This window comes from Pezoporus wallicus, unplaced genomic scaffold (assembly GCF_028554395.1).
Source record: "Pezoporus wallicus isolate ANWC-B61680 ecotype Strahan unplaced genomic scaffold, APGP_CSIRO_Pwel_v1 contig_10389, whole genome shotgun sequence".
Lineage (NCBI taxonomy): Eukaryota > Metazoa > Chordata > Aves > Psittaciformes > Psittacidae > Pezoporus > Pezoporus wallicus.
The window spans coordinates 1-57848 of record NW_026637666.1 but is presented as its reverse complement, the minus strand read 5'-3'; the positions used below and the strand labels follow the sequence as shown (position 1 = coordinate 57848).

At 47.0% G+C, this 57848-nt stretch overlaps 4 protein-coding genes across 6 annotated transcripts; 3 read left to right on the top strand and 1 right to left on the bottom strand.

Annotated features, from left to right (window-relative positions):
- The first annotated feature begins 2520 nt into the window (after window positions 1–2520).
- On the top strand, window positions 2521–10652 carry LOC130598044 (argininosuccinate lyase). The gene is made up of 17 exons (XM_057407092.1): window positions 2521–2593; window positions 2703–2764; window positions 4044–4238; window positions 5132–5215; window positions 5531–5587; window positions 5840–5937; window positions 6538–6615; window positions 6900–6977; window positions 7087–7139; window positions 7502–7564; window positions 7782–7896; window positions 8529–8613; window positions 8786–8845; window positions 9107–9190; window positions 9393–9473; window positions 9846–9952; window positions 10412–10652. The coding sequence occupies exons 2-17, from the start codon at window positions 2753–2755 to the stop codon at window positions 10560–10562; spliced, it is 1401 nt and encodes a 466-aa protein (XP_057263075.1). The 5' UTR covers window positions 2521–2593; window positions 2703–2752; the 3' UTR covers window positions 10563–10652.
- Window positions 2665–25486, top strand: LOC130598043 (argininosuccinate lyase). 3 transcript variants are annotated; one of them, XM_057407088.1, is made up of 17 exons: window positions 16139–16187; window positions 16339–16400; window positions 18392–18586; window positions 19480–19563; window positions 19873–19929; window positions 20445–20542; window positions 21143–21220; window positions 21505–21582; window positions 21980–22032; window positions 22444–22506; window positions 22724–22838; window positions 23481–23565; window positions 23738–23797; window positions 24059–24142; window positions 24405–24485; window positions 24719–24825; window positions 25247–25486. In XM_057407088.1, exons 2-17 carry the CDS (start codon window positions 16389–16391, stop codon window positions 25395–25397), a joined length of 1401 nt encoding a protein of 466 aa, XP_057263071.1. In that variant the 5' UTR covers window positions 16139–16187; window positions 16339–16388; the 3' UTR covers window positions 25398–25486. The 3 variants fall into 3 exon arrangements, with proteins under 3 accessions (XP_057263073.1, XP_057263071.1, XP_057263072.1); XM_057407089.1 differs by having other exon boundaries at window positions 16178–16246; XM_057407090.1 differs by lacking the exons at window positions 16139–16187; window positions 16339–16400 and adding an exon at window positions 2665–2764.
- A 1639-nt stretch (window positions 25487–27125) lies between these two features.
- Window positions 27126–38444, top strand: GUSB (glucuronidase beta). Its single transcript, XM_057407087.1, has 12 exons — window positions 27126–27371; window positions 28983–29171; window positions 29614–29795; window positions 30313–30455; window positions 30961–31148; window positions 32023–32175; window positions 32686–32864; window positions 33255–33401; window positions 34495–34579; window positions 36086–36262; window positions 36865–37000; window positions 38222–38444. The coding sequence occupies exons 1-12, from the start codon at window positions 27126–27128 to the stop codon at window positions 38377–38379; spliced, it is 1983 nt and encodes a 660-aa protein (XP_057263070.1). The 3' UTR covers window positions 38380–38444.
- Window positions 38445–42591: 4147 nt separating this feature from the next.
- VKORC1L1 (vitamin K epoxide reductase complex subunit 1 like 1) lies at window positions 42592–57844 on the bottom strand (the record flags this gene model as incomplete). The annotated part of the gene is made up of 3 exons (XM_057407140.1): window positions 42592–44778; window positions 45448–45557; window positions 57663–57844. Coding segments are annotated over 3 exons (519 nt in total), but the record flags the coding sequence as incomplete, so codon positions are not given.
- Between the last annotated feature and the right edge of the window lie 4 nt (window positions 57845–57848).

The window sequence follows — 57848 nt, the reverse complement described above, 5'->3', positions numbered from 1 at the left end:
AATGCAGACATAGGTTTTACTAAATGTGCTTAGCATGTCAACATTTTAAGCATTGGCTTGTGATTGTTACCACTAAGGCTTGGTGAGAGAGGGGCCTCGGTATTAACTATTGAAAGCAGGGGGCCTAGTAATTGCTATTGAAAGCAGATCTGCGGGGTATTTGTGTTCTTTGTCATGAAAGATGTTTACTGGATTCAGCATTTCGCTGAGCACCATTTAGTGTCTTTTTTTTTTCTTTTACATTCAAAATTCATTAAAAAAAGTTGGGGTTTTTTTCCCAACAGAAAATGTCAGCACTGCTCCACACCAGTGCAGCTGACGGTGCGTTTGAGCAGCGCTTTCAGCCCACAGAGCTTTTATTCTTGTCCTAAACCAAAAAGACAATTAAAAAAAGGAAGGTTTTTAAAGCAGGTGCACTGCAGCAGGGTCTGCATCCTTTTTCTTCCCTGGACTCAGTTATGGAAATGAGTCCTAATATGAAAAATGCACTTCTAGAAACCACCAAAGCGCTCTTTGGAGCTGCACTCCCCAGGCATAGTGCTCTTCCAGCAACAAGTGCACTCGGAAAGGAATAGTAAGGCTGTGACTGATGATAAAAGCAGGCACAAATAAAGTTCAAAACTTTGAGGACACTCAAATACATTTAATTAAACTTCTTCATGCTGCAAAATGGGCATTTTACTCTCTAGTGCTACCTCATTGTATCTCAGATTAGAAAAGGAATATTGTAGCTGGGAATATTGATGTATGAATGATGCGCCACAAGGGAAAATAAGTGGAAAACCTTTCTCTCCGGCCTTCCTCGGTTTTGAACCATGGGGTGGAGATTTGGGGGTTAATCTTCCTATTTCACTAAATCAAATGTTGAAAGAAGATGATGGGAAGTGGAGAGCCATCCAAACCAAATCAAATTGAGAAGTCAGTAACGAGAGTCCATTCCAGTGTGCATTAGAAAACCTATTTTGCAATGCCATTTCACTGTCTGACCCGCAAAAAAGTCCAGCTCTCCAGTTCCAAGCATCTTTAAGAAGTGCTATTTCTTCAGTGTTCAATTTACATTAATGACTTCTGCTTGGAAGTTTCATTTCCATTCTTATTATAAAAATACATTCCTCTGTATTCTACATTGCTTATTTTACAGAAAGGATAGTTATTGCCTGTTTCATCTAAAAATGGGAAAAGGGAGACTGAATAATCTCCTAGCTACAAACTAGGACAGGAGTTAAGCAGCATACTATAAGCAAACTAATCCCTCTGAAGTTTGCTGAACACACTGGGATAGTGCTGACAGATCCCATGTGAAAGCACACGTCCTTGCCACATGTAATATCAGACACAGATTAATAAGATCTTACTGACATTGATGTGCTCTGGTTACAAATACAGTGTTACTATTCTCCCAACACATCAGCAATCTCTTGTCAATGCCCAGAGAAAGTACGAGGACACTCCTAAAGGGTGAATAAGGCAAGAAAAGTGGTAAAAATGGGGGGTTTCAAGGAACACAGTCACAAATGATCTTTCCTAATGATGAAGGATCCAAGTGTGAAAAAGGAAAAGCAGGTGAGTTGCAAAACTGAGAACAGCAGAAAAGGACAAGAGGGTGAGTTAAAGGAATGAAAAGAACCCAATAAAACGTGGATGAGAAAGCTGGAATATGTTTCCTGAGCTCTGTGAAAGGTTTGGAGCACGCAGATGAAAAAATACTATACCATATTAGTGTACTCAGTATGGCAAACCTGCAAGCAAAACAGTGCTCAGTGTGAGAGGTGCTCATGAGGAAATGGTGCTGAGCCGTAGCTTTGCAAGTTGCTGCTCCCAAAGCTCTGTTGTACTTTAAACTAGTTCTTTACTTCCATGATAGTTGAGGTTTGATGAGTTTAAGAGACAGGCTGCTTGCCAAGGCTTCAGAGCAGAACCTTACACCCCCACAGCTACAGCCTGAGGCTCACAGGAACCTCTTGGCAAGAGTGACCCCATGCAACTAGTGACAGCAAGGGGAGTCCCACAGCTGGAGCTGCAGCATCCTTGCAGGTGGGGTGAAAAGCCTCATCTGCATGAAAATGGGAAAGAGAAACTAGCTCCCAACTATTCTGTTCTTCTGTGTTTGCTGAGGTGGCAATGGGGATAGAGCAACAATGATCCACCATCATATCAATTCCTGTCAAAGGCTGCTCATGAGAGGGCTATGACAAGGAGTGATGTGATTCCTTCAGGTTAATGATATTCACAGAAAAGGAGCCGACCTATCCATGTACAAGACACTCTGGCACTGCCAGAGCACTGCCTCAAGATACACCAGTAACGTCAGTAACAAGCAATATGAAAGCATCTCTCCCAACCCTTCTCCTTGCGGCCACCCTGCCTCCAAAGACGCTTCTCTCCCTGACTCGCTCATCACCGAACAGGGGCCGGAGGCAACGAGGGGGTAGGAAGGGCGAAAGGGGCCTCGGGGGGGGACCAGAGTGGGGCCGGCCCGGGGGACACCCCGCCCCGCCGGGGCGGGACGAGCCGCCAGCCCCGCGCACAAGCGGGTAAAAGCGGGCGGCGGGGACAGGGAACAGCGAGCGACCGGGGCTGAGCTGCGGAGCAGGTGAGCGGGGTCAGCGTCGGGCACCGGGACCAGGACTGGCACCGGCACCGGCACGGAGACCGGGCACCGGGTCCCCCATCTCACCTCACCTCACCGCGCTGTCCCACAGGTCGCACCAGTTGCGGGATCGCTGCAGGAACAAGCAGAACATCGTCCGCAATGGCTGGCGAGGTAAGGGTGAACTTTGCTTCTCTGGCGGGGTGGTCTCGGGGTGCTCTGGCAAACAGGCTCAGCTGCATGATAACCCCAGCACTGCAACCTGCCCTGCTGACCTGGGTGATTCTCTTCTTGATTTGTTTTCCTGGGTTTTAAACGGAGAAGGGGACAGCAAACGTATTTGTTGCTATAGCTGCAATGATTCACCTCTGATTCCGGCGACAACCCACAGTAGTTGGGATATACTTGGGTACCTCTTCCCCATACAGCACTCAGCTCCCAGCACTCGTCTTTCACACCCCATCCCCTCTGCCATTCACCCCAGGGGCTGGTTTCTCAGCTAGGAACTGCAGAACTTTGCTTTTTCAATTCCAACCGAATTCCAGTTCCTCACAGCTCCTACTGACAAAGCCGCTTCAAAACCGGGATCATCAGCACCCTATGCCTGAGCCCTGACACCCACGGGCTCTCTCCTGCTCTCCTCTCGGGTTCTCCTCCCGTCCTTGGCTCAGTCCCTGGGGAAGGGGCTGCTCGGGGCTCCGGTCCCCGCCTCCGCCGCTGTCCATGGTAGCACAGCTCCGCCCTGCTCCACAGAGCTTATGCAGGGTATTGGGGCTGGAGGGTGGGCGGTTCTTTCCTCTTTCCTCGAACATTTCTAACACCAAAAGGGACCCAGACCTCCCTTTCTGCAGTCTGCACCTTAACCAGTCTGCTGTTAATTTTATGCCAAAGTTTGCAAGCACCTCATGGAGACTGGAGATGCTTCAGACGATAACTTCAAGCACCTCATAGATACAGGAGTGTTTTAGAGGATGTGGCTTGTGCTGGCCCACAGCTCTTTGTCAACTGTTTCGTTATAGTCTCTCTCAAAGAGTAGGGGTTTAAGAATTATTATTTCAAGTAACAGTAGGTTTCACTATACAGCTTTCACTATATCCCTGGATGCCATACTTTATTCTGTGTCAGGAGACTATCAAAGGGTCAGTGATCAGCAGCTGCCTTAAAAGAGATCCCTGCTGGTGCTGCAATATATGCCCTGATACTCTTCTTCATAGGATCATGGACAGGATACACTCTCTCCAGACTCCTACAGAAGTAAAGCAACTGGGAGGATTCCTGAGCCAGACCTGATAGGTCATAAAGTCTAGGACTTTTCTGGTTAATGGTACAAACTGAAAACATTCCTGAGTATGTCCTCAGTTATAGCTGGAAAAGGAGTAGCATGGACATTGACCAATTTATAGGGGATAGATCAGAAAGTATACTAAAAATCTCTCTGAACTATTACTTCTAGGGGGATAAAATGATGGCAGGAAGGTTTGTTGGAAGCAGAGATCCAGTCATGGAGATGCTCAGCGCTTCCATTACCTATGATCAGAGACTGGCTGAAGTTGATATCCAGGGGAGCATAGCTTATGCCAAAGCCTTGGAGAAGACTGGAATCCTACCTAAAAGTGAGATGGAGAAGATCCTGAGTGGCCTGGAAAAGGTATTTATTTCCCTCACTGTCCTGTGTGCTGGAATGAATGGCTCCTTCTCTGACAGCATCTCTAGTAGCATCCCTGAGCTGCTGTTCTAAAGAGAATCTTTGCATGTTCTCGTGTTCTATTTCTTGGGGCTAGGCGTGTGCTGAAATGCTTTCCTGAAAGGGAATGCTGCCCTAAATCACAGCCATGACGGGCCGATATGTACTGCACTCAGGTCTCTTGGACACATTCTGGGCAGGAGATGGATGCCCAAACTGCATCCCACTAAATGCACCAAAGCCCAACAGTGGGATGCGAACCAGCTGAGAAGCCCCCAGTGAGAGCCTGAAGCCCTGAGGAGCACATTGCCAATGCTCATCGTGACAGCCCCAGTGCCACAGTGAGGTGTGCTCAGTGTGACCTGCCCAGCCTCTTCACACTGCAGTCACCAGGAATTGTTCCCTATGAACTAGGAATATTATTTTGCTGCTGGCAGTTGGGATCCCACTGAGTCTGGCTGCCCGAGTCAGAAGCAGGCAATGCATAGCCTGCATAGAAAATATCCCATTGTTCTTGCTCACCCACCATGGACAATGGTGACTCTATACAATGTTTGTATAGGAAAATCCTGGTGGACAATGAGCTCCCTTTTTGCTGCAAAGCTTAAATCCTCCTATAGCCATAACACTGCAGAATCATCATGGGGAGGGAGAGGAATCCCACCAAGCGCAGTATAGAATAGTGGGAGAGAGCAAGCAGCCAGCCTTGGCCTAAAAGAACAGGAATGCAGAGCTCATGTGAGACTTAACACTTTGATATCCACTGGGATGGCAGAAATTGGTATTTCCTGAGGACACCCATGCACAGCATCAGGGTAACTGTAGAGGCTGACTGGTGTTTCTGCTGATGTTTGTAGATCTCTGAGGAATGGTCTAAAGGAGCCTTTGTGGTGAAACACACCGATGAGGATATCCACACTGCCAACGAACGCAGACTAAAGGTTTGGGTCCTCTCACCTCTTGCTCCTGCTCCTCTGGAGCTGGATCTGCCTGACCTGAAGTGCTTGTACCTCTGTTCCACTTCCACTGGGAAATTCCACTAGATCCCTGCTGCACAATCAAGTGGCTCCAAGAACCCTTTTGTGGAAGAGGCACTGTATAATTATAGAACCCAAACGTGCCCTTCCCCAGAAGGGATCCCATGGCTACTCACAGGATCCTCCAGAACCTCTTCCAGGCAGGGATGAGGTGTGCTCATGTGGAGTCTCCTGCTTAGAGTACAAAGATACTGATAGAAATCCTCTTCTTGTCTTCAGGAGCTGATTGGAGACATAGCTGGAAAGCTGCACACTGGAAGAAGCAGGAATGATCAGGTTTGTACAGAATCTATTTTGAATCCTTTCTTCTCCTTCCCAACATCACTTCAGGAGACCTGAGACCAGAACTGCTTTTGGTTCTTTTCCTGAGGAGCAAGGTATCCTGACATTACCACATCAAAATGATCAAATGATGACAGGAAGATGAACCTGCCCATCACACAGAACAAGGAGGGGATTGCTGTAAAAGTGGCTGGTCACTATATATGTCACATTCTGCTTTGTCTGACTGTGGCCAATCTCATACAGGTTGTGACTGACTTGAAGCTGTTCATGAGGAATTCCCTCTCTGTCATCTCCAGTCACCTCCTGCAGCTCATTAAGACCCTGGTGGAACGTGCTGCCATGTAAGTCCTTTCCAAACCCATGACGTTTGCCTTGCAGGATCAGGAGACTTCCAGGCTTGCTCTTTGGCTGGCCCCCATGAGGGCAGCAGGAGGGTCTCCTGCAGAGGAAGTTACAGACCGGCACTCTGTGGTAGCACAGGGAAAGGCAACGGGCACTCTTTCCCCACAGTTCATGTCACAAAGACTTTCCTCCTCCCCCACTGTATCCAGGCAAAGGAATTGAAGTGGGAAGTGTAGACAAGACTTTAGAAGGACCAAATCCATCTGAAGGAGTGGGGAACATGTTTCAGGTTGCTAAACAGGAGAAAAGCTCAGCTGTGTAAACTCCCTGTTTAACTCTGCTCCTTACACACCACGTTCCAAACTGGTGGTGGACTGGGGAATCTGTGTCTGTAGTTTTCCAGAGAGGTCTATGGCAGATTGACCATTCTGGAAGACTGGGAAATCTAAACCCCACGTGCTTAGGTAGCAGGTAACAGGGAGATAGACCAGCTTCAGCACAAGCTAAAGATTTTCTCTTGCCAGAAACCCTGGAGTGTACCTGCCACTGCTGGTATCCTCACAGCTGCTGCTCACCTCTTTCTCTCCTTTCACATGCAGAGAAATTGATGTTATCTTGCCTGGCTACACCCACCTGCAGAAAGCTCAGCCCATCAGATGGAGCCAGTTCTTGCTCAGGTAACCACCTTTACACTTGGCTGCAGGGACCCTTCTCCACCCTTGGGGGCATGCTCAGCTGGAGCCTAGAAGGGCATCATCCTCTGAGGGGGCAGACAGGGCTGGTGACAAACCACAGATAGCCTTGCAGACTGGAAGAGGAGCTCCCCATGTGGCTCTGATCCAAGCACTGAGGGGGCAGTGGAGGCTGGCTCCTGCATGCTCCATCCTTTGGCCACTCTCACCTCTTGGGTTGTGTGACACTTTCTGACATCAGGTGCTTCACCTCTCGTGTCCTTTCCCAGCCACGCTGTTGCTCTGACCCGTGACTCTGAGCGCCTGGGAGATGTGAAGAGGAGGATGAATGTCTTGCCTTTGGGAAGGTAAGTTTGTGTTCTCACTGCGCATTGCTTTGCTCTGCCTTCTCTGCTTCCTAGAGCTCAGTTTTGGTTGAATACCTTGCATGACTTCTGTTTCTTTCTTCCCTGGCAGCGGTGCTTTGGCTGGCAACCCACTGGAAATCGATAGAGAGCTACTGCGTAGTGGTAAATGTCTCCATATGGCTGAGTGACACTTGCCTACCTATAATGTCTAGAAGGGAGGGAAGCATTGATGTATGGCTTACAATGGGACCATAATACACTGTGTTGGAGCCAAAGCTTTTCTTTCATAAGGCTTTTTACTGCAAAGAGAGACAATGCCTGTTAGCTGAGAGCAGGAAGAGCTAACTCTGCTGCACACTGGCTGCCTGGGCTAATAACAAAGACCCCAGTCAGTGAAGAGTTTAAAATGTCTGTTTCTGGGACTTCTCAAGGGCTCACAGTTACCTGCATGCTGGGGCAAACTGCTATGTTCTAGCTCCATTCATATCAAAACTGACTTCCTTTGTCCATCACCTTCCTCACAGAGCTGGACTTTGCCTCCATCAGCCTGAACAGCATGGATGCTGTTAGTGAGAGAGACTTTGTGGGTAAGCACAACTCAATCACTTCTTCCCAACACCATTCTAGAAGTAGCCTCCTGAGACCTTTCCAGTCAACTTCCCTTCATAAAGGACTGAAATCCTCCACTAGGAAGTAATTATACAGAAGACGTGTTTGATAGTGTTTAAATTCCAGTAGGGGTTCCCTGGGTTATCAAGCAAACAAGCACCTTTTTCATGTCCTGATTTCCTGCCTTCTCTGCAGTGGAATTCCTCTCTTTTGCCACCCTGCTGATGATCCACCTGAGCAAGATGGCTGAAGATCTCATCATCTACAGCACCAGCGAGTTTGGCTTTGTGACCCTCTCTGATACCTACTGGTAAGTTTTTGGTCTCTGGAGAATAATTCTCTTCTTCTATCCTCACCTGAAAGAGTAAGACAGTGTTTGGGGTCTCCCTGCTGCCCCAGCATGAAAAGGCTGGCAGAAAGGCAGCCGTAGGGTGAATACCCCTCAGTACTGAACACTTCTTTCTGATTCTGGCAACTCCACTAAGTCTGCATGCAGCACTCGCTCCTCCCCAGCAACTGCTGGCACACACAACTTCCTCCTCTGCTGCCACTGCCTGCCAAAGCCTTCCCTGCCTGGCCGGCTTTGCAATCCTAACGGATTTCCTGCCTCTTGGGGCAGCACAACACAGCCCTCCCTCTCTGTTGTCACAGGAGAGCTGACCTGGTGATAGCAGCCATGGGGGGGCTTGTGGACAAATCTCCTCTTTGCTGCCTCTTTGAGAGGTGGAACTGCATGGTAGCTCCAGGCAGGACTGCAAAACCGAAGGCTTGGCTGTGGGAAACATGAGAAAGTTGGCACACTCAGTTCACTGCTTTCCTGAAGTCTAGAAAGAAAAAGGGACAGATGTGTTGCTTTTCGAGGGCTAACAGGTTGCTGCATGACCTGTGTCTGTATGGGCTGGGGTCCTGCTCACCATTACACTCCACACACCTTTGTTCCAGCACTGGCAGCAGCCTGATGCCTCAGAAGAAGAACCCTGATAGCCTGGAACTGATCCGCAGCAAAGCTGGACGAGTGTTCGGACGGGTGAGCGGGCTCCGGAGGGAAGGGGATGGGGAAACTGCTCATCCAGGGCTGAGGAATGTTCCTCCTTCTTATCTCTGCTTAAAGAGATGTGCCCAGTCTGGGCTCTTCACCTCTGCTGGGACAATGTGCTTCTCCTCTTGTACCTAACCACCTCGCCTGCTTCTCTCTGCAGCTGGCTGCCATTCTCATGGTTCTCAAAGGCCTTCCAAGCACCTACAACAAGGATCTGCAGGTAAAACACATGTTGGCTTTCACAGGGTCTCTCAAACACACAGATCTCTTCTATTCTGGAGTACTTTGCCAGTCCCTGTCCCTGCACAGGCCCTGCTTGTGTGTAGGGGGTGAGGAAGGGGCTGAGGCTCAGCACAATGCACTTGGCACCACGGCCATAGAGGAGCCCCTGCTCTGCTGGCCTGGCTGCTCAGGCTCTTGGTTGGGCTTTTGGGCCACACCGCGTTGACTCACAGCAGTTTTCATCCTTGTTCTAATGCAGGAGGACAAGGAGGCTGTCTTTGATGTTGTGGACACCCTGAACGCTGTGCTCCAGGTGGCCACTGGAGTGATTTCTACCCTCCAGGTAAGGCTTCAGGCTCTCACTACTGAACATGTTTGGGGTGAACATCACACAGATAACATGGGTAAATGAGCTCTATATGTGTCCTAAGATGAAGGCTCTTCAGTAACTCACCCATATGGCTCACTGTGGCCACCACTGTCAGCTAATTATGGCCCCAAGGAAGAGTTAATGGTAATGTCTCCTTCTGACCCTCCTTCTGCAGATCAACAAGGAGAACATGGAGAAGGCTCTGAGCCCCGAGATCCTGTCTTCTGACCTGGCCCTCTACTTGGTTCATAAAGGAGTAAGTGTCAGGGGGGACTGGAAGCTGTGATTTCTTGGGATGCAGAATACTGCTCAGCGAAGGCCTGAGATGAGGCCTTGTGTTCTGTTCCCAGGTGATGGTCAGTCTGGGTGAACAAAAACGAAAGCTGGAAACCTATTCTTTACATGTATCCCGAGTAGTGGAACTGCTGCCGGGTGGACTTGATAGTAATTTACAGGTGGAGTTTTACCTACTAACTCCTTCCCTCTTCACACCCCAGAAAACCCGGACTGAGATTGCATTGCCCTAGGTGAAAACAAGCCAACCAAAACAGAGCACATCCATTTTTTTTCCATTGGAAAACACCCCCATTGCCTGGTCACTGACTGTGGCCTCTGCTTCTCACTGCAGATGCCATTCAGACAAGCCCACATTGACACTGGAAAGGCCGTCCACCTTGCTGAGTCTAAAGGCATCCCTATCAATAATCTCAGCCTGGATGACCTGAAGAGTATCAGGTTTGTATCGCTTGACTTCCCTCAACAGGCAGGTATCAGCCTCTCGTCATATGGGCTTCCTTATGATGCCCTTTCCCAAATCACCTGTGCCAGACAATACCACAAAACCAATGCCCTCACAACACAGAATGGGGACAACATGACAACCACTCAGCTCCAGCAGGCCATGGGCAGCAGCTACTGAGAGGGACTGGATGAAACTCATGCCCTGACATGGAGGCACCAGCCCTCCAGAAGACTTTGGCTCCAGACTTCTGCCTGTGGAGCTGACTCTTGGGTCTCCCACAAGCAGCTACTGTCAGGCACCAGAAGTGCAGAAGTGCCTGGGCTGCAGGAAGCCTTTCCCCTGCCAAAAAGGCTCCATGTCCACTCCTTCACCATCTCCACAGGCACTGAGCACTTAAAGCAGGCACCAGCACCCAGTGCTCTCCATTGACACTCTTCTCTTTGCCTCCTCAGCCCCCTGTTTGGCAGCGATGTCTCCCAGGTCTTCAACTTCCTCAACAGTGTGGAGCAGTACACGGCCATGGGTGGCACTGCCAAGAGCAGCGTGAGTGCCCAGATCGATCACCTGAGGGAGCAGCTCAAGAGGCTGAAGGAACAGGCTTAGAGTGTGGGGAGAGATCCCATGGATGTAACGTTGTGCCTGTATCACTAACCTGGAGTTAATAAACACTGTGGTGTATGTAGCTCACTGAAACTCCTGTCTTGTGTCTTCCTTCTTAGAGGCATGACTGAGTTGGGCTTTCTTAGCTTGTGTGAGGCCTGGTGTGAAAGAACATGGGCTTGTGCCCTCCCCCCCCTGGCAGTGGAGCTGGGTATGGGGTGTTCAGTATGTCAGGGTCTGGTATGTTGGGAGCAGCAGGAGTGTCCCGAGACCTGAAGTCTCCTGGAATGGAGGGTGGTGAACTAGGGAATATGTTGTTCCTTTGCACCTGACATTGGTGATGCTGCACCTCGAATCCTGTGTTCAGTTCTGGGCTCCTTACTGCAAGAGAGACATTGAGGTGCTGGAGGGGGGCCAGAGAAAGGCAATGGAGCTGGTGCAAGCCCTGGAGCACAAGTGTGATGGGGAACGGCTGAGGGACCTGGGGGGGTTCAGTGTGGAGAAGAGGAGGCTCAGGGGGGACCTCACCGCTCCCTACAACTGCCTGACAGGAGGTTGTAGTGAGGTGGGGGTTGGACTCTTCTCGCAAGTAACAAGCGATAGAACAAAAGGAAATGGTCTCAAGCTGCACTAGGGGAGGGTACTGGGAAAAATCTCTTCACCAGAAGAGCTGTCAAGCAGGCCTGTCCTGGTTTCAGCTGGGATGGGGTTAATTTCCTTCCTAGTAGCTGGTAGAGAGCTGCGTTTCAGCTCTAGTCTGAGAACAATGCTGGTAACACACCGATGTTTTAGTTGTTGCTAAGTAATGCTTACCCCAATAAAGGACTTTTCAGTTTCTCCTGCTCTGCAAGTGAGGAGGGGCACAAGGAGCCGGGACGGAGCAGAGACGGCACCAGACCCAAACTACCCAAAGGGATATTCCATACCTCAGCATGTCATGCCCAGGATAGAAACTGGGGGGAGTCACCCAGAAGGCCCAGGTAGCTGCTTGGGTCGGGCTGGGTATGGGTCAGCAGGTGGTGAGCAATTGTATTGTGTATCACTTGTGTTTATTGTTGTTTTAACTTTTCCCTTTTAGTTTTATATCCTCTCCCCTTGTTATTTCCTTTATCATTATAACTATTAGTCGTAGTAGTATTAAACTGTACTTTAGTTATTAAATTGTTCTTATCTCAGCCCATGAGGTTTTCATTCTTTCCATTCTCTTCCCCATCCCACCCAGTGTGGGGATAAGGGGGGTGAGTGAGGGGCTGCTGGTATTTAGTTACTGGCTGTGTTTAAACCATGACAAGGCTGCTCAGGGAATCATAGGAACATAGATTCAGCTGGGCCGTAAAAGATCTTGAAGATCATCAAGTCCAACCATTGCCCCAGCACTGCCAAGGCCACCACTAACCCATGGCACTGAGGGCCCCATCTGCACGGTTTATGAACACTTCCAGGGATGGAGATTACACCCTGGGCAGCCTGTTCCAATGCCTGAGCACCCTCTCTGTGAATACATTGTTCCTAATATCCAGTTTAACCCCCCCCTTGTGCAGCTTGAGGCCATTTCCTCTTGTCCTATTGCTTGTTACTTGAGAGAAGAGACTGACCCCATCTCACTACAATCTCCTGTCAGGCAGTTGTAGGAAGTGATAAGGTTCCCCCTGACCCTTCTCTTCTCCAGACTAAACCCCCCAGGTCCCTCAGCCATTCCTCATAAGACTTGAAAAGTGGTGGAGCCCCTGGAGGTATCTGACAGACATATAGGTGTGATGCTTAGGGACATGGTTTACTGGCCAACTTGGCAGTGTTAGGCTCATGGTTAAGGCTCAATGATATTAAAGGTCATTTCCAACCTAAATGATTCCATGATTCTATGCAGCACAAGGCTGGACCCAGCAGTCCAGAGCAGGCCACATAATGTGCTGAGGGAGGTTTGTGGTGTGCACAACGTGCACCTGATACTGCATTTATAACACATGCCACAGCTCCAGCTGTCACTGCCCTCCTCACAGGACTATGCGTTCTGCCTGCCTGCCAACAGGGGAGATGAAGTGGCCAAAAGAAGTCTTCTCACCACCTGGGGCCAAACTTGCATAGTGTTAGGTAGGACGTGGCCAGCACATCAACACAGAGGTCATTCCAGCCCAACGCAAAGCCTCCTTTGGCCCCAGTTTCCTCTAAATCACGGGGGTTGCATGGGCCCAGGTCAAGCTTTTTTTCTGTGTGACTTGGCCAAGCTATCTGTGGCAGAGTGCTTGGAAAGACACTGGCATGGCTGGCTGCCTCTTAAGAATCTTAATGCTATTTTCCTTCTGTCCTTATAGAAACATGATCAGAATAAAGGCCAGGAAAAGCCTTACTTGGGGAATTAAATATTTGATTAAACACCTGAAACATCATTCCCCACTATTGTTCTGCAGTGATTTCTGGAAGAAATATGCCTGCAACTTGACTTGAAAGGCAGAGAAAGAACAGCTGTCTAGAGGGAAAGTGGTGCAGTTTTCTTTAAACACTAAACCAACCTGAACCTGGGACCCACAGCACAGTAGTATCAGTTTTGTCATGGACAATTTCTTTGCTGTCACAGCATTTTAAAGGTGTTTTGCTCAGCACCCTGCACTCTGCTGATGCAGCAATGCATTAGGACTGCAAGACTGTAGCACAAACAGGTAATGGCAGTAATGCAAGCATTGCCTCACCATATTTAGGTTAAGGGCTACAGCACAAACACTACAAACTGCCACGAGCTAAACCTCCTGCCATTAACGAAGTACCCCAGGACATTCTTCTCCCTTGTGCTTAAAGGGAAAAACCAGCACCTGAAAACTTCCCTTTCTTCAACACTTCACCCTCAGTGTCCCCTTATTCTGATCCTGAACCTGATCTGTTCTCCTGGCATTTAAAGAACAGCACATTTCAACCACCACTCCATAAAATTCCCTTGTGTTTGCTCTGTTACTTCCTGCTGTGTTTCTGTTTCTGCACTTGTGTTTCACTCCCCAGATAGGCTAGCTGTGGCCAGGAAATCACTTATGCCCTCTTAGCTGATAGAGGAAAGGAGCAACAAAGGGAGAGGTGACACCAACACGGGACACCGACAGAGGCAGAAGAAGGGGTATCTCCTCATTTCCACTTCATAGTTCTTTTCCCTCCCATAAGTTTTCTTGACCTGTGCCATCCCCCACTCTTTGTCCCTATTTGTACCTTCTACCTCTTTCTCAAAACCTTCAGAAGCCTCAGCTGAATAGATTTTCATTTGCTCACAGCAGCAAACGTCTGGCATTGCTCCTCAGGGCCAGTGCTGAGTGACGCAGAGTTCTGCCAAACTGAAAGAGAAAGGGAGGTATCAGCAGATTATCACATCTCGGTTTCCTACTTAAATGAGCAGCTCACAATCACTGGCACTTCCCACCCATCCACCTTTTCCTTAAGACTGTGAAATAATTTAGGTTGGAAGGGACCTGTGGAGGGCTCCGAAGCCCTTTTTACAAGGGCCTGTAGGGACAAGACAAGGGGGAATGGCTTTAAGTTAAAAGAGGGGAGACTGAAATGAGCTTTTAGGAGGAAATTCTTCCCTGTAAGGGTGCTGAGGCACTGGCACAGGGTGCCCAGAGAAGCTGTGGCTGCCCCATCCCTGGCAGTGTTCAAGGCCAGGTTGCACACAGGGGCTTGGAGCAAGCTGCTCCAGTGGAAGGTGTCCCTGCCCGTGGCAGGGGTTGGAACTGGATGAGCTTCAAGGTCCCTTCCAACCCAAAACAGTCTGGGATCCTATGATTACAGGAGTGTTTGGCCCACAATGTCTTCAGACTTTCACCGTCATCCTATTACAACCCATTGTGATTTGGGTTTTTAAAGCCCTGACCCTTACCACAGGAAGATCTGTATAGACAGAAGGCTCAGCAGCTTGGACACTACTTTGGACTTGCTCTGGTCTGCTCCATTACAGACCACAGGAAGGCACTTAAACCAAGAATTCACGTAGGCTGATCATGAAGTACTGAAACTCTCAGCAGATGGCTATGTAACTCTGATCTGACACCCAAGTAGATAACAAACCTACAGAAGGGCTCTTGAGACATTCCAAGAAGTAGTGAACTCTTCTCTGCCTCCTCCCGCCCCCCAAGGAAAAGAGCTCTAACCTGCTTTTACACTTGGGAAAAACCCTGCTGAATATTTTGTCTCCTAAACAAATTCCTATGCCTGGTCCTTTTGTCCCCTAGCTCTCTATGGAAGAAGCTGAGCTAGCCATATTTCCCTGCCACAACAAGAGAACTGTGAGAACAGACGCACTGCGTGACAGCAACGTCCCCTGCAGGCACCATGGGTGAATTTGAGACAGCAACATCCAAACGTGTCCATCTACACTGGACTCCTCTTTGCCAGGCAACACAAACTAGTTTCATTGGGATTCTTCAACCATTTCTATTCCTCGCATTACAGAGGGATCCACATACACATACGTGGAAGAAATGACACAGAGGCCTGGAACTAATAGAACCGAAAGTGGAGCTTTCACTGGTATATTTAACCATGGAACTGCTTAAATACAGGTAGCATTTAGAAATCAAAGCTATCATGTAGCAAACATACAAAGGGTTAATAATGTGAAAACACAACTCTCAGAATAGATACAGGGCAACTCTGAAAGTGCCACAGAGATTCCATCTTCCATTTCTTAGCTCTGGGGGTCACAACTGGTCTCTGGAGACCAGTCTTTGAACAGGTTGTACATGTTCCATATAGCCAGCCCTGAGCCCAGATCACAAACACCCCGAGGTAAAGCCTCTCCCTGTACATGCTTCATTCTAGATGTAACTCTAGTGCTTACTGGTTTTCCAAATCCTCAGCAACCTCTTGTCAAAGCTCAGAATAAGGACTCAGACATTCTTAATAGAGGAGCATTACAAGAGAAGCATTAAAAATGAGGGACCTCAGAAGAGGAAGGAACCTGACAACAAAATGGTCTAAAGAGGTTCCCTCCGTGTAGTCAGTGTGATGCTCTGTGCTGCCACAAGCCTGGAAGTCTGAAAGGGAACAGGGTCATCCCCCCCGTTCCCAAAAATATAAGTGGAAATGTTTGAGAAGCAGTGAATTAATACTTTGATCCAGATCCAGACTTCGAGCATGTTCTGGACTGATACTGAAGGTGGCACACTGGAAATCCAGCTGCAAAAGGTACTTGCTCATTCCGATCTGGTAGCCAGAGGCAGCCTGGTGGTAGCCATGTCACTCTGACCGTGCCCTCTCTGCTACAGAATGCAGCACCCCCCAGTCAAGCAATCCTACTGTGCCCTAGACTTCAGCTCAGAAAGGGGATGAACAGTAGGACAGAGAAGAACATAGGAAAGACAGCTGGACCGGTCCCTTCCTACCTGAATTATCCTACGGCCCTGTGCCAACAGGGCTGGATAAAGGGCAGGAAACCCAAAAGGGTACAAGAAAAGTGGGATGCACTTCCTGCAACCCTCCGAGGCCTCCGGCAGCGGACACAGGGGAGAAAATGCCATAGCAGCACAGACAAAGCCGAGCCCCCCGGTGCCGCGGGGTGGTACGAAGGGAGGGGGGACCGGAGCGAGGCCGGCCCCGGGGACACCCCGCCCCGCCGGGGCGGGACGAGCCGCCAGCCCCGCGCACAAGCGGGTAAAAGCGGGCGGCGGGGCCGGGGGACAGCGAGCGATCGGGGCTGAGCTGTGGAGCAGGTGAGCGGGGTCAGCGTCGGGACCGGCCACTGGGAGCAGTACCAGTACCAGTACCAGGACTGGGTCCCTCACCTCACCGCGCTGTCCCACAGGTCGCACCAGTTGCGGGATCGCTGCAGGAACAAGCAGAACATCGTCCGCAATGGCTGGCGAGGTGAGGGTGAACTTTGCTTCTCTGGCGGGGTGGTCTCGGGGTGCTCTGGCAAACACAAATTCAGCTGAGTTAAAGTGTAAGTCGCAGGCCGAGCAGCCTGCCATTGCCTGCAGGTTCTTCCTTCTCGCAGGGAAGGACTAATAACCCGTGCAGTTCATTCCTGATGACTTGTGTTGAGGCAGGAGGTACTGCACGGCAGGTCCTGCAAACGTTTCTCTGTACAATAGCTGCGTTTTCAGTTTCTGTGCTTGGTAGGTGAGACGGGAGCAGTCATCTCCGTGAGTCACACTCTACCTTCAAATGGCTACTACAGCCCTGGCCTCCTCTGCTCTGGGTTGCAGATGAGTGTCTGTCAATTCTTGGACTGTAATAGCCACCTCTCAAATCAGAGTCCTGCAGCCAGCTAAAGTTAATCTTTCAGTTTTAATTTCCTGATTGCAAATGTATGTGTTGCAATGCTTCTGCTGACCCACTTCTCACTTTGATGGAAACCCATAATACTGAAGTTATATCTGAGCAGTCCTGTTCCCTACTGAAGCACTCGGCCTCTGATACTGGCCTTTAATTCAGCACCCCCTGTGCCATGCTCCTGTGGGCACCAGATGCACACTGAGGTCTCTAACACTTTTCTTGCTTAATTCTGATTCCCCATCTGCCTTCCCTCAGCTTTCTGACAAACCTGCCTTCAAGATGCTTACACCCTTACCTGTGTAGGCTTTCTGCTGCTGCCCTCTCAGTCACGTTGTTTCAGCAGGAATCAGCAGAGACATGGAGACAATCACTAGGAATCAAGTTTCTGAGGTTACTCAACAGTGCTTTGACTGATAAAGCCCTGACACAGACTAGCTTGCAACTGTCCCACCAGCTTCTTGCTGTCCATGGTAGTTACAGTGTGAGAAGAGACTGGACAGGGGTGTCTGAAAGAAAATCAGATAGATCAGTAATTATTACCTGCTCTGTGGTGGTGACTGGATTTCAGCCCTTCCTTTAAATGACTCCAGTTTCTTTTTTGTGCCTGTTAGCAGTAGAGAGTTGCTTCTGAAATCTTGGATAATTTGTAAGGCCTCTGCACAAGTGAAATTCCATTTCAATGTAAGTTTGCTAGAGTTTTGGGGTGTCCTACCCAGGCAAGCAAAAAGTGACATATATGTCTCTTAGCTGGTGAATCCCTTCAGTTGCTGATTCACTGGTGAAAAAGCTTACACACAACCAGCTGTGCTGCATAGATAGAATTATGTACCTGTCTTTGGTCACCCAGTGCAGTAGTTAGGTAGATGACACATTCAAGTGTGTCAGGTTACTCTATGACTCTTGGTTATGGGTAGAAAACCAACTTTCATTTCTATGCATTTTAAAACCTTCTTCTTGATTGATTTTCCTGAACATCCCTGATGCTTGACTCCCTTTCTGGAGTCTGGACCTCAACCAGTTTTATGCTAATTCTAGGCCAAAGCTTGCAAGCACATCGTGGACTCTGGAGATGCCCCAAACATGTCATAATGTGGTTTGTGCTGGCCTCCAGCTCTTTGTCAATCAAAGAAACATATCTGTTAGCTCAACAGAACAAAAAGGCCTTTGATGACAGTGGCTTTCACTCTATTTGTTAGCCACTGCTTTCCTTTTTTCCCCCTTTAAAAGGCTGTAAGAGTGTTGTTGACCTGCAGCTGCCTTAAAAGAGAAATCCATGCTGATCTTGCACCATATGCCATGATAATAATTTCATGGACTCCCTGCAGAGACAAAATGTCCTAGAGGATTCCTGAGCCAGGCCTCACAGCCTGGGAGCTAAACACTAGTGACAATGACATGTTCTCCATTGCTTTGCCAAAGATCCTGAAGTCCAGGATGTTCCTGGTCAGGGCTGCCACCCTGCAAGAATATAGATGAGCATGGCCTCATACTGCATGAACAGATCACTGGATGTTACATGGTGCATAGGACCTTCACTGAAGTTATTTGGCCTCTTTAATATGCTGCTTCCTTTGTCTCAGGGAGATAAACTTTGGGGAGGAAGATTCAGTGGGAGCACAGATCCAGTCATGGAGATGCTCAATGCTTCCATCAGCTATGATCAGAGACTGGCTGAAGTTGATATCCAGGGAAGCATAGCTTATGCCAAAGCCTTGGAGAAGACTGGAATCCTACCTAAAAGTGAGATGGAGAAGATCCTGAGTGGCCTGGAAAAGGTATTTATTTCCCTCACTGTCCTGTGTGCTGGAATGAATGGCTCCTTCTCTGACAGCATCTCTAGTAGCATCCCTGAGCTGCTGTTCTAAAGAGAACCTTTGCATGTTCTCGTGTTCTATTCCTTGGAGCTAGGCATGTGCTGAAATGCTTTCCTGAAAGGGAATGCTGCCCTAAGTCACAGACATGACGGGCCCATGTGTACTGCACTCAGGTCTCTTGAACACATTCTGGGCAGGAGATGGATGCCCAAACTGCATCCCACTAAATGCACCAAAGCCCAACAGTGGGATGTGAACCAGCTGAGAAGCCCCCAGTGAGAGCCTGAAGCCCTGAGGAGCACATTGCCAATGCTCATCGTGACAGCCCCAGTGCCACAGTGAGGTGTGCTCAGTGTGACCTGCCCAGCCTCTTCACACTGCAGTCACCAGGAATTGTTCCCTATGAACTAGGAATATTATTTTGCTGCTGGCAGTTGGGATCCCACTGAGTCTGGCTGCCCGAGTCAGAAGCAGGCAATGCATAGCCTGCATAGAAAATATCCCATTGTTCTTGCTCACCCACCATGGACAATGGTGACTCTATACAATGTTTGTATAGGAAAATCCTGGTGGACAATGAGCTCCCTTTTTGCTGCAAAGCTTAAATCCTCCTATAGCCATAACACTGCAGAATCATCATGGGGAGGGAGAGGAATCCCACCAAGCGCAGTATAGAATAGTGGGAGAGAGCAAGCAGCCAGCCTTGGCCTGAAAGAACAGGAATGCAGAGCTCATGTGAGACTTAACACTTTGATATCCACTGGGATGGCAGAAATTGGTATTTCCTGAGGACACCCATGCACAGCATCAGGGTAACTGTAGAGGCTGACTGGTGTTTCTGCTGATGTTTATAGATCTCTGAGGAATGGTCTAAAGGAGCCTTTGTGGTGAAACACACCGATGAGGATATCCACACTGCCAACGAACGCAGACTAAAGGTTTGGGTCCTCTCACCTCTTGCTCCTGCTCCTCTGGAGCTGGATCTGCCTGACCTGAAGTGCTTGTACCTCTGTTCCACTGGGAAATTCCACTAGATCCCTGCTGCACAATCAAGTGGCTCCAAGAACCCTTTTGTGGAAGAGGCACTGTATAAGTATAGAACCCAAACGTGCCCTTCCCCAGAAGGGATCCCATGGCTACTCACAGGATCCTCCAGAACCCCTTCCAGGCAGGGATGAGGTGTGCTCATGTGGAGTCGCCTGCTTAGAGTACAAAGATACTGATAGAAATCCTCTTCTTGTCTTCAGGAGCTGATTGGAGACATAGCTGGAAAGCTGCACACTGGAAGAAGCAGGAATGATCAGGTTTGTACAGAGCTGGTTGTTTTTTCTCCTTCTGTATTCCTCCCCCACCTCAGTTCCTTAATCATATTTCTCTATGCTATCTTTTACATGACCTGACACTCTCCAGCATGTACTCCCTAAGGCTTTAAACTAGTGACTCATCTGCATAGGAGAATGGGCACTGCAGAGTTGCTTCCTGGTGGTAAAAGCCCACAGACTTCCACTGACATTGCTTTGAAAGCCTGCAGAAACCATGATGTTACTGGCTGGGTGCAACTTGCAGGATCAGTCCTTCTAATGAATACTGACTTGGTTTGGGATTTTCTTAGTCAAAGTTGACAATACCTGAGGAGCTACTGAAAAGAATGGGCTTTGGTTCTGTTTATGGAAAGCAAGATGCAGTGTTTTTCACAAATCAGTGATCCCTTCCCATCACACAGAACAAGGAGGGGATAACTCTGCCAGGGACTCCTGCTGAACAGTATTTCCTCTTATGTCACATTCTGCTTTGTCTGACTGTGGCCAATCTCATACAGGTTGTGACTGACTTGAAGCTGTTCATGAGGAATTCCCTCTCTGTCATTTCCAGTCACCTCCTGCAGCTCATTAAGACCCTGGTGGAACGTGCTGCCATGTAAGTCCTTTCCAAACCCATGACCTTTGCCTTGCAGGACCAGGAGACTTCCAGGCTTGCTCTTTGGCTGGCCCCCATGAGGGCAGCAGGAGGGTCTCCTGCAGAGGAAGTTACAGACAGACATGCACTGTGTGGTAGCACAGGGAAAGGTAATGGACCCTCTTTCCCCATAGTTCACAGTGTATCCAGGCAAAGGAATTGAGGTGGGAAGTGCAGACAAGACTTCAGAAGGACCAAATCCATCTGAAGGAGTGGGGAACTTGTTTCAGGTTGCTAAATATGAGAAAAGCTCAGCTGTATGTACTCCAAGTCTAACTCCTTCTTACACACCACACTGCAAGCCAGCGGTACAAGGGGGAACATTTGCCTGCCAGAGGGATTAGTGTACCAGGCAGTTTTAACAGAAAGGCCTATGGCAGATGCACCACTCTGGAAGACTGGGAAATCTAAACCCCACGTGCTTAGGTAGCAGGTAACAGGGAGATAGACCAGCTTCAGCACAAGCTAAAGATTTTCTCTTGCCAGAAACCCTGGAGTGTACCTGCCACTGCTGGTATCCTCACAGCTGCTGCTCACCTCTTTCTCTCCTTTCACATACAGAGAAATTGATGTTATCTTGCCTGGCTACACCCACCTGCAGAAAGCTCAGCCCATCAGATGGAGCCAGTTCTTGCTCAGGTAACCACCTTTACACTTGGCTGCAGGGACCCTTCTCCACCCTTGGGGCCATGCTCAGCTGGAGCCTAGAAGGGCATCATCCTCTGAGGGGGCAGACAGGGCTGGTGACAAACCACAGATAACCTTGCAGACTGGAAGAGGAGCTCCCCATGTGGCTCTGATCCAAGCACTGAGGGGGCAGTGGAGGCTGGCTCCTGCATGCTCCATCCTTTGGCCACTCTCACCTCTTGGGTTGTGTGACACTTTCTGACATCAGGTGCTTCACCTCTCGTGTCCTTTCCCAGCCACGCTGTTGCTCTGACCCGTGACTCTGAGCGCCTGGGAGATGTGAAGAGGAGGATGAATGTCTTGCCTTTGGGAAGGTATAAAGTTTACTTCGTGTGTAGTCCTTGGGTCTCACTTTGCTCTGTGAAATGGCTGAGGCAGATCTTTGCATCCCTGAACCACTGGGGTTTGTATAATCTATTCACTAAAGATCTGCAAGGCTGCAATCCTTGCTTCTCTTGCCAAATAGAAGATTGTCACCACAGACTGTTCTTCTCACTTTCCAAAATTAGGAAATACAATCTTTTATCAAATAAACCTTCCTCTAATTCCAGAGGTCAAAGTTTGCCAAGGTTCAGGCCACATTGTATGACACCAAAATGAACTGTGAGAGGGAAATATTCAGAGAGGTGTCACCCCTGGGTGCCAGAGCTCAGCTTTGGTTTGAGCGTGCAGGATGTCATACATGACTTCTGTTTCTTTCTCCCCTGGCAGTGGTGCTCTGGCTGGTCACCCACTGGACATTGACAGAGAGCTTCTACGTAATGGTAAATGTCTCCATATGACTGAGAGCACAGGTTTGCTCATAATCCCTGGGAGATGGGGAAGCTTTGACACATTGTCCTGAAGTTGCAATATCTTAAACATGGACATGGAGAGTGTTAACTAAAAAGAAATAAGTGTTATCTGATGCTCAGTGAAAGAGGAGGGAGGCAGCTCCTATTGACTCGGTAAGACAGAAGACTTTTTACTGCAGTGAGGCAGCAGGTGTTTGTAAGGTAGGGCCATAAACAGAACCAACTCTGCTGCACGCTGCCTGCCTGGGCTAATAACAAAGCATGTTTGTGTTTCTGGGACTTCTCAAGGGCTCACAGTTACCTGCATGCTGGGGCAAACTGCTATGTTCTAGCTCCATTCATATCAAAACTGACTTCCTTTGTCCATCACCTTCCTCACAGAGCTGGACTTTGCCTCCATCAGCCTGAACAGCATGGATGCCATTAGTGAGAGAGACTTTGTGGGTAAGCACAACTCAATCACTTCTTCCCAACACCATTCTAGAAGTAGCCTCCTGGGACCTTTCTAGTCAACTTCCCTTCATAAAGGACTGAAATCCTCCACTAGGAAGTAATTATACAGAAGACGTGTTTGATAGTGTTTAAATTCCAGTAGGGGTTCCCTGGGTTATCAAGCAAACAAGCACCTTTTTCATGTCCTGATTTCCTGCCTTCTCTGCAGTGGAATTCCTCTCTTTTGCCACCCTGCTGATGATCCACCTGAGCAAGATGGCTGAAGATCTCATCATCTACAGCACCAGCGAGTTTGGCTTTGTGACCCTCTCTGATGCTTATAGGTAGGTCTCTGTACAAAGAACCAATCCCTCAGCCTCTCCTCCTCAGCTATCCTCACCTGAAAGAGTAAGACAGTGTTTGGGGTCTCCCTGCTGCCCCAGCATGAAAAGGCTGGCAGAAAGGCAGCCGTAGGGTGAATACCCCTCAGTACTGGACACTTCTTTCTGATTCTGGCAACTCCACTAAGTCTGCATGCAGCACTCGCTCCTCCCCAGCAACTGCTGGCACACACAACTTCCTCCTCTGCTGCCACTGCCTGCCAAAGCCTTCCCTGCCTGGCCGGCTTTGCAATCCTAACGGATTTCCTGCCTCTTGGGGCAGCACAACACAGCCCTCCCTCTCTGTTGTCACAGGAGAGCTGACCTGGTGATAGCAGCCATGGGGGGGCTTGTGGACAAATCTCCTCTTTGCTGCCTCTTTGAGAGGTGGAACTGCATGGTAGCTCCAGGCAGGACTGCAAAACCGAAGGCTTTGCTGTGGGAAACATGAGAAAGTTGGCACACTCAGTTCACTGCTTTCCTGAAGCCTAGAAAGAAAAAGGGACAGATGTGTTGCTTTTCGAGGGCTAACAGGTTGCTGCATGACCTGTGTCTGTATGGGCTGGGGTCCTGCTCACCATTACACTCCACACACCTTTGTTCCAGCACTGGCAGCAGCCTGATGCCTCAGAAGAAGAACCCTGATAGCCTGGAACTGATCCGCAGCAAAGCTGGACGAGTGTTCGGACGGGTGAGCGGGCTCCGGAGGGAAGGGGATGGGGAAACTGCTCATCCAGGGCTGAGGAATGTTCCTCCTTCTTATCTCTGCTTAAAGAGATGTGCCCAGTCTGCGCTCTTCACCTCTGCTGGGACAATGTGCTTCTCCTCTTGTACCTAACCACCTCGCCTGCTTCTCTCTGCAGCTGGCTGCCATTCTCATGGTTCTCAAAGGCCTTCCAAGCACCTACAACAAGGATCTGCAGGTAAAACACATGTTGGCTTTCACAGGGTCTCTCAAACACACAGATCTCTTCTATTCTGGAGTACTTTGCCAGTCCCTGTCCCTGCACAGGCCCTGCTTGTGTGTAGGGGGTGAGGAAGGGGCTGAGGCTCAGCACAATGCACTTGGCACCACGGCCATAGAGGAGCCCCTGCTCTGCTGGCCTGGCTGCTCAGGCTCTTGGTTGGGCTTTTGGGCCACACCGTGTTGACTCACAGCAGTTTTCATCCTTGTTCTAATGCAGGAGGACAAGGAGGCTGTCTTTGATGTTGTGGAAACCCTGAACGCTGTGCTCCAGGTGGCCACTGGAGTGATTTCTACCCTCCAGGTAAGGCTTCAGGCTCTCACTACTGAACATGTTTGGGGTGAACATCACACAGATAACATGGGTAAATGAGCTCTATATGTGTCCTAAGATGAAGGCTCTTCAGTAGCTCACCCATATGGCTCACTATGGCCACCACTGTCAGCTGCTCAAGGATCAGAGGGTTCTTTTAGAGCAAGGTCCCTTCCAGATAAAGTCCCCTCAATGTGACCACTGACATCCCTAAGGAAGAGGTGATGATGCCTCCCTCTTGCCCTTTCTGCAGATCAACAAGGAGAACATGGAGAGGGCTCTGAGCCCTGACATGCTGTCTACTGACCTGGCTCTCTACTTGGTCCGTAAAGGGGTAAGTATCAGGGGAAACTCAGAACTCCAATTCCTTTGGATGCAGAATACTGCTTAGCGAGGGCCTGAGATGAGGCCTTGTGTTCTGTTCTGAGGCGATGAACAAACCTGGATTCACATGGCATTTTACTAGATGAAAACAAGCCAAGCAAAACAGAAAACATGTCTTTTGTGTCCTTTGGAAAACATCCCCATTGCCTGGTCACTGATTGCAGCCTCTACTTCTCACTGCAGATGCCATTCAGACAAGCCCACATTGCCTCTGGAAAGGCTGTCCACCTTGCTGAGACTAAAGGCATCCCCATCAATAAACTCAACCTTGATGAGCTGAAGACCATCAGGTTTGTATCACTTTTACCTTGAATTCCCTCAACAGGGTGCCCTCCTCCAAATCACCTGGGCCAGACAGCACCCCAAATACTGCTGGGAGAATGGGGACAACATGACTACCACTCTGCTCCAGCAGGCCATGGGCAGCAGCTACTGAGAGGGACTGGATGAAACTCATGCCCTGACATGGAGGCACCAGCCCTCCAGAAGACTTTGGCTCCAGACTTCTGCCTGTGGAGCTGACTCTTGGGTCTCCCACAAGCAGCTACTGTCAGGCACCAGAAGTGCAGAAGTGCCTGGGCTGCAGGAAGCCTTTCCCCTGCCAAAAAGGCTCCATGTCCACTCCTTCACCATCTCCACAGGCACTGAGCACTTAAAGCAGGCACCAGCACCCAGTGCTCTCCATTGACACTCTTCTCTTTGCCTCCTCAGCCCCCTGTTTGGCAGCGATGTCTCCCAGGTCTTCAACTTCCTCAACAGTGTGGAGCAGTACACGGCCATGGGTGGCACTGCCAAGAGCAGCGTGAGTGCCCAGATCGATCACCTGAGGGAGCAGCTCAAGAGGCTGAAGGAACAGGCTTAGAGTGTGGGTAGGGATCCCATGGATGTAACGTTGTGCCTGTATCACTAACCTGGAGTTAATAAACACTGTGCTGTATTGTCGTTCACTGAGACTCCTGTCTTGTGTCTTCCTTCTTAGAAGTATGACTGAGTTGGGCTTCTGATAGGCAGAGAGTAGCAGGAGTGTCAGCACATGTTTTGCAGGTGGACTGTGTGTGTCCACAAAGAGGGATGATTGGTGTAACATCTGCAACACCCACCTCATCTCCAGCTATCTCTGCTCTCCTGCTAGGATTATGTTCCCCTGCCTTCGTTCTGGCAGGAAAATAAAATCTCCTCACCCCCTGGCACTAGAGCTTGTATGGCCTTAGGCAGGTTGTGCCAACCCCCAGGTCATCTCAGCCCATCACAGAACTACCTGTACTTCTTTTCTGTGTGTGCCACATGCCCGAATTTGCCTTCGAGCTAAATTGGGACAGAGTGCTTTAAAAAGAAATTTAAATAATCCCTGGCATTGCATTGCTGTTGCCTCTTACTGAGGTCATTTAACACCTTTTGCCCTTACAGAAGTAAAACCAGAACTAAGAGCAGGAACAGCCTTACTTGAGGTATGAACTGCCAGGACATCCCCAGGTCCTCTCCTGCTTACTGACACTTCTCTCTGATTTAGTACGTGTTTCACCTTCCAGCTAAGTTAGCTGTGGCAGGGAAATCGATTATATATGTTTAAGTCAGGTGGAAAGGTGACAGCAACAGCCAACACCAAGACTCAGAAGAGGGATTATCTCCTCCTTCCCAGCTCATGGTTCTTTCCCTTTCTCACATGTAGGAAGCCACCCAAGTGAGTATCATTTTAGGGCAATGACAATTAAAATTAAGCTTTCTCCTCATTGTTTCATTTCACATGTCTCAGCCAACTCAGCTTTCCCTTGTTCCCAGCTGCCACTGTTCAGCACCTTGAGGGGCAGTGCTGTTTGAAAAAAAAGGAGGTGATTTTAGCAGATTATCACACCTCGATCTATTGCTTAAATTAACAGTTCATCATCACTGGTACTCCCATTTGACCATCCACCTTTCTGATACTCTTATGTGTCACCAAACCGTTCTTTGATCTGCAATAAACGAAGATGTTTGTGCTTCTGTAACTGAACCAAATACAGCATGACCGACGGCTGCTTACTGTGCATGGAGGTACATGTTGTCATCCAGGAAGCAAACACAGGCTACAAATAAATATCCTACAAAACTAAAACCAATCTGATGGCATTGCCTCCCTCCCTTGCCCCTATACTTTTCTCTTTATTCCTAATGAAGTTCTGGGGGTCCTGGTCTGAATAGGGAAGTGTTACCGTGCTTCACAGCCGAGCCCTGACGTGGTTTTCTAACGCAGCGATCATCCTCCCGCCTGTCCCCACGATTCCATCCGGTCATCAGCGCTCTTCTGTGCCGTTTCCAACAACTTCTTGCCCTCCCGCTTCAACAAGTGACTCTGAGAATAAAGAAAAGTGACTCCGAAAATAAAGCGACTCTGAGAACAGAGGGAGGCTGGCAGCACATCAATAAAGGCACAAAACCATCCTCCCCGCGGGAACCCAGAGAGCCTGCCCGCACCCCAGCGTTTTAACGCCACGCTTTGCCTACAGGCGGCTGCAGCCCCGACCGACGGCTCGGGGGATGCGCTCGGGCTCCTCAGCAGGCCCGCCTGCATCCGCTGGTACCGCCCCGCGGCCGGGCCCTGCCCATAGCGGAGATGGCGGCGGCTGCAGCAGCGTGCGGCGGTGGTGCTGGAGCCGGGCTAGCGGGGGGCTGCCGCCGCCTGCTGCTGCTGCTGGCGGTGTGGCGGGCGGCCGCGCTGCCCCGCGGCATGTTGTACCCCCGGGACACCCCGTCCCGCGAGCGGAAGGAGCTCGGCGGCCTCTGGAGCTTCCGCGCCGACCTCTCGCCGAGCAGGGACGCCGGCTTCGTGCAGCGCTGGTACCGGCAGCCGCTCCGGCAGGTACCGCGGGGTGCGGGCGGGGGCTGCCCCGGGGCAATCCGCAGGGCAGGGCCAGCTGCTCCGCCGGGAGCACCGGTTCCTCTTTCCCTCCCCAGCGGACCTGCGGAGCGGCTGCTCTGTGCGGGCGCCTTGCCGCTGTGCAGAGGGTTCTCTTCATAGACCTGCTAATAACCGACCGCCTCTGATTACCCCGCTTCGGCTCAGAGGCCAGAAAGCATTTGAATGAACTATAGGCACCCTTAGCGCTGCCTTGCACAACGTTTATCTATGATCAACAGCATCGGATAAACAAAAACGCCTGGAAAGGGCACTCGAGTGATTTTATTCCAAAGTACCCGAGTGCTGATAACAATTCCAGTGTAACTGAAATCAGGTATGGAATTAACACCATGACCTAAAAGGAATAAGTAGTCTATGTGTAAAATGTGCATGTCCATCATTTCTCTTTTAGCCCTTTGGCCAGCCTTTTTACCCAGTGGTGGAAAGAGGAGCTGAAAGGCACTGGGCTGCTGGAAGCACAGTGAAACGAGGCAGCCAGAGGAGAGGGATCCTTTACTGTGACCCTGCCCCAGAGGGAGGCTTAGCCATGTACGGTCAACCTGCCTGAGACAGCAGAGACTCTCCCTGAAGGAGATGCACATTATGGCCATTCCAGTCAAAGGATTTCCTGTATCATACAGGAAAATCCACTTCACCATCCAGGGATTCTCCTGCTAGGATTTTCTGATGGCTGATATGGGCGCTGAGTTTCTCTGCAGCGCTGGTACGGTTCAGTGCTGAGTCAGCCGCACACATGATGCTCACCCCTGGGCAACCAGACCTTCCTTGTTCTGTTCTCCATGGAAGGGCTTCCTGAGGAAAGGGGAAGCTGCTGCAGCAGCACTCTTCTGTGCAACATCATGAGCACAGCAGGTGCTAAAAATTAACAGCTCTATGTCACAATAGCATCTGGTTACCTCAATGTTAAATGTATTCCAACACTGCCTGCCTGTGATCCTTACATGAAGTATAATGAGTGAATTCACTCCATTGTAATCCCAAGGAATCTATTTTGCTTTCAGGGAATGAGAAAGGCTGGACTCATACCAGTCTCCACAAACCTTCCATGGGGAATCTGACTCACAATATCCTCTTGTCACCCTTCTACAACAACTCTTAGCCCAACAAGCAGCAACCTACACCAGTGACCTGGACCACACCACCAGCCTTGCTCACCAAACACCCAGAGCTGTGCAAGAGAAACTACTGCTTGTGCCAAGTCTCAAGCTGAAACAGTGACCTGGGTGTTTTTTTCCCCTCACTTCTCTGATTCTGCAATACCAGAGTCATTAATGAAAGCATTTCATTATATATCATCAGGGGAAGAGATATGAGCAGCTTCTTCCTTTAGGAACAAGCAGGTACCTGGGCCTGGTACTAAGTAGGACTTGTATAGGACCTGTGACAGAGCACACCAGTTTCTAAACAGGTCTTCCCAAGTATTTCCACTGGACAAAGGGATTGTAAGGCTGTCAGTGGAAGGGGACACCTGCAGCAGTACAGGTTGGACACCCAAGGGGTAAAATTTCTTTAACTGATCTGTTTCCTCCCTTTCTGTTCCATTCCTGCCAGACTGGCCCTGTGATTGACATGCCAGTGCCTGCCAGCTTCAACGATATCACTCAAGACCCCAGCTTGGAGAACTACATTGGCTGGGTTTGGTATGAGAAAGAGGTGCTGCTCCCTCTCCGCTGGCTTCAGGACGACCTCAACACCAGGGTGGTGCTCCGCTTCGGCAGTGCCCATTACTACTCCATTGTGGTACGTTGCATGGGAGATGGTCCCTGTGTTTCCAGAATTATGCTGCACTAAAACCTGTCTCATGGCTTGTTCAGCAGCTACACCTCTGCCTAGATTTTATATCTTAACTCTGGCCTGTTTTCCTCCAGCTGAGAACTTGGCCCTGTTTCCACGTCCCTCTTCTCTGATTCTCCAGTATCAGGAGTAGTAATTAAACTATTTCCTTGCTACAGGATCAGCCACTGTCATCTCAGTGACCCTTGCTTGTGCATGACCCAGGCCTAGCACCCACCAAACGAAGGGCTGCTAAACTGATCCCTTAAGGATTAAGAGCCCAGAACAAGGTTCAGTGTTACTGGGAATCCCAACTGCCTTTTGCTGGGCTCCTTCCCTTTGCGCTTCTACACTTGCCACAAAAACCCAATAACCTGCTTCTTGGGCTCATGGGTGTCTTCTCTTGCAGTGGGTCAATGGAGTGCAAGTGGTGGAGCATGAAGGGGGCCACCTCCCTTTTGAAGCAGATATAAGCAGCATCATCCAGGATAGCCCAGGGATCCCCTGCCGCATCACTGTTGCACTCAACAACACTCTCACACCCCATACTCTGCCTCCAGGGTCAATTCTGTACATGAATGACACAACAAGGTGAGTTACTTACTGTACTGCTGAGCTTATCCCAGGACTGAGAGAATGGGACTTGATTCAGCTGCTGGTTCACAAGACCTTCCAAGCACCTTAGGAAAGCATGGGATTGTATTTATGCCGAAATTCATCAGTTGAGCAGGGAGGCGTTTAAAGCTTTGCTGTTACGAGGAATCTGCAGTGAGTTTTTGCACCTGTTTTATACACAAGGAACTGAGATAAAGTGATTTGCCAAGTTGAATAAATGGCAGATTTGAGAAGCTTGAATTCAGCTGGAATATACAAGTACCAGCTATCCTGAAGGACCAAACTTGTTCAGTGCGTTAGATACTTGTTACCTGGGAGTCCCCTTCAGTGCAGCAGCAGCAATACTGAAAGATAGATGCATCCTGCTGTAAAGACTATTTTACCAGCTAGCATTTGTTATTACATGACAATTTACATTGCTAGCATCCATAGGCTGCCTTCAGTTCCTGTAATGAAACATAATGTAGCCATTTCTCCTGTCTTCCTCACTCAGGTATCCCAAGAACTATTTTGTACAGAACACCAGGTTTGATTTCTTTAATTACGCTGGAATCCATCGCCCAGTTGTGCTTTACACCACTCCTTCTGTCTACATAGATGATATTACTGTGACAACTACTTCATCAGACAGTGTTGGTAGGTCCAAAACAATTACAGCAGCTACCTGAGGCTCCAAATGGACATAACAGGGGCAGCAGAAGAAAATACCCTGCAAAAGTCCAATTCAGTTTGTTTCATAGTGGCTTTCTCTTGAAGCTGAGGTCATCCATTGCACAGCTCAGCAGCTGCAAGGATATGGTAAAGAGTTCAGAAACAGTAAGAAAAGAATTACTTGCAAGAGACAACTGTTAAAGTGAAAGGATGGTCGGGTGTTTCTTGAAGTGGAATTTCTCTGTAGGGGCAGGCTTCCTGCTGTTAAAGCAGGATTATCACTGACAGAATTGTGTGATACACAAATCTTGCTGGATTGGGGACCTCAAGACAGACAGTCTTGAGACTTTACAGCCAATTCATGTCACTCTGTTGTTGCTCTGCACCTCCCTCTTTTAATGCTGCTCTGTGTGAAACCCCTCCAACATTTGCTGCATGTATTTTTCCTTTTATGGCAGTTTCTGATTGTCTTTTGTTTCCTTTGAACCAGCAATGGTGCAGTATCAGGTGTCTGTTGTTGGCAGCACCCTCTATTCCTTATCCCTGAGTTTATATGACCAAGAGGGGAAAGTGGTTGCTACAGGCGATGGGCCAGCTGGAGAGCTAAAAGTCCTGAACCCAAACCTTTGGTGGCCTTACCTGATGCACGAGACCCCTGGATACCGCTACTCCTTAGAGGTAACGTGATGTGTCCTCCTTTCCACGTGCATTCACTCTGACTGCCTCATAGGGTTAAAAACTGCCACGTGGCCCATCTTCTGCACCCATCTTCTCACACGGGTGCTGTTCATGTAGCCAGAGTGGCATTGTTGATTATGCAGTAATCAAATCAAGCTCTGCCAGCTTCTGGATGAAGTGAAAGGTCTGTTGGTGAGAAGGGCATGTGTGCACTCTGAGATACTTGCCCTTCACATTTAGGGCCCAGTCCATTCATTGCAACAGGGATGCTTGAGACAGTACAGAGGAGGAGATACTGGGAAAGCTGAGTGTGTGAGGAGCAGGCTGCTGACCTCTTCCCCATGCTTTGCCATGCAATGAGCTTTCTTTCCGCTCTGCAAGACAAGAGTTCAGTTTCAACAGCACAAGGATCAGTAGTGACATTGAGGTACAGGAGCTGGGGCAGATGAGTTTCCAGGGGCTCAGGTCTGTATCTCTTGTGAGCAGATGACACTTCAGTCACTGCCTGGCGTCAAGGTGTGAGGACAGAGGAGCTGCAGTGCTGCCCTAGTGCTGCTGCTGCCTTGCCTTGGGGGACAAAACAGGCTGGATGGGTAAGGGGAAAAGGAACTGAATCTCTTGGAGTGAACAAGCCCCAGGAGGATCATCCAGGGTTCATCCTTCAGCTTCCCCAGGTTGGATTTCTATTGTCTGTTTAGTCAGACCTTGCTCCATCGCTGAGGACCACAAGAGGTGGCTGAAGCAGCAGCGAGGAGCAGGATGGGAGAAAGGAAAGGACGGGAGGTCGAGGTAGCGCTGATAGTGAAGGGCAGGGAGGACGGGGCATCCCTGCGGAGCCCATCACGTCACTTGTGTCGTCTCCTCTGAACTCCAGGTGAAAATGCAGGCGCAGGTGAACGGGGCGATGCTGGAGGACGTGTACCCGCTCCCGGTCGGCATCCGCACGGTGCACGTCACCGGCACGCGGTTCCTCATCAACGGCCGGCCCTTCTACTTCCACGGCGTGAACAAGCACGAAGACGCCGATGTAAGTGTGGGCCGTGGGCACCTCGCGTCGTGCTGCTGAGCCGGCGGCCGCCCTCGCCTCCCCTGGCTGCTCAAAGGGGCCGCGTCCTCACAGCCTGCGCGCAGGCCGTGGGTGAGGCGACGCCATGGCTGTGACACCGCTCTGCGCTGGCAGGGAAGCGAAACCAGGTCCCGGCCACGGCTTCCAGTCACGAGCAGCGGTTCCCCATGGCTGGAGCGCCGGGATAACGGCGGGAGCAAGGGGGTGCGAGGCGCGGCCCGGCCACGGGATGGCGCCACAGCCGCGCCGGAGGCTCCGCTCCCGCCCTCGCGGCTCCCCTCAGGAGCGCTCTTCCCGCCCTGCCGGGCCCGCCTCAGGGATGAGACCCGCGGCGGGGAGGGAAGGAGCCGGCGGGGCGGGCAGCTGCAAACGGCACCCGGCGCTGGAGGCGCTCTGGGAGCGAGCAGCGGGGCCTGGCGGACACGGCAGCAGCAGTGCGATGGGCCGCGATGTCTTCTCTCCCTCCCGCAGATCCGTGGCAAAGGGCTGGACTGGCCGCTGGTTGTGAAGGACTTCAACCTGCTGCACTGGCTGGGGGCAAACTCCTTCCGCACCAGCCACTACCCCTACGCCGAGGAGATCATGGACCTGTGCGATGCCTACGGCATCGTGGTCATCGACGAGTGCCCGGCCGTGGGCATTAAACTGCCGTAAGAGTGTGCTCCGGAGACCCTTCCCCTTGGTTGGTTGTGTGTGTGCCTTCAAAAGCACCCCCCTCCCGTCCCACAGCGCCCGTTGGCCTGATAATGGAAGTACTTTGCTCTGTGTAGCAATCAGCCCCTTGTGCCACGTGTGCCCGGTGGGGTTGGGCAAGCGGAGGGCGTTCTGCCACACGGCCAGCACGTCACCTGCATGAATGAGCCCAAACCACGGCCCTGAACCGTGCAACGGGCTTTGGGGAGATAGGGCAGAAGCCATACCCAACATCAAGGCTCGGTTGTGCTTGTACATCCCAGGAGCTCGAGTTTCCACAGGGAAGGGCGGAAGGGATGGATTTTGCAGCCTCACCTCACCAGGTCTTGCTTCCTTTTGTCTTTCAGTGAGAGCTTTGGGAACAAGTCCTTGCAGCATCATCTGGTTGTGATGGAGGAGCTGATCCGCAGGGATAAGAACAGGCCATCCGTTGTGATGTGGTCAGTAGCCAACGAGCCAGCGTCAGAGCTGGCCCCAGCAGCGTATTACTTTAAGTAAGTGCATCTGCTTGTACAGAGAGGTGAGGCTTGGCTCTTGGCACATGGTGCATCTTCTTCCTTTGGGGTGGCACAGAGAAGTAGTAAAGAGAGGACAAGCATTTCTTGGCAACCCCGAAGCAGTACCCACAAGTTGACAGTGTAACTGCTGCATGTGCTGAACTGATGTTCAGCACGACATAACAGTCAGCCTGCTGCTGTGGAAAACGTAAGGCTCTGCAGAATTAAGAAGGGTCCATTTGGTTTAAGCTAAAGCAAACCTGCTGGGAACAGCATATTCCTTGTTACCAGTGGAAGACATGTGCTGAATTCTTAGAGGATTACAGAAGAGCTGTAAAATAATTGGCCTTTAATTCTAAAGGTTCTTCAGTTAGTGCTGGTTATTTGTTCTGCTGGGGATCATGATACCCCCTTCAAAGCCACTGCATTGAGTCCCTACAGCTTTTCCCTCCTCCTCCCCCCTTTGCAGAGATTTAAGCTTTGGCTAGCCAAGAGTCACCTCTCTAATGGGACAGCAGACTGTCCCTAGTAGTGTTAAGTGCTTTAAGAAGTAACCATGAAGTTTCATTCTTCGCAATGACACACCACCCTCCTGCAATAGCAAGGCAGCAGCAGAGCTTGACCCTCCCATTCATTGTCATCTCCCCATTCCTCTATTTCCCTCACTCAGGGTTTCCTCAAAGGCTGCCAACCTTTAACTGCTGTGTCTGCTGTGGCCTTGTGCTTTAGCAGGAGCAGAGCTGTTGAGGATCTTCCCATTACCCTTCTTACGGTTTTGTCTTCAAACTCACTGTCCCATCTCCAACTCCAGAGCTACCCGTGCCTGGTACACTTCCACTCTGGTCTTTTTTCAGGTGGGATGGCAGCCAGCTTTGTGACATGAGGTTTATGCTCCTATAGAATGGGCTACATTACAGGCACTTGATAGATGATCACTAAGTATCCTCTGGTATTGAATTAACAATACTCTGTCTGCTAAGTCAGACCCAGCTCCAAACGTCTGTGAGAGTGGAAGGACAGAGAGCTTGGGGAAATGGGGCTGTGCTTCTCCATGCTGTTGCTGAACTCTTCCTTTACTGTTTGCAAACAGGACAGTGATAGCTCACACTAAAGCTCTCGATCCCTCCAGACCAGTAACCTATGTGACAGAAGCTCATTACGCTCTTGATCATGGTGTAAGTTCCCTTTATTTTCTAGCCTTTTTTTTAATTGATGTATTAAATTTCCTCCTCTTGTCATTTCTATTACTCTCCTTTCCCCCCCTTCCTCCCCAAGTTTACTGGAGATACTTAATAGGGAGAGGCAGACGAGAACTTACATTTTTTGTTTCTAGTATAAAGCACCTTATCCTGTAGGTGTAGTCCAGCTGGGGAAAAAGAAATCTGTAAGAAAGAACAGATCTTTGTCTTGAGTGAAGTGTGCATGATCAGACCCCTGGATTCCATTAACATTGTCATGCTTTGCTATTCCATTTATTGCATTCACTTGCAATTAAACCAAAGCTTAAACCTCTTTAAAATGCTTAACAGGCCTTGTGGAAGCCTAAAGGAAGGCAGCTTTGCCTTAATTCCTGCTTTAAACTGCTCTAGATCTTCTTTGGCAGATATCTATTAACATTGAATAATCTATAAGCTCTTCCAGCTTCATTATAAAAGTCTTAGAGCTGTATAAATATCCAAAAGGCACTTTTCTTGGATGTCTGTGCCTTAAGCTGGCCACAACATGAACCAAGGATCTTTAACACTCATCAGTTTGTTTCTGGGGTCATTCCCATGTCATTTTTAAGATGGCTTTATACTACTTGTCACTACTGTACAATGAACGCTTCTAGCAGGCAAGTCTGTAGGGATGTGATTCCACCACATCCCTGCTACAGGTTACACACTGTATTTCTTTCAGGCTGTCCTGACATGGCCTCCTGTAGAGCCAAGAGCTCTCTTCCTCCCCACCCCAGGATAAAACCTGGTGGCCTTAGTATTGAAGGAGCCCAGCAGGGATCTGCTCTTGGATATTGCTGCTGCATCAGGCACACACGTGCCAATTCCTGACATCCCATCCCCAGGACCGTGTTCTGAATAGCTTAAGGACACAGGAAAACAAAAGCAAAGAATAGATCTCATACACTGATGTGATATTAGAACTTTTTTGCTTTTATTACAAAACATGTTAAGAGAACATTGAACAAGTTACATACAACATCACTTTATCTTTAGTGGGCTTCGTGCCCTTTTTATCGTACTGTCCATGTGGTAGAAATGGCATATAACTTGCAGAATGCTTAGTCCTAGTATTGCACCATTGATGCACAGATTTAGTTGCTAGTCAAAATATTTGACCACTAACTTGATAATCACATTCCAATACTCAAGAAGTACATCTAAATGTACCAGCAAGCCAGAGACATCTTGGAAACTCAAAAACTTCTAACAAACCTGAGGATGAAATGGGTTGATCTTGTCTAACTTTTTGCTGTGCTGTAAGAAAAATGCCAAATTAGTATGCTATTATTAAATTTAATAACTGCTTTTTTCCAGGGAAAGGTTTTATGTCGAGAAGGCCTGAGTGATGGGGGGAAGACTTTATTCCACTAAATGAACCAAAAGGAGGATTTAGCTTTACAAGTGAAGGTTGTCTACTTTGAGCTCTGTGATAAAACACTCTCACCCTTTTCTTTTTTATAGGCTCCTTATGTGGATGTCATTTGTGTAAATAGCTACTTCTCCTGGTATCATGACCCAGGCCATCTGGAGGTTATTCCACTACAACTCACAGCACAGTTTGAGAACTGGTATAAAACCTACCAAAAACCCATTATCCAGAGTGAATATGGAGCAGACTCAGTCCCTGGACTTCACAGTGTAAGTGTTATAGATGCTCAAGATGGAAAAAAGCACTGCTCTTCTTACAGGGGCAGCAAAGTTTAATTAGAAGAGGTGGGTACCACTGAGCCTGACTTAGCTTTGAGAGTTCACAAGCGTTTGAAAGACTCCAGGATTGTAATCCTGCTCCACTGAAATCAATGAGCTGTGCTACTAGCAAAGATTAGATTCTACCTAGAGAAAAGTTTTTAGCTTTGACTAAAAGCACTGAGCACCAAAATCTGCACTTCAGCATTCACAGAAAATGCTTACTTGGAAAACAGGACACTGGAGAGTGGACATTCACTTCATGAGGCTGTCCCACTGTGAAGGGGTGGCACTCCTACACCTATCACAAAGCACCAAGTAAAACCACAACTTCCCCCCCAGGCATCCCTGACATTATGTTTGTACTGTGCTTCCCCTAGTGATTTCAGTAGTTGCTAATTGTCACAGTTAATGCAGCTGCAATGGAAAGGCCAAGCAGTTGTTAAGGTTGTCTTGAGGAAGCAGGTCCCAAACAAACAGGGAGTAAACATACAGAGCTTTTGCTGAGATTAACTGTCACTTCATTCAAGGCCACCTCTTTTCCCTGGCTGTAGGATCCACCTCTGATGTTCAGTGAGGAGTACCAGAAAGCAATGCTAAGGGAGTACCATTCAGTTTTTGACAAGAAGAGGAAAGAGTATGTGATTGGGGAGCTCATCTGGAACTTTGCAGACTTCATGACCAATCAAGGTAAGCTTGTATTTATATTCTAACCAACTCTCCAGCCTCCATGCAAGCTTAAAATGGTTTATGACACACAAAGAATATTGTGCTGTAGGGTAGGACAAAAGGGCCCTCTGCTTATCAAGCTGGTTTCTGTGACAAAGCCAAGAGGGAAGGTCCTGCCTGTACTTAATGCATCCTCCCTCCACATCTCAAGCTCTTAGGTGTTCCCTCTGCAGAGATGCTCCCCAAAACAAGAGACAACATGCTAGGGCAGAATGCCAAGGAAGCTTGTGAGCAGACCCAGATTACTGCTATTTCTTGGCTATCCTCAATTCAGAACTTCAGTCAGCTGTTAGGGATATGCCTCACTTGCTTCATATTTCATCTACAACTGCCCTTGGTAACAGAGCACCTTAAATAATGTATTATTAACTTGGTAGAGGTTTAGCACTAGAGGACCAGATGCCATTCTGGTAGACAACTGTCTATCATGATTCTCCATCCCACTATTAATGTGCATTCACAAAGTATGGGGCATTACAGTGCAGACACAGAGAAATTAAACAATTACAGCTCAGAAGGAGACCTAGTAAGAAGGAACTAGTTATGCATATGCCACCTGCACTGAGTTAGGGTGGTGAACAGTCAGTGTTAATTTCAGGCAGAGAAACGCCATTCATAACAACCTGTAGAGCACCAATGTAGATATTAGAAAGCTCAATCAGCACAGAGCAGCAATTAGAAAAGTGCTGTTTCAAACAGGGTGGAGAAAACACAGACAAGTTCACATACACATAGGCAGTTCCAGGCTTTCTGCATGTTGCAGTTGTATTTTCTAGTTTCCCATGAAAAAAAGAGGCAAAAAGGACACAAACACTACTAAAGACAGCACAGTCAAACAGCACTCAACATTTTCACTGTCAAATTCAAGGTGGAACCAATGGCAGAAGGAGTATCTGCTGTAAATACAACACTGATCAAGTTAATGGGTACACCTGAATTAACTGTCATCGACTTACCAGTTGTAACTACAATAAACTGCAGCTGCATTGCTCAGTTACACCATTACTCTTGCCAAGATAACACAAGTTACATCTGCCAGGTTCCCTGTTGTACCTGACTGTGTGGAAGAAAGTGCATACATCTCTTCCATTTAACCTGATTTAGTACATACACTGTAACAGTTCACAGTAGGGGATAAGAGTATTTTATGTACACTTGCTTAATTTTATAACTTCTCTACAGGGACCACACGTGTTTTGGGGAACAAAAAAGGAATATTTACCCGCCAAAGACAGCCCAAATCAGCTGCATTTGTTCTTAGAGAAAGATACTGGAAGATTGCAAATGAATCAAGCTGTCTTCCTCCTGTAATAAAATCACATACTCTCTTTCTAGAATGACATCAAAAGGTATAGTGGCTGAGTACTATGCTGAACTTGTTCATTAAACTTCTGTTTAAGTAATATTTATGCCTGACTCAAGTCTTGCAAGTCTAAAGCAATTTCTAGTCCACCTGAAGTAGTTACTGTGCTACAAAGCAGATCAGAAACACTAGTTTCCTATGCTTTAACCATGTCTGTAGGCTTCTTCTTTCCAGGTAGTAAAATGATTATTCGGAGTTTCAAGGAGCTGAAGTTAGAGATCCTGACTGAGGTATCTGGTTATGGCAAAAAAAAAGCATTACATGTATTAAATGATACAAGTCAATGCTGAGGACTTAAATCCAAGTTACTATAAATGAACATCACATCCCTCCAACGGAAATGAGGGTCTCCAGTTATACTCCCCTAACAGTTACACTACTCAGATCACAGCAGGCTGTCTGCAGGATTACCAAAGAGCACTATATATATATATACATACATATATATTATATATATATATTATATATATATATTTTATATATATATATTAGTTTCCCTTGTGGAACAGAACATACGCAGCTGGCTGAGAAATTCTGAGAGTTCACAGCATTCAGGCATTGTAGAAAGTACTACTGTGAGGATACCCAACATACTCCAAAACAGTACAGAATTCACACTACAGCAGCAAGGTGGAATATGTTAGATAGGTACTACATCAACTGAACTTTGCCTAAAGCTATTTCTTTTACTCACAGTACCAGAACAGCCATTAGTAGATGTGTTTTATCTTCCAGCTTGGAAGGAGGTCCTTCATGTTAAATTGTCACTACGTGTTACAGTAATAGTCTAGAGGGTAAGTTTGTTCTAAACCTTTTTGATAGTAGCCTGAAGCCTTGTGGGGTAGGGTGATGTGTAAATTAATGTGCACATGCTACATTAGACAGTGACGCAGTGTAGAACCATCTCTTTCACACTGCCCAACAGGCTTAGAGGACCCTAAAGACCAGGCTTCAGACTGCAATAGATGATGCCAACACTCAGAAAAGCTCAGAACATTCTGCAAACTTCTTATTGCAACATGCCAGGGCTGTCCCAAGAGCAGTGTCACCCACAGCAGAATGCCAGACTGGAGGCTGCCTGCTGCGCTTTGGAAGCTGGTACAATTATGTAGTTGTTTTATTCTGAAGCACAGATACTTTGTGAAACTGTTGCTATGACTGTTCCTGCAACTGGCTCTTCTCCCATATTCTCTTTCCTTTAGATGCAGTACGTTAGATACCAGCTCCACTGTCCACACTGCTACAGGCAGAATAAGGATGTACATGTTTACTGCAGACTTCAGAACAATTTTGCTTTTAAGGGAAAAGCAGCAGCATAATATCAGCACTCTCTACTGTGTTAGGTCTACACATTTTCTATATAACTAAAACTCCAGAATATAGAAGTCCATCCACAGTGTAAAGAAACTTGCTCAAAAGGTACCATGGGAAAAGAGCAAATACCATACTTCAGCCAACAATGAAAGTCATTGTGACTTTTCGCTCTCTAGACATAATTTCCTTTAAATCATTTTCTTCCCCATTTCAACAGACGTGACACACCAACAACTGCCACATCAGAACACAGATAAAGGTCTGACACTGTTAACTCATTACAAACTAGGGCCCAGATCGCTGTGGTTACACACAGGGCTTGCGGTTGCAGAAGGAACTCTATTATACTTTCAGTCCAACACAACGGATGCAAAGTTTAATACCCACACGTACAGTAAGCACACATTTCAGTCTTAGCTCCTGCTTGTGCTCAAGAACTCAGTGCAATCGGAAGCCCAAGCCGCCTATCTAACCCTTCCCAGCAGCTCCTCCCTCCCCAAGTCCAGAAGAACACAGCACTGTTCAGATACTTGGTCATCTTGCTGGGGCAGAGGTAAAGCAGAACTACAGAACCAAGGAAAGCAGGAAGGGATAACAATAACACACTGAACACGGGGGGGTTTGCACAATGCTTAAAGAACTATAAACAGTTAAAGCCTCAAGTCAATGCTGCTCACCCTTTACACACCCGTGTGCACACAACAGTCAGCAAGACACGATGAAGCTGCAGAAATGCTCTGAACTGGTATCACTGGGCACCCGAGTGCTTTAAATGTTCTGCTGCTAAGAGACAGTATCTCCGAAAACAATCACAGCTTAGTACATGTCTACAAACAGAATTACAGTACTGACTTTAAAAACAGTTTCTAAGGCTCAGACTGAGTCCAAAAAGGCCTCCAATTGGGTTCATTCAAGCTCTTATGTTTGGAATGAATGCAGCATAAGAATGATTGCAGCAAGACATCCACAGGTAATTTCTACATTTATTCTTTTTTTATACCAAAAAAAGTTATGTGCAACAAATAGAATTCATACATATTTACATTGGTTTACCTGTTAGCAAAATTGGATCCTAAACCTCCAATAGAGAATCTCTCAACCTATATTGATAAAAGGAACATCTGCCCAATGACTCCATTTCAAGGGATGTTTAATTTGGAGCTTAAAGCACTAGTAATAAATAGTCGATGGAACATACTATACAGAACAAACACCTAGTATTTAGGCCATGCTTAATACAGTTTTATGGTAGCAGAATACTTCATCTTTTCTGGACCAATTTTGTCTAGATCACATTTAAACGAAGTTGGCAGAACCAAAGCTAGTAGATCTCTTTAACTTTAGCCCATATAAATTAGGAGCATCAAGTGCTGCCCGAAGCACCTCACCAATCTTTTGGAACCATTGAGAGATCTGTACAGCAGAGACAAACGCATCCTATGGTATGCAGAAACCTAAGAAAGAGATTTGTTGTCACTTTAGATAGCGAAGGTGGTAGGGAATGTTTCATTGGCCTTAGCATTGCAAACACTTGACAGTAGGAAACTTCCAAGAACATTCATTTCTGAAACGAGACTTGAATGCTTCGTTGGCCTTCAGAGTAGCAAGTACCTTACAGTAAGAGGATTTCAGGAATGTTTAATTCCTAGGAAGTTTTTGGGTTTTTTGCCTTTCCAATCCTCCACCCCACCATGGAATTTCTAAGAGCCAACGAGGGTGAGGAGAAGCCCAAATTCAGAACCACTGTTTGTATATTATGATTTCTCTCCCCCCCCCTTAACCCCCCCATTCTCTTTGAGTGTTGAAACATAACCAGAATCTGTGTAATGCCCCCCTGTCCTGCCAGACCAGGTATTAAGTTACTGGCTTTTCCCCATAGTATCCCCAAGATTCCTCAAGAATTTGCCTTCAGATTTGTAAGGGTCAAATTAATATCAACTACATGTTAAATATTTGCCACAGCATTAGTTTTGGCTGGGGGCAGGTGGGGGGGGAGTTGCATGAAGCACTCCTCTGATTTCCATCACATTAACTAATCATAACCTGAGCCATTTTACTGGAAGAAATATGCTGGTCCTATCATTGGGAGCAACAAGGAAAGAGTCAAAGAACTGGAAGCAGAAAGGTCCAGATTTCTACTGCTAACATTATTTTGCCCTTTATTCAGGCCAACTGCATTTCCGAAGCACAAGGGAGGAAGTAGAAGAGTTAGGGCCATTTCTAGCAAATCACTTCCAGTAAAAAGTAACTGCAAGAGAAGAACACAAGACAAGAGTTCACAATTGAGGATCAGACTGGCAAGTTTGTGCACAAAGTGTAGCTGCAAATTCTTCCAGAGACCAAACTCTGTTTCCATTTGATCCCTATGGCCACACACACACAAGGACTGCAGACACGACTGCACAAAATCTGGCCCTAAACAAGTTTACTAAGCAAACTGAATCAACAGACTATGCCCACACAGACAAGCACAAGACACAGTGAAGTTAGTCAACACCTATACTTTCAGCTGATGGGGCTTTTCTCCTTTGTTTTTGGTGTGCACTACACCCAGAAATTGGACCAAGTAATCACTGGTAATACTTGTCTCCACTGCTGCTTGTTCTGAGGGATCAGCGCTGCGACTAAGCACTGCAGGCAGCACATGTTCACCTCTTCCTCGGATGAAAAAGATGCCTTAGAGTAGATCACAGGACTGCATCAAAATAAATCTATACAATGTATTAAACAGTGATAGAGCCTCAAGGCTTGTAAGAGAACGAAGTAAAGCCTTGAAGGATCAGTTTGATCAGTTTAACATCATTCACTCCCCTCATATCAAAGCTCAAGGCATTTGAGAGACAGAACTAAACATCAAGACAAGCTTTAACTATACTCTGGTCAATACAAAACGCATTTAATGAATTGTCTAAAACTGTTAGACAAGAGGGACAAGTAGTTTAGTGTTACATGCAACAGATGTTACTCATACCACAGAACTCTATACATAAAAGCAGTTTCCACCTACATCCTTGATACAAACCAGAAAATTACTTTAGTAATTTAAATAGTATTTTGTGAATTCAATCTAAAAAGTCTACTTTTCTCTATGGAACACTGCATGTTTCACAGTCAAGTTTATCCTCAACAACTTAGTGTTTAGAATCCACCTAGCCAGACAACGTAAGTGTCTCTCTGACATTCATGTTTAAGCAAAAACATCCTAAAATTAGTTAAGCTCATTCTTTAAATAAATGGGTACGCAGTTGGAGTTCTTCATATTTAGAAGCTGACAAGGGCAAAAAGCAGCACAGCACCAATTACAGAAAGTAGCTGAACCAATACATTTTGGTGTCACAGAGTCTGAAACACAAGTACTTTACTTTCCCAAATTGCATCATCAACCTTCAATCGCATTGATTTAACTGAAACAATATTGCTACCACTTCTCAGTCTAAAAACTAAAACAGATCTCTTAATACTCTTCTATCCCCAGCAAGTTTGCCTGGGAATTGGTTGGTTTGTTCATTTTTAAAGCAAGGACACTTCTGCCTGCCAAGTTCAACACAAAGTATTTGGTTTAGGATTTTAAGACAGAAGGCACTTTTAACATTCAGCCTTAGAATACTGAGTGCAGAAACAACATTTACGATTTTGTTCCTCTGTTTAAATCTGCAGTTTAATTTTGTTTTATTCCCAGTTAGTTATTAGAAAGAGCAATGATAGCACTGGATCACATTTCATTTTCAGGAGCACATTTACTTACTTATCTCACTAAACAGCGTGCCCTTCCAAGGGATCTTATGTATGTCAGGCCTAAAGTTCATTTCCTAATATAGCACAAACCAAAGATCCCGACGAAGATCAATTAAGGAACTGCTTCTTGGTTATCCTATTCAGTCAGTGGTTTCCACTGCAAATTGCAATTCTATACTGCAGCATTCATATAACATCAAGCATTAGTAACACTGGCTGGCTGACCACAGGTTAAAAATGAAACAGCTCTGCATGGAAATTAAGTCCTTCCAAAGAACTCTGGTACACCAACCCCCAATCTCCATGTAATATCCCAGTGGCAGCTTTCTATTGACCACATTAAGCTATTTCATTCTGTACAGAAATTAATGACGTTGTGGTTTAACAAACGTACTTCAGGTTTCAGCTTTAATTCCATTGCTTGTTACTGAAGACACGGACAAAAAGGAATGGAACAAAACCCAACCATCATTCTCACGACAGCACTAGCAGCGAGTGCAGCAACTCAGTGTTCTACACAGGTCACTTCTTCCATCACGTCAGTCGAGTATTAGCTGAACACTGACAGCTCCTAGGCTAGCAAAACTGATTGTACAGTGAGTTCTCCAGGGATGAAACCAGAATCTCTAGTTTTATTTACAGCATAAGTCCTAGTCAAATCTAAGTCCATCAGCTAAAAAAAGAAAAGTAATACACATACTGTAAACATGGCAACATTAAATATGGTAAATCCTAGTCTAGAATATTTAATGTCATGATCACATCTTGTTATACCTGAATTTATATACAGGATATTTTATAGCAAGTGTTACCCACTTCACAAGTGGAGGGGGGAAGAGAGTCTAGGTTTTGCTGTGGCTAAAACTCCTTCAAAGTAAAGTTAAAGCTTGTCTTTGATTGTATTAGAGCTTTCTTTCATAACCACATTGAAGATTAGCACAAAGGAAAAAGCAATTATCTAGGGCCCCTTCAAATTGATAATTAAAAATTCTGTTATGATTCTCTGGGAAAGTGTCTGATATGGAGAATAAAAAATTACTGCAAAATAAACTTAATGGAAGTTGGGTCTTCAGACTGTCAGTCAAGAGTTCAAACAGGCCTTAGTCCTGTTTGGGTTGGAGTTGCCGTTTCCAGGCCTCGTTCAAATAAACTAGTCGTTTGTAGTTGATGATAAAGAGAATGAAGTTCAGCAAATATGTGATGACGCAGACAATGCAAAATTCCTTCAGCACGAAGTACAGAATGTATGCCAAGTACAATGACCCTACTACAGACACTATGGAGGATGTCATGAGGATTAGAGCTGCTACTGCACTTGCTGTCATACCTGCAACAAGAGAGAGAAAGTTACTACCGTTGCTCTCATTCCCCCCCTTCCACACAGAGCAAAAAGCCTAAGCACTCTAATTCGAACGGAAGGCTACTCAGCAAGTTGGTATTACATAGAAGCCTGTTTAAAATACCATGAGCTCCCAAATTGCTATTTGGAGGGGAGCTTCTAGGTTCTGTACGACAGTCCTTTGATAAGAAGTATGTGTATTAACCATCTTCTGTATTCCTGAGTTATGGGAAAGTTACAGGTTGGTCAAGTTATGTCTGTCAACAGCTTTATAGCAGACCATATAGTCACAAAGAAGTATGCAAGTTATTAATTTCATGCACTTTTTTCCTATCCCTATTACTCCTGCAAAACTCGTGAATTCCATTTTTATTTCCTCTCTTTTCTGTCATGCAAGACAATGCTAAATACACTGAAGTGAGAATACCAGTGCAGCAACTCTCTTGATGCTTATAATAATAGTATAACAGGAGAAAAATGCAATTGCTTTGGTTATCAGTTGGGGTTTTAAGCCCTTTGGAGAGATGTGTCATTAGACTGGTGCTAAAAAAGATAAAAATCACATGCATTTGTCTGGTCTCCTGCAGATTACACAATGTGTAATACACTCATCGCCACAGAGCTTCACTTTAGCCTCAAAACTGAATTAATACTTACCAAGCAGCATTTGTAGTATATAAAACACGAGTCCAAAAACACTGTTTGACTGATTTATTGCACTGTCCTTTCCAAAGATGGAACCCAACAGACCGAATCCTCGACCCCATCTGTAAAACAGTGAAACTAATTAACTCGTATTCGGGTACCTGTTGCTTTACATCAGTATTTTCAGTTCAGCACTGTTGAGGAATCAAGAAAACCCACCCCTCACACACACCATATATTCTGACATGACAACCACAGTCCTATACGAGGTTCAGTTATCCTGGAAAACCAAGCAGCTTGCAACACGGGGTGCACTACGTAGAACTTCATCCTGCACGCTGCCGGCCGAAGTTATTTGACACACCAGAAACTACCCAAATCATATGGTTGCGACTTCACCGAATGCCACGTCTGCTGCCTGGGGTTGGAGTTTAAAGCTCTTTCATCAAATAAACACTTGCTTCCTCCAACAACAGCCTTAGCAGTTCATACCAGCATAGTAAGTTGGACACTGCTCACCATACAGCTGAGGGAAAACAGTACTTGGTAACTGGTTGTTACCACTCTACCAGCACTCCTCTAACTGGCCCCAGACCAAGAAAAGCAGAGTATGTGTTTGCATTTAGCTGTTCCTGATCAGCCTAACACCTTAGGAGGAACCCAAATCCGTCAAGCAGACAAGCTGGAGATGGTACCATACAGGATTCACAGACCTGGCACAGTGTGACATCTTGAACCAGTACCTTAACCACAGAGTGACTTTCAACTTTTTAGTGATAAGACAGAAAGTGACACAAGCCCTATGAAACTGCTGCAGCAGGAAGGGGATAAGAGATTAAATGAGCAAATGTGCAAGAAACCATTAATTCAATGCCCTAAGGCAGATCATGCCATTATTTGTTAGAAGCAAAGAGGACTGTATCTATTAGTGCTTCAACATGCAACTGAACTCATGTACAAGAGGTTAGGATACCCGCCAGCACGTCTCTGGAGCACCAAGTTAAGTACTGCATAAAAGACTAAGTTCACATTATCAGGTGAACTGTCATGTATCTATGTAAATAAAAGCACAATCCCTCCCTGCTGTTGGAGCAGTGAACACCTGCGTGCTCCATGTATGCTCACACAAGTGCCATTCCCAAAGAGCTTCTTGTACTAGTTAGAGGCAACAGCGCTAAACCAAGGCACAGCACAGGTTTGCTCTCTGTGCACTACAGGAACATTGCTGATATACTTTGCCATACATCTGAGACCAGTGAAAGGCTACCACCACATTACAAGCAGTTTCCTCACGTGAGGAAGGTACCAATTAGTCCAGTTTAAGATGGTCTCCAAAACACTTCATGATCTCACAGCCATTAGCAGAGTATTTTCAAAACGTCTTCAAATCGATCATTTTAGTTCAACCTTAGTAACTGTCTGGATTTAACTATGACACCCAAGTCTTGTGCTCTTCTCACCTAGAAACTGAGCAGAAACTTCGCCCCTACAAAGCACGTTTACTGCATAAACAGTAAAAAACCAAACCTGCTTTCAACCAGTTTGGTCTCAAATCTCATAACTGACTGAAGTGAAACCTCGGTGCGAATATAAAGCTTTAAGCCAGCACAGAGAAGACTGACACTGCTTTACCACAGGACAACGTCTTGTATCCCGGAGCCTCAAAGGCTCAGAAAGGCACCAAGTCAATTGCTGGGGTGAGCAGTGTTGTGTGGCCTCGCTCCCTGCAGCCATCCCAGTGGAAGTCTGGGGCTGCACAAGGCTGAGTGCACATCCTCCCTCCAGTATACGATGGCAAACAGTCCCGCTTAGCATCCAGTGTAGTTTGTGAGTGAAGCAGCATCAAAGATCTGGGAAAGCAGCTGTAGAGATGCGAGTGCAGCACTTGACAGCTAAGGAAGCCATGCTTCCAAGAGGGAGGGATTTCAAAGCAGACCAAACACCATGCAACAACAGATAAGCAAACATCATAAAGAAATATGCAAGTTCCAAAGAATCTTCGCTATGACAAGACTTTCCTCGCACACACTGGAGGTTATCTGGATCTTCAGTGAGAACTTTGGTAAGATGGCCACAGCACATGACAACTGCATCATGTGTCCAGCTACCAAATGCAGTATTAAGGAGCCAAATACATTAAAGGAATCATCATTTTGCATTGTTTTTACTGTTCTCTATTACCACATTTATAGGTGCTTCAGGTTACTATCCACAGGTGCAATTTCTTCTTGTCTCCAAGTGAGACTTCTCTGCAGGGTGACTTTAAACTCTATTTGAACACACTCAGGCCTTCCCTACTGAGAGACTAAACAGCAGAACACAAAGTGTTCTTTGACAACCATGTCAAGTGCAAGGTCCCAGGCACAGCTACAGGTTGGGCAGAGAAGAGAGATACAGAGCAGCCCTGTGGAGAAGGACTTGGGGGTGCTGGTCCATGAGAAAATGAACGTGAGCCAGCTTCAGTGTGCGCTTGCAGCCCAGAAACCAACCATATCCTGGGCTGCATCAAAAGGAGCGTGACCAGCAGGTCGAAGGAGGTGATCCTGCCCCTCTGCTCTGCTCTCGTGAGACCTCACCTGGAGCATCGTGTGCAGTTCTGGTGTCCTTAACATAAAAAGGACATGGAACTGTTGGAACAAGTCCAGAGGAGGCCACGAGGATGATCAGGGACTGGAGCACCTCCTGTATGAAGACAGGCTGAGGAAGTTGGGGCTGTTCAGCCTGGAGAAGAGAAGGCTGCGTGGAGACCTCAGAGCAGCCTTCCAGTATCTGAAGGGGGCCTATAGGGATGCTGGGGAGGGACTCTTCATTAGGGACTGTAGTGACAGGACAAGGGGTAACGGGTTAAAACTTAAACAGGGGAAGTTTAGACTGGATATAAGGAATAAGTTCTTTACTGTTAGGATGGTGAGGCACTGGGATGGGTTGCCCAGGGAGGTTGTGAATGCTCCATCCCTGGCGGTGTTCAAGGCCAGGTTGGACAGAGCCTTGGGTGACATGGTTTAGTGCGAGGTGTCCTTGCTCATGGCAGGGGGGTTGGAACTGGATGATCTTAAGGTCCTTTCCAACCCTAACTATTCTATGATTCTAAGTGTACCTAAGTCTGTGGTTCACATTAGCCAAGCTCAAAGTAACTGCAGGATGCAGAATTCCTACCCTCTCCCTGCTCTAGCTGTGTGCTCTCACCTCTACTGTGTGCTCCTAAGATCCTGTCATGCTCCAGAGCAAACTCAAGCTTAAAACATCAGAAACTTCAGACTGCAGAATCTGAGCCTTCAGTTATTCTACAAGTGAATAAAATGCTGCTAATGGAAAGATAATGAGTCTGAGCCCTTCCTGTGGTCAGGGTCCCCAGGTGAACTGCTCACAGCTGCGAGAAGGTGAAAGCTTTCTCCACATACAATAGTTCATTAAATATCTCCTTGGCTTTGCAGCAGTGTTAAGAACACGGAGTATTAAATTTCAGTCCATGGAGTACAACAGCTCTGATCTCGCATCTTATTCCACACACTTGAAGACAGTCGAGAAGCCTGGGGTTTGAGAGGAAGCACTTTTTCCAGCCTTGCAAGGTTTGAAGTGGAAGTTTTCTGCATCAATCTGAAAAGCAAAATATTTAGACTTTGTGTATTTCCATTTCTATCTAATTTCTTTCCTGAAGAGGCTAAATCATCTCCTAATTCTGTCAAGGAGGTCCCAAAACCCACTTGGCACAACAAGCCAAGTACTTTGCAAGCAATTGGAAGAAGGTAGAACACCGAGTACAGGAATCTTCCTTCTCCCACCTGAATCATGCAAATCACACCCAAGTTGTAACTGGAAGTCTAAACATATGGAAAGAAATAGCGAGAAGACTGCAGTTCTAACCACGAATTCCAAGTAACAGATTAGTAAAAAGGACTAGAAACAGCTCAGAAGTTCTTGTGTGTCTCATAAGGATTATGATTTACAAGACCTATTGTTAACTGGGATCAGTTTGCTGGCCACAGAACGCTAAGTAAAACGAGCTGCACCAATTCAAGAGCTGCCTCTGCAGCACGATGAAAGCTTAGCCCAACACCGCTCTTTCCTGGTACTGACTTTGGCTCCCTGTCCCTTTCAAGTGCTCTGTTGTGAAACTCTTGCTGAAGCCACCCTTGCGTGATTCAGAGCACTATGACAACACAAGTGGCAAGACTAATTCTGCCGCACCCCAATCTCACTCCTAGTGAGAAAAAAGCAAACTAACTACAAGGAAGTTTTAAAGTAAACCTTTGAGCCATCTTCCTGCATGGCTGAAGTAACTCCATTCCTGTCTGTTCAAGATGACGCTCCCCGTGTGCAGGTACAGCTTGGAAAGTGCTTTACAAACGCTTCAAGAAATCCAAGGCAAAGTGTTCATGCAGTTTTCCAATGCCTAAAATCGAATACTATTCACTGTACTATTCGCTATACTGCAGTCAGTGACTTCTAGTCCAGTGTGCATCTCACTCTATCAAGAGGAGGAAATGCACTGAAAATGATCACCCAGGCACTAAACAGTGTCCCTTTTGGGCTGTGCTATTTAACCACAATCAGAAGCATTGCGTTCTCAGAAGTTGCAAGCAGCATTTGCATGCACTTGACACCTGTTAACAGGAAGAACTGAGGTCATTTTGGTCCACAAGTGACATCTCTCAAATAAAATCCTACTCTGTTAAATCTTCACCTCCTCTGAACAATTATGAACATCCTCCATGTTCCAGAACAACGGATTGTGGGAGTACACTTAAACTCTAAACATGTTACTGTAACTGCAGAAAGGCAACCAAGAGAACCACATGAAGCACACAGCCTCTTGGTCATTTTAAAGACTAAGTAAACAAGCTCCATCTTTATGTTAAAAGCTGTAAGTTATCAGTCTTAGCTCAGAAAGCAACAGAATTCCAAGCCTGCCGAACACAGCAAGTCAAACAAACAAAGTATGCATGTAGCCATGAGTCAGATTATTGTTTCATCCTGTCTCTGTAAGAAATGCTATACTGTTTGCTCTAGCCAACCACTTCAGTGCTTACACTTACCTGCCGGAGGTGTTTTTAAGGGCTTTTACAAAGAGATCATTCCCCAAGATGCTCTTCTTAACCTCAATCATCATTAAGAATCAGCTTAAGAAACTTCTGCACTGGGGTTTCCCCCTACTCATTCACTCCTCATCTGCAGGTACAACTCTGAATGCTCTTTACAAACATTTTCAGAACAGTGATTCAAGAAATCCAAGACAAAGTGTTTAGAACTGTTCATGTAATTTCCTAACGCCCAAAATCAAATACTACAGTGACTTTTTGTCATGCCTATGCTGAAGCTTTCCTGAGTGCACCTCGACGCTTTCTGAACACCCACCTGACCTCCACAACAACCTCCAGTGATGCCAGGATCACATCAGCTCAGTTTCACTTGGCAGTCCATAGCTCTCCTGTCAAGAAAAGAACTAACCACTGTATATTCATTTTAACATGAAAATGACCATACTGGATCAGGTTGAGGCCAGCCAGCTTCAGAACCACGTCCCTGACACCAGCCAGCAGCAGATGCCTTGAACAAAGCACACGCACTTCCCAGTTCACATTCTAGTCTCCTGAACATCTAGTTGAAAATGCTCTCAAGTCCTTCAGGAGACCAGGTTATTAAATGGCATGGATGATTCAAAAGAACTAAAGAACTCAAGTTTTGTTTTCACAGTAACATTACTTAAAGCCCCTCATTTCAAGATTGCTTTTCATCCCATTAGCATTCTTTTGTTATCGACAGCAAGCACCATTTACCACTTTGTAACCCTGAGGAAACAATAAATATCATTTCCTAAAATAAGCCTACATCTGGCAAGCGATGTGCCCATTTCCTGAAGTGTCATTTGACTTCTGAGATAAGTTACAGCACAGAATGGAAGCTCTCAGGAGGGAAGTAGAGCTGGCCTATGCTCACACATCATCACACTCGATGAAAGGCTCATATAAAGGTCAAAGGAGCTGGAGCAATGTTAAGAAACTGGCTGCAGCTTCTTTACAACTTCATTAGAGGCTTGTGGCTTAAACCTAGATCACGGTTACGGGGTTGCTCAGGCCATTCTAAGAGTTTTAATAAATTAAGTAAAAGCCTTCGATTAGAACCATAAGAAAGAAAGGAGATTAAAACCTCCCACTTGTAAACTTGCCAAGAGTGCTGAAAAGTTGTGGTCCATTTCATTTCATGTTTCAATCTATGCACAGGATTTACCCTAAACAAATAGGATTTTGCTCTGTATCTCTTCCAGCTCTACCTCAGAAACAGACCAAAAACCTCTCAGTGTCTAGATCAGGAAGTCTCAAGCAGAAAGTGGTTAATTATTTTATAGCAGTTTTCATAGACACACTGGTTACTCAAGCTGCAAGCCAACAGCACTGTTCTACATAACCTCATCTATTAAGCTATCATAAATGAAGCCTGAATTTGAACTATAGGCACTTTGTTAAATTTACTTTGCAACAGGCAAAATAATTCTCAGCCCTACTGCAAATTCCAGTCAAGCTGGAAACGGTGGATTGATGAAAAGCCAGAATACACAAGTTCATGTAGACACTGTAAGGTTGGAAAGACGGGTAGTGAGGGTACTGCTGTATTATATAAAACCTGGACCTCAGCCACTATGCATTCCAGCAACCTGAAGTGTTAAGTTATCAATTTCCTGTTAAAAAGATAAGGCAAAACTCACTTGAACCATCAGCTCCTGCTGCTTTGGGAACAGCCTCCTTTAGAGCCAATGAAACTGGTTTTCTGTAAGAGTTCCTGAAACGCCTTCCTCCCCCCCAGCACATGGAATAACCTCTGGATCCCTCCCAGCTCACATCCTCCACAATCAAGTCCATCAGCTATCAGCTCTGTCCCAGTCCTGTTTGCACATGTGCTGCCTGCCTGGCTGGCAGACCAAATGGGACAGCCAGCCTCAGTTCACATGGCAGGGTTTTCCCTCCAAAGTTACTACTTTGAGTCTCTCCCCCTGCCCTTTTAGCACTGAATCTGTTTCTATGAAACTTTACTAACTGAGAATCATTTAGGTTGGAAAAAGACCTTTATGATTGAGTGCAACCGTTAACCCAGCACTGCCAAGTCCACCACTAAACCACGTCATTAAGTGCCTCACCTGCACATCTTTTCAATATCTCCTTTAAGTTTTGCCATTAAAAGATTAAAAAATAAACAATAAATTATTAATACAGTGCAAAGGTAAAACCTCCTCTGGAAACCAGGCTAAAAAAAGCAGAATAACACAGCCTACCTTGGCCTCAAGTTGTTTGCACTATTTGGCTCACCATCCTTAGCTGTAAAATTTGTATCAGCTATACCAGTTCACCATCACCCTGAACCTGCAGCATTCCAAATGCTGCTGAAACAAAGGCCTGACATCCTAGATGGATTCTGCCTACACTGATTTCCCTCTGCCCAAGCAACAAGCTAGAGATCTTCAAACCTTCCCTCAGACAGCACAGACAATGAACCCTTGCTCCAGAATAACTGAAGCAGCATCATTACAGCTGCTCTCTAACCACTGCAATCCTCATTTTATATGACAGGACAGATTATAGCTGAGTCTCAGGAGGCCACATTTTCATGTAAACTATTTCAGTAGCCTAAGAACCACAAATACGATTCCTGTTGAATGTAACACCAGCTGCTCCACATGCTGCCCTTCAGCAGTTTAATCAAACTTCTACCTTTTCCTAATGGAAGATGCCCAACAAAAACAACCTGGCTCAGGTTAAAGACAATGCTGACTAAAAAAGAGCAGAGACTTGCAAAACCAGGGAAGCTTAAAAAGCACACAGGTCTCATTTGTGCCCACTGGTTCACAAAAAGTGACTACACATGCTTTTCCCACTTCCTGCATAAAGCTACTTTCACCCTTTCTCACCTTTCTCCCCAGTCACTAACAATTGTAGTTGTCAACCTCAAATGAATCTGAATGCTGGCTTGCAGGTACAGCAATAAAAAACAGCTGGGAACTTACCATTAATACAAAAGATAACCACTAAATACTGTTCTTAACCTGGAATCAAGCAAACTTGACAAGACAAAGTTTACAGGAACTGCCCCACAACAGAACTGAAGGGGATATAAACATCGTATATTCCACGCCCATGGTGTAGAGAAGTGATCTCCACCCCAGCGTACTTCTACTCACACAACATAGCACTGAAGTACGGTGTTGCAAGGACAAGCAGTTCAAATACATCATTTACACTCAGGTCTAAACTCACTGCTTGAAGTGATTGATGACGGTGAGCAGAACAATAATGCTACAGTTGACACAGGCTGCAAGGGCGAAACCAGCAGAACGAGTGCACGTCTGCACAGAGCAGTCCCCGATGCATGCAAAATGTTACAGAGAGGCATTTCCAAGAAGCACCAGATGATTATTTTGGTGCACCCCCTGGAAGACATAATGCAAACATGCATATCAGACTTTCAAAACAGGCGTTTCAGAGTGGCTCAAGTGCACGATGGCAATCCAAGACCCTGCACGTTAGCATAAAGTTCAGAAGAAGGAACCCCTAAAATACATCATCTACCACATTATACCCAGATGAACACAGAACCTTAACAGACTCTAGAACTTCTTCAGTAAGTCAGCTAAAGATGCTAACCTAGAGCAGTACTGACCGTTTCCAAACCTCTTCCCTTACACAGCTCCCAGTATTGCCGAAGATAGACAGTGGCTTGTGCCCTTTGCTCATTCATGCCATCTGTCTTCAGTCTGCACTGAAGTTGTCACAGCATTAACACATGCCACGCTAAAAACTTGCTTCAAACAGAGCCATTCACTAAACTGCTCTGCAGGAACCTGAAATTAATCAGGACAGAAAGCAGAAACATAGCAGAAGGCCTAAAAGTCTCCCTAGCTCTGGGTCTCTCCATTACTACTTCAATGTCACGTTTTCTTTCAAGCCATACCACTATCCATATTACTTGAAACTTGTCTATTAGCTTAATTCCCTCTGTGAAACTATTGTTAACAACAAGACCAAGGGTATTTATCTGTCATGAACTGCTGTTAGCCAGTTTCATTACAAATAAAGCCATGCTTGCCACTTCATCACTCCCAATTATGAGACAGCAACTCACTTAAAAGAGCTATACAACTGCCAAATGAAGATACTACGCGTTTCCCTCATACCTTCCTTTATATACAGCCCTTAGCTGGTTTTAAACCATTTCATGAACTTTCTCCATGATAACAGCTTGAAATATGATGACCCTGAGTATTTTGAATAAGGAATACTAGGGAGGTATCTCTCCAACACAATCTTCTGCATGAGTCAGACTCTCCTACAAGATTTTTCTGCGCTCCTCCCTTTGCATGCTGGTAATCTTTACAACATTTCTGTTCTTGTTGTTGTGCCAATACCAGATTTGGCTTAAAAGCAAGACTTGGAAATGTTAACAGTTTATCAGTGGAAAAAAAAAAGCCCTCCCTAAAGGCCAGAACTTGATTCCAAAGTAACTCAGCCCAGGCAGGAGTACACTAATTTATCCTAATTATTCTATACAGTTAAAATTAGTTCCAACACCATGAGGTGCTTTTTAAAGTTCCGCTGTTGGAGTCAACATGCAAAATAACACTGTTATATTACAAGTTCCATCACCAAGTCTAGCTTAAAAAGTCCCACAACCAGAAGAACGCTCTAGAAGCCTGGTAAAAGCCACAAAGTCCAAGTCTGTCACCCATTTAAGTCTGTAGTTAACCCTGCCAATCAAAAACCAACTGATTTCTGACTGCCAGTGTAATAGTTTAATGTGAAAAGAAACAGATGAAAGTTAAATCTGCATTACATGTGAAAATGCTGGAACACAGTATTTGCAACTCTACTACACTGCAGTTACAAGTTCCTTTCAGTAATTGAGTTTCAGAGAAACTCCAGTGACGTGGTAACCAGGAATACTCTGTTGGAGACAGAATGACTGATGGATGGGGAGCTGTGGCAACGTGGAAAGTAAGATTCATTTCTTTCAGTGTTATTCTTGCTTCAAAGTTTCATAGCTTGCCCCTTTGACTTACTTTTACAGCAATAATCCTTTTCTGTCTGGCCTGTAGAGCACTGAGAGCACGTTCTTCCTCTCCAAATAAGGTTTGACTGAACAGAACTCGCACGCTCCTTTTCCACACAGTCCTTTTCCCACTCGCTGTAGTTATCACAAGCTGCAATACTTCAGTCTTTAAGCATGACTCTCCTAGCAACAGCTAGCGAGGTTTTAGCTGATTTTATCCCTCACTGTTCGTATTACTACACAGAATTCCTACAGTAAAGATTTTACAGGTCTTACCATGGCATACTCAACATCTCAGCTGCAGTGTCACTAATGAACACTATAATTACCAAGCAGCATTCCATAATTAAAAATCTAAAGATACAATTGGAATTGTTTCACTTCTTCAAAGCATTCAGTAAACAGCCGTTAAAACTATTACTTCAAATTCCCTATCTCAATAGTAGCATTACAATAACAATACAAAGCTAATGAAGAAACAACTCTACACAAGAACAGGCAACTATAGAGACTACTTAGGTGCTTAAATCCCTGTTACTCTCTTTTTACCTTGATAGCTGTGGTAAAATTTACTCATTTACAACTTACTGATGGTACTCACTTGGTTTAATCTCAGTAATCTATGCTCAATTTTAACTTTTAAGTTATCTGGCAAGCTAACTGAAGTCTTCTTCCTGTTTAGATTGAAACTTCCCATTTCAGGACACTTCTCATATAGAGCCATGAACAAGCACCTTCACAAACTGATTACCTGATGGCAGAGAGAAAAGCAGAGTTAAGGCCCTTATTCAATCACAAGAGCCTCCTTTCAGGCATTCAGACACACACATCTCTTTGTAGCGTAACACAACCCCACTTCTGCCACCACAGAAATGGTTTTAATAAGAGTTCCCTGTATGTTTTACCTAAACAATTTAACTGGCCCCCACCTTGATGGACAAGGGGCATGTCCCCCCTCACTGCCTTGTTCTGATGATACAGCAAGTACCTCTATAAAAGCAGTGACAGATTTGATGCAGGTTACACTGGGGGGGGGACACGACACAAGGGGGAAGCATCTGAAGCACTCATTCAGCTGAAAGCATCAAACATGATAATAACTAAATTCTAATTAAAAAAATGAAGCATTTGTTGAAGAACCAAACCCCTCCCCTTCCCAGCTCCTTACTTGTAGATGCCTTTGTGTATGTCTTTATATGCCTATATATATATATACACATATATATGCACAGAGCAGCTCCGATATTGCTGAACAACTCATCTTACTTCTTCAGTTGAGATACTTGAGAATATGCTGTTAGGATACGCTGTTTCTTGGTCAAATTACATCTGAACGTATTTCCTGTACCACGTTCACCCTGGTAGCACTTGTAACTATACAGCAGGTTAAGTCTTTTCATTACTGCAACTCACCCAACTAGTGACCTGACAACAGGCCAAGCCACCAGCATATCAGAACTTATACATTGACTCTCCTAATAGAAATAAGAGCCACTGGCCTTTAGAAAGCAAGTGCTGAAGTAATTATTGACAGGAAGCCTGTCAAATAAACCAGGGTTTGGACTGGCCTTTTGCAGCTCTACCAGTTAACACTTCCTCGGCATCACACAGCCAATCTTCAGTGCTGCCGGGCGACACTCCCATCAAACCCGCATTCAGGTACTTCAATTAAAGCAACACAAACCCAACCATCGACAGCCGCCCGCGTTTACGTGGGCCTTACCCGCCAGCCACACCTGCAGCACTTCACTGGTGCACAGGCTCACCACCAAACCGCCCGTCGCTCCGGCTAATCACCGGTCATTACAACACGCGAATTGCGGGCGCCTCGCCCTCCGGCCCGCGGGGATCCCGACAAAACGCCGCTCCCACACCAGCCCTCCAGCGAAGGCGCTGCCTGAACCCGCAGCCCCGACACCCTCCTCCTCGGCCTGCCCGCCCTGCGGTCCCCAGCACAGGCCCAGCCGCCCGCCCGCCCCTCAACGCCTCAGGGAAGCGCTTCCAATGACGGGTCCCGGCCCGCAGCCGCCGGCTCCTGCCGCCCGCTCCAGCCGCCCCTCACAGAGCCGACCCGGCCTCCCAGCACCCCCCAGGCCATAGCCCGCAGGGTTCCGGAGGCAGCGCTCCCGCCGCTCCCAGCCCTTTCCCCGCGGGGCAGCATGAGGCGGCCACGGGTCCCATGCCCGCCTCACCTGGAGGTGATGGCGGCGGAGCAGCGGACCCGCTCGCTGAAGTCGCACAGCGCCTGGTAGTGGATGTCGTGGCCCTTCTCCCGCTCCAGGTGGCAGGCGTACAGGGAGAGCAGGATGCCGGCCGCGCACACGGCGGAGCGGGCCACCCGCTCCCAGCGCGGCACCGACACTCGCAGCAGGACGGGC

What these genes read in the sequence shown, in the direction of transcription:
- GUSB (XM_057407087.1), top strand. Translation starts at nt 27,126, where the DNA reads ATGGCGGCGGCTGCAGCAGCGTGCGGCGGTGGTGCTGGAGCCGGGCTA. An exon ending in TACATGAATGACACAACAAG is followed by an intron (nt 29,796 to 30,312) that starts GTGAGTTACTTA and finishes TTCCTCACTCAG; the next exon opens with GTATCCCAAGAACTATTTTG. An exon ending in AGACTTCATGACCAATCAAG is followed by an intron (nt 37,001 to 38,221) that starts GTAAGCTTGTAT and finishes ACTTCTCTACAG; the next exon opens with GGACCACACGTGTTTTGGGG.
- LOC130598043 (XM_057407090.1), top strand. An exon ending in CCAACGAACGCAGACTAAAG is followed by an intron (nt 19,564 to 19,872) that starts GTTTGGGTCCTC and finishes TCTTGTCTTCAG; the next exon opens with GAGCTGATTGGAGACATAGC. An exon ending in TCTACTTGGTCCGTAAAGGG is followed by an intron (nt 24,486 to 24,718) that starts GTAAGTATCAGG and finishes TTCTCACTGCAG; the next exon opens with ATGCCATTCAGACAAGCCCA.
- LOC130598044 (XM_057407092.1), top strand. An exon ending in TCTACTTGGTTCATAAAGGA is followed by an intron (nt 9,474 to 9,845) that starts GTAAGTGTCAGG and finishes TTCTCACTGCAG; the next exon opens with ATGCCATTCAGACAAGCCCA. An exon ending in GATGACCTGAAGAGTATCAG is followed by an intron (nt 9,953 to 10,411) that starts GTTTGTATCGCT and finishes TTGCCTCCTCAG; the next exon opens with CCCCCTGTTTGGCAGCGATG.